Consider the following 66,443-nt stretch of genomic DNA (forward strand, 5'->3'; position numbering starts at 1 on the left):
GGTAGGCAGGTAGCCTAGTGGTTAGAGGAGGGAGGCAGGGTAGTCTAGTGGTAGTCCCCCCCCCCCTTACTCAGTGTTGGTCATTAAACCCACAGCTTGAGGGCCATTACTCAGTGTTTGTCATTAACCCATAGATTTAGAACCCTCCCATTGGCTCCTCAGTGTCTCATTAGAACCCCTCCCATTGGCTCCTCAGTGTCTCATTAGAACCCCTCCCATTGGCTCCATAGTGTCTCATTAGAACCCTCCCATTGCCTCCTCAGTGTCTCATTAGAACCCCCTCCCATTGGCTCCTCAGTGTCTCATTAGAACCCCTCCCATTGGCCTCAGTGTCTCATTAGAACCCCTCCCATTGCCTCCTCAGTGTCTCATTAGAACCCCTCCCATTGGCTCCTCAGTGTCTCATAGAACCCCTCCCATTGGTCCTCGGTGGAATGCATGATATTCACAGCCAGGACCTCAGAAACCTTGTTACATTCCGCTCATGCATACCGAGAGTGAAACAGACTATTGTTGACATAACCAGTCCTTATCAGTGAGACTGGAGACGTGTGAGAGAAGCTCTGGGGTTTCATGAACATATGTATAGATCCTGAACCCAGCCACACCTCCCACTGGGGTAAAGCAATAGTCATTTCAACACCGGAACCGAAACCCGTCTATCAGGAGAGACTGAAAACAATTGGTACCCCAATGCACCACAGGCAGGAGTCATACATGTGGTTAGCATACACACCTGGGTTTGTGGTCTGATATATTCAGGATGAGGATTTAGGGGGGGGTGGGGGGGGGGACAGGTATTCTAGACAGAGTTTTGTCCTAAATACACCAGGCTATGACTCATTTTGAGGTTCATCAAATCACAGTTTTCACCGCCACAGAAATACACTGAAGCAGGCCCAGGTTTGGGCTCAGACAGGTGTGGTTATTGTTTTCGATTATGTTCTCCTACTGACTGCTTCCCCTGCGTGGTTGTGAGAGGAAAGAGGAGGCTGAAGGTGTACAGGGGGGGGGGGGGGGGGGGAAGGGGGGAACTAAAACCACAGACCAATGAGCCATATATTTTGCCAGAAGTATAAATGTGAAGCATCTGGTTGGCGTTTCCACTCACTACCAAATATGGTTATGAGAGGAAGTTCAGTGGTCAGCAGTGGGAGAAGATGGACCAAAATGAATTTATGCCAACATTCTGCTAATTTTCTCATCTATGAAACATTTGAACTCCATACAGTTTTCTGTTTCCAAACTAGAATCAATATCAAACAGAGTGGACTGCGTTTTGTAGACTTTAACCTTTGCCAACGTTTTTGTTGAATGGTGTTGTTTAGGAATGCAAACGAGAAATTAGTTTTTACACATGCGCACTTCACCGAGTAGGCGTTCCCTAACGGAAACATGCAAATAAATGCTTGAACGCACCAATAGAATCTCAATAGCTCTTGCTTGGCTCTGCCCACCTCCTTGCTTGTTCTGCCCCACTATGATTAATTTTGCTCCCATTTGGAACGACAAGCTTTGGCCTATCTTGGGTTAGTTATAACAAATAAATATTAGCTAAAACAGCTACTGCACGCATAGTGCGAATGTCTTTATGACTCAAAAGCACAGCATCTGCACATTTTCCATACGGACACCCTCATCAGCGGGGAAGGAAATTAAACCAGACGAATGCTGGTAGAGTTTGGCATTGACTGATAGAATGTATATTATCACCAGCCACGTTGGCGGGTTGTCACTCAGTTCAATCCAAAACCCACATGCAAAACAACGTATCTGTGTGTTATAACATTACATGCGTTTTCTATGTATTATCGTCTTTACTTCCGGGAAGAAATGTGGGCATCCACCAGCCAGCTCATGAGTTACTGTCTGTGTCTTGAACCTGAAGACAGGAACCAGTGAGTGCTGCTTCCACCCGTTATTTCCCCGTTATAGATATACAACCATGCGTGAACTTGTTTTACCTCAAAGACCAATGGCTGTGTTGCATTTGCTAATACCAGAAATTTGAGAGCAGCAAATAGCGGTCAAATCAAGGAATATTATTTGGTAGAATTGAAGAAGAAAACAAAACAAAAAAAACAATACGTGTATTGATCAAAGAGGTCTTGATTAATAAGATCTCGCGTTGATAGGATCAGATGACGCAAACCAACGAGAGAATCTGCGAGATCTGTGTTTTAAGGGGGTTCAACAGCACATGACCACATGTTCATTCCCTTCTGCGTAGCTACGCTAGAGTGTGTTCCGGAGCCTCGGCACACATTTTATTATCAAAAAAAAAACACAAAAAAATATATAAAATAAATAAACACAAGGGAAGATTATTTTTTTGTAAGAAAAAGAAAAACTCGGTGAAGCAGGACTAACAAGTAACCCGTCGAAAATAGGACGAGATTTTGGAAGAGAAGGTCATTTTGTTCCATTTGATAACATTGTTGGAAAGGCGTGGGGTGATTTCATATTAATAGTTAACCGAGACATTTTATTATAATTTTTTATTAGCTAGAAGCTAACGTAGCAGGGGATTTTTTTTGGTCGATATCGCATCTGTTATTATTGTAACGTTAACTAGTCGTAGTTTAAGAAATATTGTAGCTACTAGTAACTTTTGTTGTAATTTATTTCCTCCAGAAGGTAACGTTAGCTCGCTAGACACCAAGTAGCAGAATTAGCCAGCCGGCCCGCATTGCTTTTTTTGAGGCCTAAGTGCGAAGTAGTTAACGTCCAAAACATTTTTTAAATTTTATTTTTTAGCAAGCAACAAATCTTCGGTGTCATAAGACACCATTTCACAGACGTTAACCTGACAACGTAACGTGTTTATTACCCTCCCGTATTATTTAAAAAACCAAAAACTCCGATCCGGTAGACATGAATCCAAGCGCCCCCAGTTACCCGATGGCCTCCCTCTACGTGGGCGACCTGCACCAGGATATCACCGAGGCCATGCTGTACGAGAAGTTCAGCCCCGCCGGGCCTATCCTCTCTATTCGAGTCTGCAGGGACATGATCACTCGTCGATCCCTCGGATATGCCTACGTTAACTTTCAACAACCAGCCGATGGTAACTATTGATGATTTATTTATTTTTAAAAATAATAATGCATCGTATTTCATCGTCATGGTAATGGAATCACCCGTAAAAAAAATATATAACATGACGTGGCTCACACGTTCACGTTGCACCAAAAAAATGTCAATCCGGTGTGATGAATAACATTAGGTCTAAGTACATAATCACGCGTCAACATTTGATTAACATGGTTTCAGTTCAGCAAGCTATGTAGGCCAACGAGTCTTTCACTGTCCTAATTTGCTGTAGTGTTAGGTTCAATGATTCAATTGGGAGTATCGGCCGCATATGGTCTACAATGGCGCGGTTTCCTTCAACCGCATTCTAATGGTACGGCTCCCGATATGTGTTTCTAGCTGAACGTGCCCTGGACACCATGAACTTCGACGTCATCAAAGGGAGACCTCTGCGTATCATGTGGTCTCAGCGTGACCCTTCCCTGAGGAAGAGTGGGGTGGGCAACATCTTCATCAAGAACCTGGACAAGTCCATTGACAACAAGGCCCTCTATGACACCTTCTCAGCGTTCGGAAACATCCTATCGTGCAAGGTAGGACGAGAGAGAGACGCTTTCTGGCTGTGTGTGGCTGCCATGTGCTGTGTTGTTCAACCCCCTCCCCCCAGTGTTGGTTGAAATGTGTGTTGAATTTTGAGTCTGTTGTTTTGTTGCGCATGATGTTTTTAAGAACCACTGCCTGTTCTCCGATGTCCCTTCTCCCAGGTGGTTTGTGATGAGAATGGCTCAAAGGGCTATGGCTTTGTGCATTTTGAGACCCAGGAGGCGGCTGAAAGAGCCATTGAGAAAATGAACGGCATGCTGCTCAATGACAGAAAAGTGTAAGTGTGATCAGTCCTCGTGAACTTAGAGGCATAATCAATAATAGATGGGGGTGGAAAAGGGGGGCTAGTCAGCTGTCCACAGAGTTAAAATGCAACTATAACTCAAACCGTACAGAAATGTAACTGAGTTGTAAACGCGAACTGGTTTTCAATTTCAACTGGATTCAAAAGAATGGTTTGATTTTAAAGCACGATTTTGTATTTTTGTGTGAGTTCTAACTTTAATCTTACTAACTCAAGTTTTTAAAAATGTATTTCAAGTGTCAACTAATATAGAACTGTTGCTCTGTAGCCTTGTGCTTTTCTACTCACAGCCTTATCAAACTCAATCCTCTTTCCCTGGGGGTTTAGTCAAACTGGTGGTAACAAACACTACCAAGCTCCCCCCCGCCCCCTCTACAGAACAGGTCGCCCTTTCAACACACTATTCAACTCACAATATTATTTTATTAACATAAAATAGGTTCGTCGGACGCTTCAAATCCCGCAAAGAGCGCGAGGCTGAGCTTGGAGCCAGAGCCAGAGAGTTCACCAACGTGTACATCAAGAACTTCGGAGAGGACATGGACGACGAGAAGCTGAGGGAGCTGTTCGGGAAATATGGTAAGTGTCTTCCACGTGCTGTTCCACACACGGGGGTGTGTTCATTTGGAAGCAAACGGCACCAAGCGAGGAGGGAGGGACCTAATTAATGTCCAATAACACAATGTTTTGTCGCGGCACTATAATGGAATCTAGCCCAGATTGTCGGTTTGTTCCTCGTGGTGTAAATGTTGGTTCCGTAGAGTTAGAATTTGATGTCGTTTTTGTGTTGGGTTCTACTGTTCCAGGACCGGCCCTGAGCATCAGGGTGATGACGGACGACAGCGGGAAGTCCCGGGGGTTCGGCTTCGTCAGCTTTGAGAGGCACGAGGATGCTCAGAGGGTGAGTTATACCGTACATTTCCTTATTATCGCTTATCTGGATGTTGAAGAGAGCTACGTGTCCTGTAAAAGATGGGGATTTTTGACCTCAGCGGGACCACCTGTATCCGTTACGTTCTCAGGCTGTAGACGAGATGAACGGGAAGGATTTTAACGGCCGCCAGGTCTACGTGGGCCGAGCCCAGAAGAAGGGAGAGCGCCAGACGGAGCTGAAACGCAAGTTTGAGCAGATGAAACAGGACCGTATGACCCGCTACCAGGGGGTCAACCTGTACGTCAAGAATCTGGACGACGGCCTCGACGACGAGCGTCTGAGGAAGGAGTTCTCTCCTTTCGGTACCATCACCAGCGCCAAGGTAACCTTCCTACACCCTTCTACACCTTCCTACACCATTCTACACCTTCCTACACCCTTCTACACCTTCCCACAACCTTCTACACCTTCCTACAACCTTCTACACCCTTCTACACCTTCCCACAACCTTCTACACCTTCCTACAACCTTCTACACCTTCCTACAACCTTCTACACCTTCCTACAACCTTCTACACCTTCCTACAACCTTCTACACCTTCCTACACCCTAACACAACCTAACACGAGCCATTACTGTAGTGTGGTGGTACGCTTGTTGCCTGTCTCTATATAGCGGTGTGGTCTATAGGCCCCTGTCTTTCTGGTTCAGAAACCCCTTTTATTTAATGTGCCTCTCTCTCTAGGTGATGATGGAAGGTGGTCGCAGCAAGGGCTTCGGCTTCGTGTGCTTCTCTTCCCCGGAGGAGGCCACCAAGGCCGTGACAGAGATGAACGGGCGCATCGTGGCCACCAAGCCTCTGTACGTGGCGCTGGCCCAGAGGAAAGAGGAGCGCCAGGCTCACCTCACCAACCAGTACATGCAGAGGATGGCCACCGTCCGGCCCGTACCCAACCCAGTCCTCAACCCCTACCAGCCTGCCCCTCCTTCTGGGTACTTCATGGCTGCCATCCCCCAGACTCAGAACCGCGCTGCCTACTACTCCACCAATCAGCTGGCTCAGCTGAGACCAGGCCCACGCTGGGCCACCCAGGGTGTCCGACCACAACGTAATGATCTATGTTTTTGTTTTATTTTTGTCAACAGTTTCACTCCGGACTAGAACCCAATAGCTCCATCCAGGAAGTCGTTTGATGTTTTAATTGTCCCTTCTGCTTCCAGACTTCCAGAACATGCCCAACGCCATGCGTCCGTCCGCCCCCAGGCCGCAGACCTTCGGTGCCATGAGGCCCTCGTCCTCCCAGGTGCCACGCATGATGGCCGGCCAGAGAATGGGTGAGTTTACCTGGTTATCCCAGAGAATGGGTGAGTTTACCTGGTTATCCCAGCCCTGTATATACCGTAATGCTTTTCACAACCACCTTTCAGCTACTATTTACTCGATTTATACCGCCGGTTGAAGGATTTAAGCCTTGAGACATGGGGTGTGTGTGTCATTCAGCTGGTGAATGGGCAAGACAAAATATTTAAGTGCCTTTGAACGGGGTGTGGTAGTAGGTGCCAGGCGCCCCAGTTTGCGTGTGTCAAGAACTGCAACGCTGCTGGGTTTTTCACACAACAGTTTCCTGTGTGTATCAAGAATGGTCCACCACCCAAAGGACATCCAGCCAACTTGACACAACTGTGAGGAAGCATTGGAGTCAACATGGACCAGCATCCCTGTGGAACGCTTTCAACACCTTGTAGAGTCCATGTCCCGACAAATTGAGTCTGTTCTGAGGGCAGAAGGGGGGGGGTACAACTCAATATTAGGAAGGTGTTCTTAATGTTTTGTACACTCGCCACGTCTCGAAGTATATGAATCTGTCTCTTGGATGTTGACAGACTCCTTCCTCTCTCTCCTTTCCTCTCCCCTCCTCTCTTTCCTCTCTTCCTCCACTCCTCTCTCCCCTCCTCCTCTCCCCCCCTCCCTCTCCAGCCACCCAGGCCCTGGGCCAGCGTCCTGCCGGTGCGGCGGCTGCTGCAGCCCCGGTGAGGATGCCTCAGTACAAGTATGCAGCAGGCGTGAGGAACCCCCAGCAGCACATGGCCAGCCAGCCCCAGGTGCCCATGCAGCAGCCGGCTGTCCACGTCCAGGGACAGGAGCCTCTGACGGCCTCCATGCTGGCGGCTGCTCCTCCTCAGGAACAGAAGCAGATGTTGGGTGAGTCTCGTTTTACTGACCTTCCAGTTAAAGGTGTTTTCTCTGCATTGGAAGGTCAGGAAGATGTCCGTAGTAATAGTGGAATGATAAGAGTTTCATAATGTTGCTTAACCGGCCCGCGTTGTGGATTGGCTGATTTTCGCCTGTTGATTTCTCCCGGCCATTTCCCGGTTGCTAAAATTCAAATATTTTGTTTAACTTCAGTTTTATGTGATAAAATAATCGGTCATTGTGTAGAGAATCATTGTTCCGTCTAAAACCGCGGTGAAATATATTTTCGATAATAAAATAGTATAGAAATAGCGACCATAGATCATATCTACCTCTTCTTAGACTTGCTTTCGATGAGAATGCCAGATCTATAACGCCCATTTCTATGTGAATCTGGTCTGGTCGTCCAAAAAGTTACACACCGTTTGCAGCTTCTTCTTTTTAAAACGACGATCAACCTTTTTTATGTGCTCTTTGTCAATGATGTATTCTGTAAAAATGTCTGAACTTATGAATTTCAGTGATTCTGATTAATTTTTTAACTGAGACAAAGAGCCCAACCTATCCGTCATGAACCACTGAAGAAGTAGCATCTGTTGTTCTGACTGCTGGCCCTCAATGGCTGCTGAGTCTGCTGGGTCCTTTACTGGTGCTGAATTCTTCTCTCTCTCTCCCCCTCCTCATTCTCCAGGCGAGCGTCTGTTCCCTCTCATCCAAAACATGCACCCCAGTCTGGCTGGAAAGATCACCGGCATGCTGTTGGAGATAGACAACTCCGAGTTGCTCCACATGCTGGAGTCTCCCGAGTCTCTCCGCTCCAAGGTGGACGAGGCTGTTGCTGTGCTGCAGGCTCACCAGGCCAAGGAGTCCGCCCAGAAGCCCACCAACCCCGCCGGAGTCCCCAGCTAAGAACCGGTAAGAACTATATTTACAATGTAAATGAATCTGTATTATTCCATCTGTTTGTTTTTAAAGTGTACCATCGATGTTGTCATGCTACTAATGTTCACGTTTGTTTGTTTCAGAGACGGTAATCCCTTTTAACTTGCTTCACCGAAGAAAATGGTAGAAAAAATTTAAACATGGAAAAAAACCCTGAAAACTCTGAAAACATTGCAAAAAATGAATAAAGTTTTTCTTTACAAAAAATGAATACAACATCTGCCGGGTCTAGAGAAGATTAAAGCTAGTCCTTGTTATTAAAAGTTACAAAAGTGGACAAACGAAAAAATAGCAAATAATTATTGAAAAATGTTTGATAAATGTGACCATTAAAAGAAAAACATTCCATTGGTTTATTTCCTCTTTCAGTATCAATACTCAGAATATCAGCTGTTGTGTTCAGAGAGAGCTGAGTGCTTTCTGTTCAGAGAGAGCTGAGTGCTTTCTGTTCAGAGAGAGCTGAGTGCTTTCTGTTCAGAGAGAGCTGAGTGCTTTCTGTTCAGAGAGAGCTGAGTGCTTTCTGTTCAGAGAGAGCTGAGTGCTTTCTGTTCAGAGAGAGCTGAGTGCTTTCTGTTCAGAGAGAGCTGAGTGCTTTCTGTTCAGAGAGAGCTGAGTGCTTTCTGTTCAGAGAGAGCTGAGTGCTTTCTGTTCAGAGAGAGCTGAGTGCTGAGTACCCTCTGTTCAGAGATGAGAGAGCTGAGTACCCTCTGTTCAGAGATGAGAGAGCTGAGTACCCTCTGTTCAGAGATGAGAGAGCTGAGTACCCTCTGTTCAGAGATGAGAGAGCTGAGTACCCTCTGTTCAGAGATGAGAGAGCTGAGTACCCTCTGTTCAGAGATGAGAGAGCTGAGTACCCTCTGTTCAGAGATGAGAGAGCTGAGTACCCTCTGTTCAGAGATGAGAGAGCTGAGTACTTTGTCATTTGGATTGAACTGCTAAATAAAGATATCAAACACTTAAAATGGCCGTCTTTTCCTTTTGAGCTGGTGCACGAAGGTTCATCCTAACCTCTTTGTAGATGGCATTCACATTATAGTCAGTCCAAAAGGCAGAATTATTACGATGATGAGCAATAGTCCCCCCCCCCACACACACACTTTTTTGTGCACTGTAGTTGCTAATGGAAACGCTGACCTGTACTTTTGAGATGATGGGTACTGCAGAGCACTAGCGTAGCAGTAGCTGTGGTCTGCCACTAGGTGGCGCTGTAGGTTAGTGATAATGGAGATGACTCGTGAATGTGTGATGTACAACTCCAGCTGATCACCAGTTGCCTTTACAACCTCCCAAATATGGTCTCTCTTTGTAAACTAATGAGTAACATTGCTGGTCACCTCAGAAGAAAAAAGGCAGGTGTGACTGGTCAACCAGTGATCTGACACCTGTGACCCTCCACTCCAGTACTCTGAATGACTGGTCAGCCAGTGATCTGACATCTGTGACCCTCCACTCCAGTACTCTGAATGACTGGTCAGCCAGTGATCTGACATCTGTGACCCTCCACTCCAGTACTCTGAATGACTGGTCAGCCAGTGATCTGACATCTGTGACCCTCCACTCCAGTACTCTGAATGACTGGTCAGCCAGTGATCTGACATCTGTGACCCTCCAGTACTCTGAATGACTGGTCAGCCAGTGATCTGACATCTGTGACCCTCCACTCCAGTACACTGAATGACTGGTCAACCAGTGATCTGACATCTGTGACCCTCCACTCCAGTACTCTGTGTGGGGGTACAGGTACCGAGTCACATACAGAAGTCTAAACTGCAAAGTAGAGTTCAGGAGGAAGTCATTGTGTCAAAGTCATCCATTCTGTTACCAACATAGGATTCTATTCAAGGTTGTTGTGAAGGGGGAGAAATCATGAGCAGAGAACCTCCAACCCTGAATACCAGTTCTATTCAAGGTTGTGAAGGGGGAGACATCATGAGCAGAGAGCCTCCAACCCTGAATACCAGTTCTATTCAAGGTTGTTGTGAAGGGGGAGAAATCATGAGCAGAGAGCCTCCAACCCTGAATACCAGTTCTATTCAAGGTTGTTGTGAAGGGGGAGAAATCATGAGCAGAGAGCCTCCAACCCTGAATACCAGTTCTATTCAAGGTTGTTGTGAAGGGGGAGAAATCACGAGCAGAGAGCCTCCAACCCTGAATACCAGCCTCCTCCACTGTTTAAAGGCCCAAACACACTGCCCATCAGGACACACCTCTCTGCTGCTGTAACGGCAGATCTCCTCCTCTTCGTCTGAAGAGGGGTAAGGATCGGACCAAGATGCGGCGTGGTAAGTGTTCATGACAAATTTTAATAAGAAAAACCTGAACACTATGAAATACAAAACGATAACATGAAATAAACCAAACCTGAAACAGTCCCGTGTGGTGACAAACACTGACACGGGAAACAAACACCCACAAACCAACAGCGAAACCCAGGTTACCTAAGTATGATTCTCAATCAGAGACAACTAACGACACCTGCCTCTGATTGAGAACCATACTGGGCCGAAACCTAAACATAGAAACACAAAACATAGACTGCCCCCCCCAACTCACACCCTGACCATACTAAATAAAGACGAAACATAGACTGCCCCCCCCAACTCACACCCTGACCAACACTAAATAAAGACAAAACAGACTGCCCCCCCCCAACTCACACCCTGACCATACTAAAACAAACAGACTGCCCCCCCCAACTCACGCCCTGACCATACTAAATAAAGACGAAACATAGACTGCCCCCCCCAACTCACACCCTGACCATACTAAATAAAGACGAAACATAGACTGCCCCCCCCAACTCACACCCTGACCAACACTAAATAAAGACAAAACAGACTGCCCCCCCCAACTCACACCCTGACCATACTAAAACAAACAGACTGCCCCCCCCAACTCACACCCTGACCATACTAAAACAAACAGACTGCCCCCCCCAACTCACACCCTGACCATACTAAAACAAACAGACTGCCCCCCCCAACTCACGCCCTGACCATACTAAAACAAACAGACTGCCCCCCCCAACTCACACCCTGACCATACTAAAACAAACAGACTGCCCCCCCCCCAACTCACGCCCTGACCATACTAAATAAGACAAAACATAGACTGCCCCCCCCAACTCACGCCCTGACCATACTAAAACAAACAGACTGCCCCCCCCAACTCACACCCTGACCATACTAAAACAAACAGACTGCCCCCCCCCCAACTCACGCCCTGACCATACTAAAACAAACAGACTGCCCCCCCAACTCACACCCTGACCATACTAAAACAAACAGACTGCCCCCCCCAACTCACACCCTGACCATACTAAAACAAACAGACTGCCCCCCCCCCGACTCACACCCTGACCATACTAAAACACACAGACTGCCCCCCCCAACTCACACCCTGACCATACTAAAACAAACAGACTGCCCCCCCCCAACTCACACCCTGACCATACTAAAACAAACAGACTGCCCCCCCCCCCGACTCACACCCTGACCATACTAAAACACACAGACTGCCCCCCCCAACTCACACCCTGACCATACTAAAACAAACAGACTGCCCCCCCCCAACTCACACCCTGACCATACTAAAACAAACAGACTGCCCCCCCCGACTCACACCCTGACCATACTAAAACAAACAGACTGCCCCCCCAACTCACGCCCTGACCAACACTAAATAAAGACAAAACACAGACTGCCCCCCCCAACTCACACCCTGACCATACTAAAACAAACAGACTGCCCCCCCCAACTCACGCCCTGACCATACTAAAACACACAGACTGCCCCCCCCAACTCACACCCTGACCATACTAAAACAAACAGACTGCCCCCCCCAACTCACACCCTGACCATACTAAATAAAGACAAAACATAGACTGCCCCCCCCAACTCACGCCCTGACCATACTAAAACAAACAGACTGCCCCCCCCAACTCACACCCTGACCATACTAAATAAAGACGAAACAAAGGAAAATAAAGGCCAGAACGTGACGACTGCCTGCTGAACCCTTTGAGTCCTTCAGGTAAACCCATCTCTATTGATCAGACTGAGTCCTTCAGGTAAACCCATCTCTATTGATCAGACTGAGTCCTTCAGGTAAACCCGTCTCTATTGATCAGACTGAGTCCTTCAGGTAAACCCGTCTCTATTGATCAGACTGAGTCCTTCAGGTAAACCCATCTCTATTGATCAGACTGAGTCCTTCAGGTAAACCCATCTCTATTGATCAGACTGAGTCCTTCAGGTAAACCCATCTCTATTGATCAGACTGAGTCCTTCAGGTAAACCCATCTCTTGATCAGACTGAGTCCTTCAGGTAAACCCATCTCTTGATCAGACTGAGTCCTTCAGGTAAACCCATCTCTATTGATCAGACTGAGTCCTTCAGGTAAACCCATCTCTTGATCAGACTGAGTCCTTCAGGTAAACCCATCTCTATTGATCAGACTGAGTCCTTCAGGTAAACCTGTCTCTATTGATCAGACTGAGTCCTTCAGGTAAACCCGTCTCTATTGATCAGACTGAGTCCTTCAGGTAAACCCGTCTCTATTGATCAGACTGAGTCCTTCAGGTAAACCCGTCTCTATTGATCAGACTGAGTCCTTCAGGTAAACCCGTCTCTATTGATCAGACTGAGTCCTTCAGGTAAACCCGTCTCTATTGATCAGACTGAGTCCTTCAGGTAAACCAATCTCTATTGATCAGACTGAGTCCTTCAGGTAAACCCATCTCTATTGATCAGACTGAGTCCTTCAGGTAAACCCATCTCTATTGATCAGACTGAGTCCTTCAGGTAAACCCATCTCTATTGATCAGACTGAGTCCTTCAGGTAAACCCATCTCTATTGATCAGACTGAGTCCTTCAGGTAAACCCATCTCTTGATCAGACTGAGTCCTTCAGGTAAACCCATCTCTTGATCAGACTGAGTCCTTCAGGTAAACCCATCTCTATTGATCAGACTGAGTCCTTCAGGTAAACCCATCTCTTGATCAGACTGAGTCCTTCAGGTAAACCCGTCTCTATTGATCAGACTGAGTCCTTCAGGTAAACCCGTCTCTATTGATCAGACTGAGTCCTTCAGGTAAACCCGTCTCTATTGATCAGACTGAGTCCTTCAGGTAAACCCATCTCTATTGATCAGACTGAGTCCTTCAGGTAAACCCGTCTCTATTGATCAGACTGAGTCCTTCAGGTAAACCCGTCTCTATTGATCAGACTGAGTCCTTCAGGTAAACCCGTCTCTATTGATCAGACTGAGTCCTTCAGGTAAACCAATCTCTATTGATCAGACTGAGTCCTTCAGGTAAACCCATCTCTATTGATCAGACTGAGTCCTTCAGGTAAACCCATCTCTATTGATCAGACTGAGTCCTTCAGGTAAACCCATCTCTATTGATCAGACTGAGTCCTTCAGGTAAACCCATCTCTATTGATCAGACTGAGTCCTTCAGGTAAACCCATCTCTATTGATCAGACTGAGTCCTTCAGGTAAACCCGTCTCTATTGATCAGACTGAGTCCTTCAGGTAAACCCATCTCTATTGATCAGACTGAGTCCTTCAGGTAAACCCATCTCTATTGATCAGACTGAGTCCTTCAGGTAAACCCATCTCTATTGATCAGACTGAGTCCTTCAGGTAAACCCGTCTCTATTGATCAGACTGAGTCCTTCAGGTAAACCCGTCTCTATTGATCAGACTTCTGTTATATATAGTTCATCTACAAGACCCTGCTAGGTAAAGTCCCCCCTTATCTCAGCTCGCTGGTCACCATAGCATCTCCCACCTGTAGCACACGCTCCAGCAGGTATATCTCTCTAGTCACCCCCAAAACCAATTCTTTCTTTGGCCGCCTCTCCTTCCAGTTCTCTGCTGCCAATGACTGGAACGAACTACAAAAATCTCTGAAACTGGAAACACTTATCTCCCTCACTAGCTTTAAGCACCAACTGTCAGAGCAGCTCACAGATTACTGCACCTGTACATAGCCCACCTATAATTTAGCCCAAACAACTACCTCTTTCCCAACTGTATTTAATTTTTATTTATTTATTTATTTTGCTCCTTTGCACCCCATTATTTTTTTATTTCTACTTTGCACATTCTTCCATTGCAAAACTACCATTCCAGTATTTTACTTGCTATATTGTATTTACTTTGCCATCTTGGCCTTTTTTGCCTTTACCTCCCTTCTCACCTCATTTGCTCACATTGTATATAGACTTGTTTATACTGCATTATTGACTGTATGTTTGTTTTTACTCCATGTGTAACTCTGTGTCGTTTTATCTGTCGAACTGCTTTGCTTTATCTTGGCCAGGTCGCAATTGTAAATGAGAACTTGTTCTCAACTAGCCTACCTGGTTAAATAAAGGTGTTCTCAACTAGCCTACCTGGTTAAATAAAGGTAAAATAAAAAAATAAAAATAAATAAATAGTTATTACAACTATTCGCACATAATAAGCAATTTACACTGTACCATTTCTAATGCCAGAGAAAATCATTTGTTTTCACTTAGGCTCTCTTTCAGGATGTTAGGTGTTCGTGTGTAGGCATCTTGATCTCCCTGTTCCTGTGCGTTCTCCTGATCTCCCTGTTCCTGTGCGTTCTCCTGATCTCCCTGTTCCTGTGCGTTCTCCTGATCTCCCTGTTCCTGTGCGTTCTCCTGATCTCCCTGTTCCTGTGCGTTCTCCTGATCTCCCTGTTCCTGTGCGTTCTCCTGATCTCCCTGTTCCTGTGCGTTCTCCTGATCTCCCTGTTCCTGTGCGTTCTCCTGATCTTCCTGTTCCTGTGCGTTCTCCTGATCTCCCTGTTCATGTGCGTTCTCCTGATCTCCCTGTTCCTGTGCTTTCTCCTGATGTCCCTGTTCCTGTGCGTTCTCCTGATCTCCCTGTTCCTGTGCGTTCTCCTGATCTCCCTGTTCCTGTGCGTTCTCCTGATCTCCCTGTTCCTGTGCGTTCTCCTGATCTCCCTGTTCCTGTGCGTTCTCCTGATCTCCCTGTTCCTGTGCGTTCTCCTGATCTCCCTGTTCCTGTGCGTTCTCCTGATCTCCCTGTTCCTGTGCGTTCTCCTGATCTCCCTGTTCCTGTGCGTTCTCCTGATCTCCCTGTTCCTGTGCGTTCTCCTGATCTCCCTGTTCCTGTGCGTTCTCCTGATCTCCCTGTTCCTGTGCGTTCTCCTGATCTTCCTGTTCCTGTGCGTTCTCCTGGAACCTGTTGAGGGGTCTCTCACGCAGCCCTGTCAGCCCATCAACCACACTGTGTCTCTGGAGAAGGAAGGCTGCCCCAACGTGCCTAGTCATTCAAACCCCTATCTGCCCTGGCCAATGCGTCACCAAGGTACAATGAACACAGTGGGTTAGTATCATCTGAATGTGCTACACAGTGGGTTAGTATCATCTGAATGTGCTCTACAGTGGGTTAGTATCATCTGAATGTGCTACACAGTGGTTTAGTATCATCTGAATGTGCTACACAGTGGGTTAGTATCATCTGAATGTGCTACACAGTGGGTTAGTATCATCTGAATGTGCTACACAGTGGGTTAGTATCATCTGAATGTGCTACACAGTGGGTTAGTATCATCTGAATGTGCTACACAGTGGGTTAGTATCATCTGAATGTGCTACACAGTGGTTTAGTATCATCTGAATGTGCTCTACAGTGGGTTAGTGGGTTAGTACCATCTGAATGTGCTACACAGTGGGTTAGTGGGTTAGTACCATCTGAATGTGCTACACAGTGGGTTAGTATCATCTGAATGTGCTACACAGTGGGTTAGTATCATCTGAATGTGCTACACAGTGGGTTAGTATCATCTGAATGTGCTCTACAGTGGTTTAGTATCATCTGAATGTGCTACACAGTGGTTTAGTATCATCTGAATGTGCTACACAGTGGTTTAGTATCATCTGAATGTGCTCTACAGTGGGTTAGTGGGTTAGTACCATCTGAATGTGCTACACAGTGGGTTAGTGGGTTAGTACCATCTGAATGTGCTACACAGTGGGTTAGTACCATCTGAATGTGCTACACAGTGGGTTAGTGGGTTAGTACCATCTGAATGTGCTACACAGTGGGTTAGTGGGTTAGTATCATCTGAATGTGCTATACAGTGGTTTAGTATCATCTGAATGTGCTACACAGTGGGTTAGTGGGTTAGTATTGTCTGAATGTGCTCTACAGTGGTTTATTACCATCTGAATGTGCTCTACAGTGGGTTAGTATCATCTGAATGTGCTCTACAGTGGGTTAGTGGGTTAGTATCATCTGAATGTGCTATACAGTGGGTTAGTATTGTCTTATTTAGAAGACCACAACTTCCTTAAATTGTCACCCGTGTTCTTCATAATTGCGTATCAAACACTAGAAACAACCCTAATGCATGAAAACATTGATCACCATTTCCCTCCTGTGGATTACCAGGAGCCGGTTTTCCACCGTGTACCTGCATGTGTGCACCTACCGGGACGTTCCCTATGAAACGATCCGCCTACCTGACTGTCCCCCCTGGGTGGACCCTTGTGTCACCTACCCTGTGGCTCTGAGCTGTGACTGCAGCCTCTGTAACATGACTGTACCATAGAGAGCCTGCAGCCAGACTTCTGACTGTACCATCGAGAGCCTGCAGCCAGACTTCTGACTTCTGACTGCCTGCCGATGTAATGACATGTTATATTACACCCTCCTATGTAATGACATGTTATATTACACCCTCCTATGTAATGACATGTAGGCCCAATGTACGGTGAACTCAAACTGAACTCAAATTTCATTAGGTACTACAGACATGGGCTTGTAGGTTGTATTGTGAATGTACTTGTAGTCATATTGGGATCTGAATAAACTGGCTCTAACTCTGACCACTTTCAGTGTCCTCTTTTTTTAAAGAGACTCCGGGGAGAGAATGGGAACAAAAGAGGAGAAAGAGCGATCTCAAATATCCACATGATCAGTTTATTGAAGGAAAGAAGTCCATATTTTTCTGAAAAGCTGCAATACAACCCAACACAGACAGTGCAATGCAGAATAGGGCTGTGTACAATACAGTATGTCATGTATTGTATATAAAAAAGCAAGGCATGTACTCTTCACATTTTAACGACAACAATAAAACAATACATTTTTTTAACCCCTTTTTTTCCTCCCCAATTTCGTCCAATTGCGATCTTGTCTCATTCCCTCCCCCGAGCCCGTTGGGGAGTTGCAGCAAAGGTTGAGTCATGCATCCTCCGAAACATGACCAGCCAAACCGCACTCCTTAACACCCGCATGCTTAACCTGGAAGCCAGCTGCACCAATGTGTCGGAGGAAACACCGTCCACTGGCAACCAAAGTCAGCCTGCAGGCGCCCGGGCCGCCACAAGGAGTCGCTAGAGCGCGATGAGCCAAGTAAATCCCCCCCCTGGCCAAACCCTCCCCTAATGCTGGGAAAATTGTGTGCCGCAACTTGGGACTCCCGGTCGCGGCCGGTTATGGCACAGCCTGGAATCAAACCCGGGTCTGTAGTGACGGCGAAAGCACTGCGATACAGTGCCTTAGACCACTGCGCCACTCGGGAGGCCCGTAAAGGTATAATTTTAACAAAGAAAAGAACACACTGTTAAAGCTTCGTTTCGATCCGATAATTTGAACAAGGAGTTGATAGGAGTTATACATAGTGAATCATACAGAGACAGTCCATTACCCTGCATCTGTCCTACCTGGAGCCTTCTACTACACTATCAGTCATGGTCATAGTGTTGGTGACCTGACTCTGCTCCTCGTCACCCATGAGCTTGCCGAAGCAGGGGAAGGCCAGAGTGTCCTTAGCTCCCTTTCTCATGAACACATAGAGTAGGGGATCCACAAGGGGGCTGAATCTCTCAAAGAGTGTCCCAATCTCTACATTTTCTCGGCCTGTTACCCCTGATATCAGATATTGTATGATGAGGGGTAGGAACAGGACTGTGTAATTGCCCAGCACAAGGGCCAGGGTACCAATAATCCGTCTCTGTTCGACAGCTGGCACAGAGATGGAGACGGACAGAGCTTTCAACGTGCCCACGAGGAAGAATACGAGCAATGGAAAGGGTATGAGGAGGTTAACTGCAAACAGAATAAATGTAATCCTGAGAGTCGGTGTGAGGTGCAACATGCAGATTTGGATGAAAGGGATAACCCAGATAATGGAGGAGATTATGAGCGAGTATTTGATGTTACGGCGAAAACGGTACCAGAGAGGAAATGCAATCACAAGATATCTCTCCAGAGCAACACATACCATGAAACTAATGCTTGCACTAATACCAAAGAAATCTATCAAAATTACAATAGTTTTCCAGGTACCAGACAGGTTGAACGGCCTCATGCAGATCTGAATGAGATCTGCAATAAGAAGGTTGATAACATAGACTGGAGCGATGTGATCAGCTCTGATCAGGAAGTACATGGCATAAATGGACAGACAGATCAGAGGAAAACCAATGGTGAATGTTGTCCACTGTACGACGGTTTCAATGATGATCCAAGTGGATGGGATGTCGTCCGTAACATTGTAGAGGTTTTCTCCAGCCATCCTTGATGGTGCTTGTTGTTGCAGGAACTAGTGAATGGCAGGGTTCTTCAGATTCCAAGTTCAAGGTCCTTAATATTTTCCTGTTGTGCGCCTTACACCCAGATAAAAAAAGTGAAATAGCTGGTGTTTTACTCTATAACATCTAAGATCCCAGTCATGATTCTTTAAAACAGGTCTCGTTTTGACCTCAATTATGCATCTTTACTCTAAATCTAAAAGCATTTCCTGTCTAAAGAAACAGGATGCTCAATATAGTTCTACGTTCTGTGTATTTTTAGTAAAACTGAACATGTAACACCAAATAGACCTGTCAAAGTGCAATGCCTATAGACAGTTACATTCTTACCTTAAAACATCTATTTTTATGCAATTAACTAATCAATTGAGCCATTACTACGTGTTTTAATGAATATCATAAAATAGAAAAAACTAAGAAAAACAAAGTCATCACTGTGTATTTCAGTGTCTAACGCGTGAAGCACAAGAACAGTTCCAATAGCCGTTTAGCAACCATGTGGAATCTACAGTCTTACCTGGTGGTTCAATTAGATTAACTGGCGTTCGTCTTGTGGCGCCTATCAAATCAACTAATTATCAGGAAGTGGAAATGCAAGTTAGAAACATGCCATTTTTTCTTACAGCACAGATACAGATACAGCACAGATACTCTCAGATACTCACAGATACTCATAGATACTCATAGATACTCATAGATACTCACAGATACTCACAGATACTCACAGATGCTCATAGATACTCACAGATACAGCACAGATACTCTCAGATACTCATAGATACTCATAGATACTCATAGATACTCATAGATACTCACAGATACTCATAGATACTCATAGATACTCACAGTTACTCACAGATACAGCACATATACTCACAGATACTCACAGATGCTCATAGATACTCACAGATACAGCACAGATACTCTCAGATACTCATAGATACTCATAGATACTCATAGATACTCACAGATACTCATAGATACTCATAGATACTCATAGATACTCACAGATACTCATAGATACTCATATATACTCATAGATACTCATAGATACTCACAGTTACTCACAGATACAGCACATATACTCACAGATACTCACAGATGCTCATAGATACTCACAGATACAGCACAGATACTCTCAGATACTCATAGATACTCATAGATACTCATAGATACTCACAGATACTCATAGATACTCAGTTACTCACAGATACAGCACATATACTCACAGATACTCATAGATACTCACAGATACAGCACAGATACTCACAGATACAGCACAGATACTCACAGATACAGCACTGATACTCACAGATACAGCACAGATACTCACAGATACAGCACAGATACTCACAGATACAGCACAGATACAGCACAGATACTCACAGATACTCACAGATACTCACAGATACAGCACATATACTCACAGATACTCACAGATACTCATAGATACTCACAGATACAGCACTGATACTCACAGATACAGCACAGATACTCACAGATACAGCACAGATACTCACAGATACAGCACAGATACAGCACAGATACTCACAGATACAGCACAGATACTCACAGATACAGCACAGATACAGCACAGATACAGCACAGATACTCACAGATACAGCACAGATACTCACAGATACAGCACAGATACTCACAGATACTCACAGATACAGCACAGATACAGCACAGATACTCACAGATACAGCACAGATACAGCACAGATACTCACAGATACAGCACAGATACTCACAGATACAGCACAGATACAGCACAGATACTCACAGATACTCACAGATACAGCACAGATACTCACAGATACAGCACAGATACTCACAGATACTCACAGATACTCACAGATACAGCACAGATACAGCACAGATACTCACAGATACAGCACAGATACAGCACAGATACTCACAGATACTCACAGATACAGCACAGATACAGCACAAGATACTCACAGATACTCACAGATACTCACAGATACAGCACAGATACTCACAGATACTCACAGATACTCACAGATACAGCACAGATACTCACAGATACTCACAGATACTCACAGATACTCACAGATACAGCACAGATACTCACAGATACTCACGGTGCACACAGATACTCACAGATACTCACAGATACTCACGGTGCACACAGATACTCACAGATACAGCACAGATACTCACGGTGCACACAGATACTCACAGATACTCACAGATACTCACGGTGCACACAGATACTCACAGATACTCACAGATACTCACGGTGCACACAGATACTCACAGATACAGCACAGATACAGCACAGATACTCACAGATACTCACAGATACTCACAGATACTAACAGATACTCACGGTGCACACAGATACTCACAGATACAGCACAGATACAGCACAGATACTCACAGATACTCACAGATACTCACGGTGCACACAGATACTCACAGATACTCACAGATACTCACAGATACAGCACAGATACTCACAGATACTCACAGATACAGCACAGATACAGCACAGATACAGCACAGATACTCACAGATACTCACGGTGCACACCCAGTGACAATGCAGCATGGACGTCTGAGCCTTAAATACTGTGAGAGAGGAAGTCCAGCACTCCAGGATGTCAAAAGTCATTGCACAATTTGTGTTACTGTAGCATTTGTCAGTCTTCGATAGCTGATTGGTCAGGGAGATCACATGACATTACTACCAGTGGTTAAAAGATCCCGGACCTAATCCATTCCACACTAAGTTTCTACTTCCATGTATTTCAGAGTGACAACAGGAATATGACATCTGATCCCGGACCTAATCCATTCCACACTAAGTTTCTTCTTCGATTCGACCTCTGACCTGTAACATAATACACTTCATGCACACATCTTATAATACGCATTAGAGGTCGCTTTCAGCTTCCTGTGTAAACCGGACGTGCCTTAAAATGATGTCATAGGTGCTGTTTCCAAGGGTTAAAAAGGTCAGATCGTTTCAAAACTTCATATGTGTGATTAGGCAACCCCCATGAACTGTAAGTCAGTCATTTCTCCCAACAGATGTCAAAGAAAAGCTCTCTCACACACACACACAGCAAGGATGGAGTGACAAAGTGTGGTGCTTAAAGACACACAGAGCCTGCAATGGCATTTCCATATTCTCGTTTTAAACAAGATATTTTGTCACGAAAAGATGCTCGACTATGCATATAATTGACAGCTTTGGATAGAAAACACTTTGACGCAAAGATATTGTCTGTGAGTGCAACAGAACTGATGTTACAGGCGAAACCCAGATAAAAATCCAATCAGGAAGTGAAACCGCCTCATGCCAATGACTCCTTATATGGCTGTGAATGAGCTACGAATGAGCTTACATTTTCTACGTATTCCCCAAGGTGTCTACATCATTGTGACGTCTTTTTACGCATTTATGTTGAAGAATAGCCGTAAGGGACCACATTTAGCAAGTGGTCACATGATTGCTCCCGCAGAAAATCTTGCGTAAAGTACACAAGTAGCCATTTTTCCAATCGCTTCTTATGAGAAACCAATTGTCCCGACGGGTATATTATCGAATTGTTATATGAAAAACAACTTGAGGATTGATTCTAAACAATGTTTGCCATGTTTCTGTCGATATTATGGAGCTAATTTGGAAAACAGTTCGGCGTTGTAGTGACCGCATTTTCCGGTCGATTTCTTAGCCAAACGTGACGAACAAACGGGAGCTATTTCGCCAACAAAAATTATATTTTGGGAAAAAAGGAACATTTGCTATCTAACTGGGAGTCTCCTGAGTGAAAACATCCGAAGTTCTTCAAAGGTAAATTATTTAATTTGATTGCTTTTCTTATTTTCGTGAAAATGTTGCCTGCTGCCAGCAGAGCCTAGCATAGCATTATGCCATGATAAACTTACACAAATGCTTGTCTAGCGTTGGCTGTAAAGCATATTTTGAAAATCTGAGATGAGAGTGTGATTAACAAAAGGCTAAGCTGTGTCTCAATATATTTCATTTGTGATTTTCATGAAATGGAAGATTTTGTAGGAAGATTTATGTCCGCTGCGTTATGCTAATTAGTTTGAGGCTATGATTACGCTCCCGGATCCGGGTTTGATAGTCACAAGAAGTTAAAGAACCGTCAGACCTAGAGTTCTGAAACTTTAGAAACCTGTTCTAGACCTCAGTTCGATAGTGCGTGGTGAGTTACGTGGCTCTAGAAGGTTCTCGGACCGAGAAACAGCCTCGTACATTTGCAATAACTTCAATTCATTTTTGCATCACGAAAATGACGACATTTAGAAATGTCCCAGAGTCACAAGACTAGGTGCATTGCGACCGCCTCTGCCCATATAGATGGACCCCAACGTTTCTGTCCGATAGCTCATTCAAGGAAAAAAGTGGATTTTCAGCACCAATTAGGGTCTTGCTCGGGCACCAAATGACCTATCGAGCCGAAACTTGGGATTCGAGGTCGCCTCACATAGGCCTAGACACAATGTCAGAACTGGACCCGCAGCTAGAACGTAACTACGTGTTTTCCGTTTTTATTATGGTTTGAACAGAAGACGTTGTGAATTTTGGGCCAGCTCTGAAGTATGTGATAGTTGGCTTCTAAACGAGTTGGAAAAAGTGGGTTTGGTGTCAGTTTGTATCGGTTTGGTGTCAGAATGATATTGACTGATGGACGGTGACTTGCTGGTGACTTTTGTCCATTTGCAATATGTTTAAACAGTGAGGTACCATCACCAAAGTGACATTCTGAAATCAACCCTAACGAGTGATGAAGAGGAACCAGAATCACTGCCCAGCCATCTCGAGTTCATCGGGGCAGTCAATTTCGCATTCCTGCAGGATTTGTGAGCATGCCAAATTCGTGATGGTAAATGCCCATTGAAACATATTGCAAATGCACGACATCAAAAAAAAAATGATAATAAAAGTTGACAAAAGTATATTCTACAGTTCTTACACATGGGTAATTGACAAAAATTTTAAGAATTTCAAAAAACGGTCCAGAAAGCACTTTTATAAGGGGGTGATATGTTTTTGGAAAAAAGTTCACATTTTCGACCTTTGACTTCTTATAAAATCATATTGCAAATGGACAAAACACATGCCTTATGCACAAGTTAAAATACATTTTAAAAAATGATGATAATAAAATATGACTAAAGTATGTTGATACAGTTCTTATACATGTGTAATTAACACAAAATTCGGAAGAATTTTCGAAAAACGGTCCAGAGAGCACTTTTTTAAGGGTGTGAAGTTTTTTCAAAATGTTTGCTATTTTTGACTTTTGACTTCCTATGAAATCATATTGCAAGTGGAGAAAACATATTCCTTATGCACAAGTTAAAAAAATAATTAAAAAATAATGATAATAAAATTGGACAAAAGTATGTTGATACAGTTCTTACACAAAAAAAATCTAAAGAATTTCCAAAAACGGCCCAGAAAACACTTTTTTAAGGAGGTGATAAGTTTTAGATTTTTTTTCTCACTTTTTCAAAATTGTACTTTTGGATGTTGACTTGTGTTACATTTGCAATATGAAAAACCACGGTGGAGCGCACTCGCCACCTGTTGGATTTTTAAAGTGTTACACCTGGCATTTGCCATATGGCATTTTGCAATCAACTTTGAACGAAACGACGCCGAATTGAGTGGTATTGGACACCGTGTATATGGTTTGTCCAGTGCCAATGACTTCCCATTCATTTTTGTCCATTTCAGGGCGGTATTCCCTTACTTAATATATTACATCAATAAAATCAATTTAGCCTCAAATAAATAATGAAACATATTCAATTTGGTTTAAGTAATGTAAAAACAGAGTGTTGGAGAAGAAAGTAAAAGTGCAATATGTGCTATGTAAGAAAGCTAACGTTTCAGTTCCTTGCTCAGAACATGAGAAGATATGAAAGCTGGTGGTTCCTTTTAACATGAGTCTTCAATATTCCCAGGTAAGAAGTTGTAGGTTGTAGTTATTATAGGAATTATAGGACTATTTCCCTCTAAACCATTTGTATCTCATTAACCTTTGACTATTGGATGTTCTTATAGGCACTTTAGTATTGCCAGTGTAACAGTATAGCTTCCATCCCGCTCCTCGCTCCTCCCTGGGCTCGAACCAGCAACACAACGACAATTAGCGTGCGCTATCTAGCTAGCCATTTCACTTCGGTTTAAGCCTATCAACTCATCTCGGGAGTTGATAGGCTTAAAGTCATAAACAGCGCAATGCTTGACACACAAGGAAGAGCTGCTGGCAAAACGCACAAAAGTTCTGTTTGAATGAGTGTTTACGGGCCTGCCTCTGCCTACCACTGCTCAGTCAGATACTTAGATACTTGTACGCTTGTATGCTCAGTCAGATTATATGCAACGTAGAACACGCTAGATAATATCTAGTAATATCATCAACCATGTGTAGTTAACTAGTGATTATTGATTGATTGTTTTTTATAAGATAAGTTTAATGCTAGCTAGCAACTTACCTTGGCTTACTGCATTCTCGTAACAGGCAGTCTCCTTGTGGAGTGCAACGAGAGAGAGGCAGGTTGTTATTGCGTTGGACAGGTTAACTGTACGATTGCAAGATTGGATCCCCCGAGCTGACAAGGTGAACATGAAGAAGCTGTTAGTGTTATATTCACAGACTTGATGTGCTGGAGTACAGGCAGCTACTGGAGAATAAAACACACTTACTAGTGATATTCCACCATACTTTTATAGGTCAGTCACAATGTCTAGGTCCATCAGACTTAAAACCAATATGTTGAGACAATTTTTTATTTATTTTTTATTTCACCTTTATTTAACCAGGTAGGCTAGTTGAGAACACCTTTATTTAACCAGGTAGGCTAGTTGAGAACACCTTTATTTAACCAGGTAGGCTAGTTGAGAACACCTTTATTTAACCAGGTAGGCTAGTTGAGAACACCTTTATTTAACCAGGTAGGCTAGTTGAGAACACCTTTATTTAACCAGGTAGGCTAGTTGAGAACACCTTTATTTAACCAGGTAGGCTAGTTGAGAACAAGTTCTCATTTGCAACTGCGACCTGGCCAAGATAAAGCATAGCAGTGTGAGCATACAACAAAGAGTTACACATGGAGTAAACAATTAACAAGTCAATAACACAGTAGAAAACGAAGGGGGGGTCTATATACAATGTGTGCAAAAGGCATGAGGAGGTAGGCAAATAATTACAATTTTGCAGATTAACACTGGAGTGATAAAAGATCAGATGGTCATGTACAGGTAGAGATATTGGTGTGCAGAAGAGCAGAAAAGTAAATAAATAAAAACAGTACGGGGATGAGGTAGGTGAAAAGGGTGGGCTATTTACCAATAGACTATGTACAGCTGCAGCGATCGGTTAGCTGCTCAGATAGCTGATGTTTGAAGTTGGTGAGGGAATGAATGATGAAACGTGATAACAGTCCTCCACCACACACAAATGCAACAAACCAAATATTGTGCAAATACTTCAGAAAAATGTCTTCCTTGTCACTAATGTTGAAATTGTGGGGTTACATACAGAACCAGTCAAAAGTTTGGACACACCTACTCATTCAGGGGTTTTTCTTCATTTTTACTATTTTCTACATTGTAGAATAATATGGAAGACATCAAAACTATGAAAGAACACATATAGAATCATGTAATGACCAACAACAAAAAAGTTGTAAATAAATATTTTATATTTGAGATTCTTCAAAGTAGCCACCTTTTGCCTTGACGACAGCTTTGCACCCTCTTGGCATTCTCTCAACCAGCTTCATGAGGTAGTCACCTGGAATGCATTTCAATTGACAGGTGTGCCTTGTTAAAAGTTAATTTGTGGAATTTCTGTCCTTCTTAATGCGTTTGAACCAATCAGTTGTGTTGTGACAAGGTAGAGGTGGTATACAGACCTTACAGTGAAATGCTTCCTCACAAGCCCTTAACCAACACTGCAAATATTTACTGAATAAACTAAAGTAACACAATAATGAGGCAACATACAGGGGGTACAGGTACCGAGTTAATGTGTGGGGGTACAGGTACAGAGTCGATGCGCGGGGGTACAGGTACTGAGTCAATGTGTGGGGGTACAGGTACCGAGTTAATGTGTGGGGGTACAGGTACCGAGTCAATGTGTGGGGGTACAGGTACCGAGTTAATGTGTGGGGGTACAGGTACTGAGTCAATGTGTGGGGGTACAGGTACCGAGTCGATGTGCGGGGGTACAGGTACCGAGTCAATGCGAGGGGGTACAGGTACCGAGTCGATGTGCGGGGGTACAGGTTAATGGAAGCAATTTGAACATGTAGGTAGGGCTAAAGTGACTATTCATAGATGATAAACAGCGAGTGGCAGCAGGGTAAAAACAATTGTTAATTGTTCTGCAGTCTTATGGTGGTAGTAGAGAGAACAGTCTTTGACTTGGGTGACTGGAGTCTTTGACAATATTTTGGGCCTTCCTCTGACAACGCCTGGGTTGAGGTCCTGGATGGCAGGAAGGTTGGCCCCAGTGATGTACTGGGCCGTACGCACCACCCTCTGTAGCGCCTTACGTTCGTATGCCGAGCAGTTACCATACCAGGCGGTGATGCAACCGGTGAGGATGCTCTCGATGGTGCAGCTGTAGAACTTTGCCAAATCTTTTCAGTTTCCTGATGGGGAAAAGGCGTGGTCGTGCCCTCTTCACAACCTTCTTGGTGTGTTTGAACCATGATGGTCTGTTGGTGATGTGTCCTCTTCACGACTGTCTTGGTGTGTTTAGACCATGATGGTTTGTTGGTGATGTGGACACCAAGGAACTTGAAGCTCTCGACCCGCTCCTCTACAACCCCGTCGATGTTAAAAAAAAAAGGTGGGCCCTTTTCTTCACAAGATTTGACTTCACGCTGATCTATCGCCCAGGTTCTAAGACCACCAAGGCCGATGTCCTGTCACATCGCTACAATTTGGGAGAGGGTCCTGTCCCAGAATGCACCTATTTTCCCATCCTCCCGAGTCGTAGCTCCTGTAGTCTGGGACGTAGATGTGGACATCCGCCAGGCTCTGGAGAGGGAGCCCGCACCTGCTAACTGTCCTCCCGAGCGCATCTACGTTCCCACGGGGATAAGGGACCCGCTGCTTACCTGGGCACACACAGCTGTCGTGGCTGGACATCAGGTATTTCTCACACTACCCACAATCCATCTCTGAGAAATACTGGTGGCCCACAGTGCAGGATGTCACTACCCACAATCCATCTCTGAGAAATACTGGTGGCCCACAGTGCAGGATGTCACTACCCACAATCCATCTCTGAGAAATACTGGTGGCCCACAGTGCAGGATGTCACTACCCACAATCCATCTCTGAGAAATACTGGTGGCCCACAGTGCAGGATGTCACTACCCACAATCCATCTCTGAGAAATACTGGTGGCCCACAGTGCAGGATGTCACTACCCACAATCCATCTCTGAGAAATACTGGTGGCCCACAGTGCAGGATGTCACTACCCACAATCCATCTCTGAGAAATACTGGTGGCCCACAGTGCAGGATGTCACTACCCACAATCCATCTCTGAGAAATACTGGTGGCCCACAGTGCAGGATGTCACTACCCACAATCCATCTCTGAGAAATACTGGATGTCACTCGCTACTTCAACTCCTGTTCCCTATGTGCCCAAACCAAATCCTCACGGAACGCTCCAACAGGGAAACTCCTTCCCCTTCCCGAGCCTCTGTGTCCCTGGTCTCATCTATCCATTGACTTTGTTACTGATCTCCCCTCCTCTGACGGTTTCACCACCATTTTGACGGTTGTGGATAGATGTTCTAAATCCTGTTGTTTAATCCCTCTCTCTGGTCTCCCTACTTTTCTCCAGGTCACTGAGGCACTGTTCCAGCAGGTCTTCTGGCATTATGGCATTCCGGAGGACATTGTCTCTGTCCATGACCCCCAATTCACATTACGGGTGTGGAAAGCCTTTATAGAGAAGCTCAGGGTCACAGTCAGCCTCACTTCCAGGTACCGGCCTCAGTCCAATGGGCAGGTGGAGAGGATGAACCAGGAGCTAGGGAGGTTCCCGAGGAGTCACTGTCAGGACCGCAGGGAGAGTGGGCTCGATTCAGCACTATCGGGGCGTGGACTCTACAAGGTGTCGAAAGCGTTCCACAGGGATGCTGGCCCATGTTGACTCCAATGTTTCCCACAGTTGTGTCCAGTTGGCTGGATGTCCTTTGGGTGGTGGACTATTCTTGAAACAAACAGGAAACTCTTGAGCGTGAAAAAACCCAGCAGCATTGCAGTTCTTGACACAAACCAGTGCCACAAAGGCACTTGCCCATTCGCCCTCTGAATGGCACACATATATAATCCATGCCACAATTGTCTCAAGACTTAAACATCTTTTAACCTGTCTCCTCCCATTCATCTACACTGATTGAAGTGGATTTTAGTTGCAGTAGTTTATGTGCCGGGGGGCTAGAGTTAGTCTGTTATATCTGGAGTAATTCTCCTGTCTTATCAGGTGTCCTGTGTGAATATAAGTATGCTCTCTCTAATTCTCTCTTTCTCTCTTTCTTTGTTTCTCTCTCTCGGAGGACCTGAGCCCTGGGACCTTGCCTCAGGACTACCTGACTGGGGACAGTCCACCTGGCCGTGCTGCTGCTCCAGTTTCAACTGACCTGAGCCCTAGGACCATGCCCCAGGACTACCTGACATGATGACTCCTTGCTGTCCCCAGTCCACCTGGCCATGCTGCTGCTCCAGTTTCAACTGTTCTGCCTTATTATTATTCGACCATGCTGGTCATTTATGCACATTTGAACATCTTGGCCATGTTCTGTTATAATCTCCACCCGGCACAGCCAGAAGAGGACTGGCCCACCCCTCATAGCCTGGTTCCTCTCTAGGTTTCTTCCTAGGTTTTGGTCTTTCTAGGGAGTTTTTCCTAGCCACCGTGCTTCTACACCTGCATTGCTTCCTGTTTTGGGGTTTTAGGCTGGGTTTCTGTACAGCACTTTGAGATATCAGCTGATGTAAGAAGGGCTTTATAAATTCATTGGATTCGATTTGATTTAACAAGTGACATCAATAAGGGATCATAGCTTTCACCTGGAGTCACCTGGTCAGTCTATGTCATGGAAAGAGCAGGTGTTCCTAATGTTTTGTACACCCGTATATTTAAGCCACGAGGCCGATGGGATATGGATGCCTGATGAAGACCTAAGGGTATGTCATGGAAAGAGCAGGTGTTCCTAATGTTTTGTACACCCGTATATTTAAGCCACGAGGCCGATGGGATATGGATGCCTGATGAAGACCTAAGGGTATGTCATGGAAAGAGCAGGTGTTCCTAATGTTTTGTACACCCGTATATTTAAGCAACGAGGCCAATGGGATGTGGATGCCTGATGAAGACCTAAGGGTATGTCATGGAAAGAGCAGGTGTTCCTAATGTTTTGTACACCCGTATATTTAAGCCACGAGGCCGATGGGATATGGATGCCTGATGAAGACCTAAGGGTATGTCATGGAAAGAGCAGGTGTTCCTAATGTTTTGTACACCCGTATATTTAAGCAACGAGGCCAATGGGATGTGGATGCCTGATGAAGACCTAAGGGTATGTCATGGAAAGAGCAGGTGTTCCTAATGTTTTGTACACCCGTATATTTAAGCAACGAGGCCAATGAGATGTGGATGCCTGATGAAGACCTAAGGGTATGTCATGGAAAGAGCAGGTGTTCCTAATGTTTTGTACACCCGTATATTTAAGCAACGAGGCCAATGGGATGTGGATGCCTGATGAAGACCTAAGGGTATGTCATGGAAAGAGCAGGTGTTCCTAATGTTTTGTACACCCGTATATTTAAGCCACGAGGCCAATGGGATGTGGATGCCTGATGAAGACCTAAGGGTATGTCATGGAAAGAGCAGGTGTTCCTAATGTTTTGTACACCCGTATATTTAAGCAACGAGGCCAATGAGATGTGGATGCCTGATGAAGACCTAAGGGTATGTCATGGAAAGAGCAGGTGTTCCTAATGTTTTGTACACCCGTATATTTAAGCAACGAGGCCAATGGGATGTGGATGCCTGATGAAGACCTAAGGGTATGTCATGGAAAGAGCAGGTGTTCCTAATGTTTTGTACACCCGTATATTTAAGCCACGAGGCCAATGGGATGTGGATGCCTGATGAAGACCTAAGGGTATGTCATGGAAAGAGCAGGTGTTCCTAATGTTTTGTACACCCGTATATTTAAGCAACGAGGCCGATGGGATGTGGATGCCTGATGAAGACCTAAAGGTCAAAACGTTGTTATAAATAAACATCACCTGGGAGCGCGAGCAGCAGTGTGCAGTGTTTTCCTTTCTGTTTTCCATATTGACAATATACCACGGGTGAGGGCTGTTCTTAGGCACCACGCAACGCTGAGTGCTTGGATACAGGCCTTTAGCCGTGGTATATTGGCCTTGTACCACAAACCCCTGAGGTGCCTTATTGCTGTTATAAACTGGTTCCCAACAGAAATAGAACAGTACACAGGTAGTTTTGAGTCATACCCGTGCTATATTGTCTGATATACTATGGGTTTCAGCCAATCAGCATCCAGGACCCAAACTAGACGGTTTATAATTAAGCAATAATGCACGAGGGGGTGTGGTATATTGCCAATATACCACGGCTAAGGGCTGTTCTTAGGCACGACACATCGCAGAGTGCCTGGACACAGCCCTTAGTTATAAACTGGGTGGTTCGAGCCCTGAATATTGATTGGCTGACAGCAATGGTATATCAGACCGTATAACACGGGTATGACAAAACGTTTATATTTACTGCTCTAATTACATTGGTAACCAGTTTACAATAGCAATAAGGGAATAAGGGATACCTAGTCAATTGTTCAACTGAATGCATTCAACTGAAATGTGTCTTCTGCATTTAACCCAACCCCTCTGAATCGGGGAGGTGCGGGGGGCTGCCATAATCGACATCTATGTCATCGGTGCCCACCTCGCGGGTTTGTGATATATGGCCAATATACCACGGCTAAAGGCCTGTATCCAGGCACTCGGTGTTGCGTCGTACCTAAGCACCCCGCGTTACCACACCTCCTTGGGCCTTATTGCTTAAATATATACGGCTCTGCTTTGTGAGTATTCAAGTTTTTATGGATCAAACGTGAGATTGATATTCTTCCTGGTGTTTACAGAACAACTGGTGCTGTGAGTTCAGGATATCAGGACCTGTTTAGACAAAGCAATGGTAACAGTAGAGCAAAGGGTCGTAATATATGGGGAAAACGAATGGCTGCAGTGTTGCTGTTATAATGAGTTACTTGATACATGGAACACATGAAGGCATAAATGTATAAAAAAGTGTGTATTGATATTTTAGCGAATGGAGATCCTAATAAAATACTAAATTTGTACTTTGAGCTAGAAAACTCATCAACAGTAAACTCTGTTTATTCCAGGTCAGTTATTATAAAGACGGACTGTGCTGCAAGTTAACACCAGGGGGGGGTGTCTTCTCTCTACTCTCTAGTTTTAACTCCTGGATATTCCTTCTGATAGGCCTGTCAGATTTATGTCTGTAACATGGACAACCAAATTCCTTGAAGCCTGAAAGTTTTCCCGAAAGCATCTCTCAACTCTTGACAGTTATGAGAAGCATGTGAATAATGTAAATCATGATGGTAGGTGCAATGAAAGGACTCTTTTGTAACAGTAACTTACAGTAGTTCTTGATGATCGTTCTGTGTAAATTAAAGTATCACTGTATGTATTTAAAAATGACCATGACTATTTCAAAGTTTGCTCTCTATGGGACTTTTCATGATTGATGGAAGGGTATTACTTATGTTTCATATGAAAGTAAACATAATGTCGAGCCAAACTCCAGACTTACGATGACTTGGCCGAGATCTCGCGAGAAGGTGTGAACTTTCTGTTTGGACGAGAACTCGACCCGTCTTTTGATCAGCTCAGAACGGAAGAAGGTGGGACGCGACGGAAAAGTAGATTAAAGAAGGATTTCTCGAGGGGGTGGGCATGTTGAAGAGAAATAATGTTTTGTTGACATTTGACCAGGACAGACGGAATTACAGTTGTTAAACGGTACGTTAACAGCACTTGAAGGTGATTTTTCCTGTCTTTCTGAACAGTCCATGCAGTTGCTAGCTAGCTAGCTAAACATCCCTCTGGCCGATTCTGCTCTGTCTGCCTCTTGTAGAGACACTGTTTCCATTTTATAGATATGTAACACAATCAATACCCTATTTGTATCTTAATTGGGGTTAGTTATATCCATGTTTGTTTGGTCAGACGGTGGATTTAAATTGTTATCCAACAAGCTATTGACATGACTCTACTGTGCTACCATTTTGAGGAGGCCATATGCTCCTAAATATCTTACTGTGTTATCTGGAATTGTTGTAATTGTATCGACTTTATGTGCCGGTATGTTTTTTTTGTGTTACTGTTGATGACGCGCTGGGCTCAGGACCAGAAGGTTGAGGGTTCGAGCCTCACAAACCTGCCTGTTTCATTACTTCGGTGTCGGGACGTGAACGGACGGTTGCATCAACTAACTACGGTGTGTTTATTTTGGCCGGTGAGCGCGTCCCTGTAACAGTATGTTTTAACTAGTACTTGTATTCCGCTATGCTCGCTTTAGCCTTCATGTGGGTGGGATCTAACCCATTCATAGAGGCTAACTAAACTACATAGCCAAGAGTATGTGGACACCTGCTCGTCGAACATCATATTCCAAAATCATGGGCATTCATTTGGAGTTGCTTTCCACTAGATGTTGGAACATTGCTGTGTGCTGCAGGGACTTGTTTCCATTAAGCCACAAGAGCATTAGTGAGGTTGGGCACTGATGTTGGGCAATTAGGCCTGGCTCGCAGTCTGTGTTACAATTCATCCCAAAGGTGTTGGATGGGGTTGAGGTCAGGGCTCTGTGCAGGCCAATCAAGTTCTTCCACACTGTTCTCGACAAACCATTTCTGTATGGACCTCGCTTTGAGCACAGGGACATTGTCATGCTGAAACAGGAAAGGGCCTTCCCCAAACGTTTGCCACAAAGTTGGAAGCACAGAATCGTCTAGAATGTCATTGTATGCTGTAGCGTTAAGATTTCCCTTCACTGGAACTAAGGGGCCGGAACCATGAAAAACAGACCATTATTCCTCCTCCACCAAACTTTACAGTTGGCACTATGCATTGGGGCAGGTAGCATTCTACTGACATCTGTCAAACCCTGATTTGTTCGTTGGACTGCCAGATGGTTAAGCGTGATTCATCGCTCCAGAGAACGCTTTTTCACTTCTCCAGAGTCCAATGACGGTGAGTTTACACCAATCCAGCCGACGCTTGGCGTTGCGCATGGTGATCTTAAGTTGCTCTGCCATGGAAACCATTTCACTGAAGCTCCCGACAAATAGTTATTGTCCCGACTTTGCTTCCAGAGACAGTTTGGAACTCTGTAGGGAATATTGCAACTGAGGACACACTTTACAGGCTTCCGCACTCGGTGGTCCCGTTCTGTGAGCTTGTGTGGCCTACCACTCTGCGGTCCCGTTCTGTGAGCTTGTGTGGCCTACCACTCTGCGGTCCCGTTCTGTGAGCTTGTGTGGCCTACCACTCTGCGGTCCCGTTCTGTGAGCTTGTGTGGCCTACCACTCTGCGGTCCCGTTCTGTGAGCTTGTGTGGCCTACCACTCTGCGGTTGAGTCGTTGTTGCTCGTAGACTTTTTCCACGTTCAGAATAACAGCACTTGCAGTTGACCGGTGCAGAAATGTGATGAACTGTCTTATTTGGAAGGTGGCATCCTGTGTCTTATTGGGAAGGTGGCATCCTGTGTCTTATTGGGAAGGTGGCATCCTGTGTCCTTATTGGGAAGGTGGCATCCTGTGTCCTTATTGGGAAGGTGGCATCCTGTGTCCTTATTGGGAAGGTGGCACCCTGTGTCCTTATTGGGAAGGTGGCACCCTGTGTCCTTATTGGGAAGGTGGCACCCTGTGTCCTTATTGGGAAGGTGGCACCCTGTGTCCTTATTGGGAAGGTGGCACCCTGTGTCCTTATTGGGAAGGTGGCACCCTGTGTCCTTATTGGGAAGGTGGCACCCTGTGTCCTTATTGGGAAGGTGGCACCCTGTGTCCTTATTGGGAAGGTGGCACCCTGTGTCCTTATTGGGAAGGTCACTGAGCTCTTCAGTAAGGCCAAATAGCCGACTCTACTAATTTGAAGGGGTGTCCACACACTTTTGAATGTATAGCGTATAACCACAGTTTTGTGGTTATGAAGCTATCGGTACGGGCGCTGCCCACCTGCCAATGTACTTTTGTGACAATTTTTGGAACGCGAAGCGAATGGCGCTCCGTAGTGCCGATTTGAGCAGATTGGGAAATCACTGTGGAGAGCCCTTAAGAGGCGCTGTAAAACTGTCCTTGTGGAAGGAGGGAGTTGTGTAACAACCCAGGTTTATAAATGTGGATATCCACTCTCTCTTATAAATGTTTTTTTTTGTGGCACAGTTGATGGCTCGCTGGGCTTGGGACCAGAAGGCTGAGGGTTCGAACCTGTTCCACTACATGATGATTTCTTGGCTGTCCCACAGCCTCGGTAGTGTGGTGACAGAAGGAAAGGGAGAGGTTCTTCAGGAGATGAGCTTCAAAAGTAAACTCGGCTAAACAAAAACAAAAGAAACGTCCCTTTTTCAGGACCCTGTCTTTCAAAGATAAGTCGTAAAAATCATTGTAAAGGGTTTAAACACTGTTTCCCAGGCTTGTTCAATGAACCATAAACAATTAATGAACATGCACCTGTGGAATGGACATTAAGACACTAACAGCTTACAGACTGTAGGCAATTAAAGGTCACAGAGGGCAGGGCGGGGAGGGGGCGGGGCGTCAGGGGGCAGGGCGGGGCGTCAGAGGGCAGGGCATCAGAGGGCAGGGCGGGACGTCAGGGGGCGGGACGTCAGGGGGCGGGGCGGGGGCGTCAAGGGGCAGGGCGGGGGCATCAGAGGGCAGGGCGGGGGCATCAGAGGGCAGGGCGGCAGGGGGCAGGGCGTCAGAGGGCAGGGCAGGGCGTCAGAGGGCAGGGCAGGGCGTCAGAGGGCAGGGCAGGGCGTCAGAGGGCAGGGCAGGGCGTCAGAGGGCAGGGCAGGGCGTCAGAGGGCAGGGCAGGGCGTCAGAGGGCAGGGCAGGGCGTCAGAGGGCAGGGCAGGGCGTCAGAGGGCAGGGCAGGGCGTCAGAGGGCAGGGCAGGGCGTCAGAGGGCAGGGCAGGGCGTCAGAGGGCAGGGCAGGGCGTCAGAGGGCAGGGCAGGGGGGCAGGGCGTCAGGGGGCAGGGCGTCAGGGGGCAGGGCAGGACATCAGAGGCCCAGTGTGTAAAATCCTCCATCTCCTAACCGGGATGTGTTGAGATTTAACAGGTTCTTTATATAGGCCTGCTAGGGGCCAAGCTGCTGATAGTTTATCTGTCTGTCGTTAAACCGCTCTAAATGTGTCCAGGCACAGCACTGCCTGGTAACAGGGCTGCTATTTCTAATCAACTCCCATTGTATTTTTCACATGCTTCACCTGTAAACAACAGGTGTAAACAACAGGTGTAAACAACAGGTGTAAACAACAGGTGTAAACAACAGGTGAAGACTCAGTGAAATGCTTACAGGGTCCATTTCCATCAAGAGAAAATGGAAATAGTGACACCGTGAATAACGAATAAAAATAAAGAGTAAAAATAACGTGGCTATATACAGGAAGTACCAGGTAATAACGTGGTTATATACAGGAAGTACCAGGTAATAACGTGGCTATATACAGGAAGTACCAGGTAATAACGTGGCTATATATAGGGAGTGCCAGGTGATAACGTGGTTATATACAGGAAGTACCAGGTATTAACGTGGCTATATACAGGATGTACCAGGTAATAACGTGGCTATATACAGGAACTACCAGGTGATAACGTGGCTATATACAGGAAGTACCAGGTAATAATGTGGCTATATACAGGAAGTACCAGGTGATAACGTGGCTATATACAGGAACTACCAGGTAATAACGTGGCTATATACAGGAACTACCAGGTAATAACGTGGCTATATACAGGAACTACCAGGTAATAACGTGGCTATATACAGGAACTACCAGGTGATAACGTGGCTATATACAGGAAGTACCAGGTGATAACGTGGCTATATACAGGAAGTACCAGGTAATAACGTGGCTATATACAGGGAGGTGATAACGTGGCTATATACAGGGAGGTGATAACGTGGCTATATACAGGGAGGTGATAACGTGGCTATATACAGGGAGGTGATAACGTGGCTATATACAGGGAGGTGATAACGTGGCTATATACAGGGAGGTGATAACGTGGCTATATACAGGGAGGTGATAACGTGGCTATATACAGGGAGGTGATAACGTGGCTATATACAGGGAGGTGATAACGTGGCTACATACAGGGAGGTGATAACGCGGCCTGCCCCGACCCTCGTCCCTGTCTGTCAGTGTGGTTCAGAGTCGGCTGGCTGAATGACTGGCTGGCTGAATGGCTGGCTGACTTAGGCTGGTGGCACTGGAGCTAAATTAGAATGAAACATTTGTTGTTTTGAGGCCAGCTGGTCCAGCTTTTCAAGGGGGCAGAGATGGCATCCTGTCAGAACAGATGAAGGAAAGAGAATGAATTGAATTGAAGCCACTACATTCACCCAAATATTACTACCCTTCTCATATTGCATAGTCCACTCTCTCAGCACGAGGTCCTTGTCTGTAGTAGAGGTTCCTCCCCTCCCCTCCCCAGCACGAGGTCTTGGTCTCTCAGCACGAGGTCCTGGTCTCTCAGCACGAGGTCCTGGTCTGTAGTAGAGAGGTCCCTCCCCTCCACTCTCTCAGCACGAGGTCCTGGTCTGTAGTAGAGAGGTCCCTCCCCTCCACTCTCTCAGCACGAGGTCCTGGTCTGTAGTAGAGAGGTCCCTCCCCTCCCCTCTCTCAGCACGAGGTCCTTGTCTGTAGTAGAGGTTCCTCCCCTCCCCAGCACGAGGTCCTGGTCTCTCAGCACGAGGTCCTGGTCTGTAGTAGAGGTTCCTCCCCGGCACGAGGTCCTGGTCTGTAGTAGAGGTTCCTCCCCTCCCCGGCACGAGGTCCTGGTCTGTAGTAGAGGTTCCTCCCCTCCCCGGCACGAGGTCCTGGTCTGTAGTAGAGGTCCCTCCCCTCCACTCTCTCAGCACGAGGTCCTGGTCTCTCAGCACGAGGTCCTGGTCTGTAGTAGAGTTTCCTCCCCTCCCCAGCACGAGGTCCTGGTCTGTAGTAGAGGTTCCTCCCCTTCCCGGCACGAGGTCCTGGTCTGTAGTAGAGGTTCCTCCCCTCCCCGGCACGAGGTCCTGGTCTGTAGTAGAGGTCCCTCCCCGGCACGAGGTCCTGGTCTGTAGTAGAGGTCCCTCCCCTCCACTCTCTCAGCACGAGGTCCTGGTCTCTCAGCACGAGGTCCTGGTCTGTAGTAGAGGTTCCTCCCCTCCCCGGCACTGTGACGTGGTCTGTAGTAGAGAGGTTCCTCCCCTCCCCGGCACGGTAACGTGGTCTGTAGTAGAGAGGTTCCTCCCCTCCCCGGCACGGTAACGTGGTCTGTAGTAGAGAGGTTCCTCCCCTCCCCGTCACGGTAACGTGGTCTGTAGTAGAGGTTCCTCCCCTCCCCGGCACGGTGACGTGGTCTGTAGTAGAGGTCCCTCCCCGGCACGGTGACGTGGTCTGTAGTAGAGGTCCCTCCCCGGCATGGTGACGTGGTCTGTAGTAGAGAGGTCCCTCCCCTCCCCGGCACGGTGACGTGGTCTGTAGTAGAGGTCCCTCCCCGGCACGGTGACGTGGTCTGTAGTAGAGGTCCCTCCCCGGCACGGTGACGTGGTCTATAGTAGAGGTCCTTCCCCTCCCCGGCACGGTGACGTGGTCTATAGCAGAGGTCCCTCCCCTCCCCGGCACGGTGACGTGGTCTGTAGTAGAGGTCCCTCCCCGGCACGGTGACGTGGTCTGTAGTAGAGGTCCCTCCCCTCCCCGGCACGGGGACATGGTCTGTAGTAGAGGTCCCGGCACGGTGACGTGGTCTGTAGTAGAGAGGTCCCTCCCCTCCCCGGCACGGTGACGTGGTCTGTAGTAGAGAGGTCCCTCCCCTCCCCGGCACGGTGACGTGGTCTGTAGTAGAGGTCCCTCCCCGGCACGGTGACGTGGTCTGTAGTAGAGGTCCCTCCCCGGCACGGTGACGTGGTCTATAGTAGAGGTCCTTCCCCTCCCCGGCACGGTGACGTGGTCTATAGCAGAGGTCCCTCCCCTCCCCGGCACGGTGACGTGGTCTGTAGTAGAGGTCCCTCCCCGGCACGGTGACGTGGTCTGTAGTAGAGGTCCCTCCCCGGCACGGTGACGTGGTCTATAGTAGAGGTCCTTCCCCTCCCCGGCACGGTGACGTGGTCTATAGCAGAGGTCCCTCCCCTCCCCGGCACGGTGACGTGGTCTGTAGTAGAGGTCCCTCCCCGGCACGGTGACGTGGTCTGTAGTAGAGGTCCCTCCCCTCCCCGGCACGGGGACATGGTCTGTAGTAGAGGTCCCGGCACGGTGACGTGGTCTGTAGTAGAGGTCCCTCCCCTCCCCGGCACGGTGACGTGGTCTGTAGTAGAGAGGTCCCTCCCCGGCACGGTGAAGTGGTCTGTAGTAGAGATGTCCCTCCCCGGCACGGTGACGTGGTCTGTAGTAGAGAGGTCCCTCCCCGGCACGGTGAAGTGGTCTGTAGTAGAGATGTCCCTCCCCGGCACGGTGACGTGGTCTGTAGTAGAGATCCCTCCCCGGCACGGTGAAGCGGTCTGTAGTAGAGGTCCCTCCCCGGCACGGTGAAGCGGTCTGTAGTAGAGATCCCTCCCCTCCCCGGCACGGTGACGCGGTCTGTAGTAGAGAGGTCCCTTCCCACCCCGGCACGGAGATGTAGCCTGTAATTGTGACTCTACTTTCTCCATACCGGACGTTTTGCTTGTTCGATTGCCTTCCGGAGGGAATAACTACGCTGTTTGTATTCGGCCATGTTTCCAGTCGCCTTGCCATGATTAAATGCGGTGGTTCGTGCTTTCAGTTGTGCGCAAATGCTGCCATCAATCCACAGTTTCTGGTTAGGGAAGGTTTTAAGTCACAGTGGGTACAACATCTCCTATACACTTCCTTATAAACTCACTCACCGTGTCAGCGTAGACGTCGATGTTATTGTCTGAGGCTACCCGGAACATATCCCAGTCCACGTGATCAAAACAATCCGATTTGGAATCCGATTTGGTCAGACCATTGTTGGATAGACCTAAGCACAGGCGCATCCTGTTTTAGTTTCTGCCTATAGGAGGAGAGCAACAAGATGGAGTCATGGTCAGATTTGCCAAAAGGAGGGTGGGAGAAGGGTGTTGAATGCATCGCGGAGGTTAGAGTAGCAGTGGTCGAGCGTGTTACTCGCTCATGTACTGCAATCGATATGCTGATAGAATTTAGGAAGCCTTGTTCTCAAATTAGCTTTGTTAAAATCCCCAGCTACAATAAATACAGCCTCAGGATAAATGGTTTCCTGTTTGCATAGAGTCCAGTGTATATACACAGCTGTAACTATAACCGAGGAGAGTTCTCTTGGGAGATGATACGGTCTGCATTTTATTTTGAGGAATTCTAGGTCAGGTGAACAAAAAGGACTTGAGTTCTTGTATGTTGTTACAATTACACCATGAGTCGTTAATCATAAAACATACACCCCCGCCCCCTTTTTCTTACCGGAGAGATGTTTGTTCCTGTCGGCGCGATGCACTGAAAATCCCGTTGGCTGTACACGGACTTCGACAGCATGTCCCCAGCTAGCCACGTCTCCGTGAAAGAGAGTACGTTACGATCCAGGATATGTCTTTGGAAAGCAACTCTTGTCCTGATTTCGTTGACTTTTTAAAAAACTAGCGACTGGACATTAGCGAGTAATATACTGGGAAGCGGTGGGTGGTGTGCGTGCCTCCAAAGCCTCACTAGAAGACCGCTCCGGCACCCTCTCTTTCGACGGCGTTGTTTTGGGTCAACCTCTGGAATCAGTTATAGTGTGATTGTGAAAGAGGCCTCTAGCCTACTGGATTTATATTTTAATGCGAATAATCATCTCAGTTTTCATTTCAACCATCCTTTTTATACGTTGCTTGGCAAAGACACACTGGCCACTTTGTATTTTGTAGTCAACTATGTTTGGTTCGGCTCTACCAGAGAGGCCGATAACCTTGTGATTCTATGTTGAGCAGAGATCTGTGTATTACCTAGTGGTTTCCACGTTCTGATTCCACTATATTACTGCCCCGCAGAACACGATGGTACTCTGAGACACAAGCCAGGCTTCATCCACTCTGTTTCTCAACCCTGGTCCCATTACATTTGAATACAATTCAGGAAATCATTTGAAATTCAATTTCCTGTTAACTTTTATTTCCCGAATTGATTTACTCCAGCCCTTGTCCTAACCTAAACCGTGGACCTCAGTGTAGTGCTCTGTTTCCCAGGCTAATATATCGTTGTCTTGTCCTAACCTAAACCGTGGACCTCAGTGTAGTGCTCTGTTTCCCAGGCTAATATATCGTTGTCTTGTCCTAACCTAAACCGTGGACCTCACAGTGCAGTGCTCTGTTTTCCAAGCTAATCTATCGTTGTTGACAGATTGTTTGTAGTGGATTTCAAGGTGGGTGTTCCACTGAACTGTAAAGTGAGCCATCCAAGCAGCCATCTGGGTACAGCTGTGGGCCTGCTGAGAGCAGGATGAGAGTGGTGGTGTCTGGGAAATATTACCAAATCTTATTATAGAGTCCAAGTTGGCCCGAGAAGTGCTCTCCTTTTTAAATCTAACTTTGGGCCACCTTGAAAATGTAGTGACCTGTCAGGCAGAGATATTCCTGAACAGGCATGGTAATGATGGGCATTCAGACTGCTGTTTACAGAGGACCATATTACCTACATATTGTGGCTCTCTCACTACAGAAGCAACAACATTGAGCCTATTTTGAGCTATTTAACAACTGGCAGAGAGACGAGGGTTGCAGATGGTTCTGGCAGGGTTTAGGGTCTCTTTTTCCAGGACTGGACCAAACAGGGGAACAGAACTTCATCTAGGGCTGGCTGATATAGCCTGGGCCAAACAGAACCTCATCTAGGGCTGGCTGATATAGCCTGGGCCAAACAGAACCTCATCTAGGGCTGGGTGATATAGCCTGGGCCAAACAGAACCTCATCTAGGGCTGGGTGATATAGCCTGGGCCAAACAGAACCTCATCTAGGGCTGGGTGATATAGCCTGGGCCAAACAGAACCTCATCTAGGGCTGGCTGATATAGCCTGGGCCAAACAGAACCTCATCTACGGCTGGGTGATTTAGGCCAAAAATCTGATCTTTATTTTTTACTATTTTCTACATTGTAGAATAATAATGAAGACATCAAAACTATAAATAACATGTGGAATCATGTAGTAACCTGAAAAGTGTTACACAAATCAAAATATATTTTATATTCTTCAAAGGAGCCACCCTTTGCCTTGATGACAGCTTTGCACACTCTTGGCATTCTCTCAACCAGCTTCACCTGGAATTCTTTTACAACAGTCTTGAAGGAGTTCCCACATATGCTGAGCACTTGTTGGCTGCTTTTCCTTCACTCTGCTGTCCAACTCGTGGTACTTCTGAAGGCTCTCTTCCTCTGGCCTTACAGATCCTCTGGAACTGGTGTCAGCTTCAAGGGATAACCGAAAGGCCTTGTCATGTCAACGCACGCCTGCTCAAATGTGCATCAGTGTAAAGATGAGGCCTACTGTCTGTGGGTTCTCAATGTGTGAGCATTTGAGCTGCTGGTCTGGGTTTCTTTTGGGGGGGGGGTTTACTTTTCCAACATTGACTTATCTGCCTCTTACTGAGGGATATTTTTAACAGCTTGGGGGTGAGTAGGGGGGGTTCCCCCTGATCTGCACAACACAATTTATAGTAGCTGTTAGCTGTGTGTTTATCCTGCTTCTCTGGCTGTCCCTGACTTTGCGGGAGGAGCGTTTCTTTGCGGAAGGAGCGTTTCTTTGCGGGAGGAGCGTTTCTTTGCGGGAGGAGCGTTTCTTTGCGGGAGGAGCGTTTCTTTACGGAAGGAGCGTTTCTTTGCGGGAGGAGCGTTTCTTTACGGAAGGAGCGTTTCTTTGCGGGAGGAGCGTTTCTTTGCGGGATCAGTCAAGTTTACCTCACTCCTTCGTTCCTCTCCTCAGTCCTCTGTTTCTCCCCCTCTTCCATTCTTCCCCAGTGGACCAGGGCCAGGGATGCCTGGGTGCTTACCTCATTTCCTCTCCTTTACAGCCGGAGAGGAGAGGAGAGGAGAGGAGAGGAGAGGAGAGGAGAGGAGAGGAGAGGAGAGGAGAGGAGAGGAGAGGAGAGGAGAGGAGAGGAGAGGAGAGAGACTGACTTTGTTGGGGTTGGAAACATTCCTGTTCTGTTGTCTGTCATAGTGGCTTTAACGACAGAACAATGGATGTGGATGTTTTCATTTGTCTTTGCTGCACACATGTTTGTATTGTACATGAAGTGGGCAGTAGTGTGTGTGTGTGTGTGTCACACGACACTCCAAATAAGACTATGCTATTAGCCCATTATACTGACGCTATAACCCTTTACATGGCTGACAGTCAGATAGTATATCTGAGTTATACGGTACATATAGAGAACACTAACCCTGCACGGTACATATAGAGAACACTAACCCTGTACGGTACATATAGAGAACACTGACCCTGTACGGTACATATATAGAGAACACTAACCCTGTACGGTACATATAGAGAACACTAACCCTGTACGGTACATATAGAGAACACTAACCCTGTACGGTACATATAGAGAACACTAACCCTGTACGGTACATATAGAGAACACTAACCCTGTACGGTACATATAGAGAACACTAACCCTGTACGGTACATATAGAGAACACTAACCCTTTACGGTACATATAGAGAACACTAACCCTGTACGGTACATATAGAGAACACTAACCCTGTACGGTACATATATAGAGAACACTAACCCTGTACGGTACATATATAGAGAACACTAACCCTGTACGGTACATACATATAGAGAACACTAACCCTGTACGGTACATATATAGAGAACACTAACCCTGTACGGTACATATAGAGAACACTAACCCTGTACGGTAGATATAGAGAACACTAACCCTGTACGGTACATATAGAGAACACTAACCCTGTACGGTACATATAGAGAACACTAACCCTGTACGGTACATATAGAGAACACTAACCCTGTACGGTACATATATAGAGAACACTAACCCTGTACGGTACATATATAGAGAACACTAACCCTGTACGGTACATATAGAGAACACTAACCCTGTACGGTACATATAGAGAACACTAACCCTGTACGGTACATAGAGAGAACACTAACCCTGTACGGTACATAGAGAGAACACTAACCCTGTACGGTACATATAGAGAACACTAACCCTGTACGGTACATATAGAGAACACTAACCCTGTACGGTACATATAGAGAACACTAACCCTTTACGGTACATATAGAGAACACTAACCCTGTACGGTACAGAGATGGGAGAACCTTCCAGAAGGACAACCATCTCTGCAGCACTCCACCAATCAGGTCTTTATGGTAGAGAGGCCAGAAGGAAGCCACTTTTCAGTAAAAGGCACATGACAGCCTGTTTGGAGTTTGCCAAAAGGCAACAAAAGGACTCTCAGACCATGAGAAACAAGATTCTCTGGTTTGATGAAACCAAGATTGAACTCTTTGGCCTGAATGCCTTGCGTCACATCTGGAGGAAACCTGGTACCATCCCTACTGTGAAGCATGGTGGTAGCATCATATATACAGGGTATTACGGTACAGAGTCAATGTGGAGGCTATATACAGGGTAGTACAGTACAGAGTCAATATGGAGGCTATATACAGGGTATTACAGTACAGAGTCAATGTGGAGGCTATATACAGGGGGTACCGGTACAGAGTCAATGTGGAGGCTATATACAGGGTAGTACAGTACAGAGTCAATGTGGAGGCTATATACAGGGGGGTACCATGGCCTGTCTGTCCCCACTAAAGCCCTAATGCCCAGGCCTGGCTGTCCTGTCTGTCCCCACTAAAGCCCTAATGCCCAGGCCTGGCTGTCCTGTCTGTCCCCACTTTCCACTAATGCCCAGGCCTGGCTGTCCTGTCTGTCCCCACTAAAGCCCTAATGCCCAGGACTGGCTGTCCTGTCTGTCCCCACTAAAGCCCTAATGCCCAGGCCTGGCTGTCCTGTCTGTCCCCACTTTCCACTAATACCCTGGCCTGCCTGTCCTGTCCCCACTTTCCACTAATACCCTGGCCTGCCTATCCTGTCTGACCCCACTTTCCACTAATACCCTGGCCTGCCTGTCCTATCTGACCCCACTTTCCACTAATACCCTGGCCTGCCTGTCCTATCTGACCCCACTTTCCACTAATACCCTGGCCTGCCTGTCCTGTCTGTCCCCCACTTTCCACTAATACCCTGGCCTGCCTGTCCTGTCTGTCCCCACTTCCCACTAATACCCTGGCCTGCCTGTCCTGTCTGTCCCCACTTTCCACTAATACCCTGGCCTGCCTGTCCTGTCTGTCCCCACTTCCCACTAATACCCTGGCCACGTGCCACTCCTTTCCCCACAGCAGCACAGGAATGTGCAGAAGGGCTGAATTGACCAGAGCATGATAAGAATGTGGCCAGTTTGCTCTCTCCAGTTAGGTTACGACTGTGGTCTGCTGTTTGTTCTGAGGGTTTAGTGTTGCTGGGGCTGCTGGTCCATAACCCTGGACTATTGTGACAGACACGCCATCTATTTACACTGGAATCTCTCCTGTTTGATACGGAAATGTTGGTGCTTTCATTAGGACACCGCCGGTGTCGTTGTGGTTCTGGACTGGGCCTGTCAGTCTGGTTTCATTATGTCACCGTCGTTGTGGTTCTGGACTGGGCCTGTCAGTCTGGTTTCATTATGTCTCCCTGGTCGTATCGTTGTGGTTCTGGACTGGGCCTGTCAGTTTGGTTTCATTAGGACACCGCCGGTGTCGTTCTGGACTGGGCCTGTCAGTCTGGTTTCATTATGACACCGTCGTTGTGGTTCTGGACTGGGCCTGTCAGTCTGGTTTCATTATGTCTCCCTGACCGTATCGTTGTGGTTCTGGACTGGGCCTGTCAGTCTGGGTTCATAATGTCACCGTCGTTGTGGTTCTGTATTGGGCCTGTCAGTCTGGTTTCAGTGTCTAAGCTTGGTGGCTCGTTTGGAGCTAGTGGGCCCAACTATGTTGTCCATCGATGTATCTGGCTGCTGGAGTGTCCCTGCTCCTCATTTAGAAGGGATTTATCTGAAGGTGGAGGAGGTTTGTGTTCGTCGAGGCCTGGACCTCGTCTCACACTGCCAGAAACTATAGAAGATGACATTATTACTGAGAGGTCATTGAGAGAGACTGGCCTCTGAGCTATAGGCATGACATTCTGGTTGTGGGTGGTGTTTTCTCCCTGTTGTATCTGAGGCTCAGTCAGGAGACAACCCTCCCTGTTGTATCTGAGGCTCAGTCAGGAGACAACCCTCCCTGTTGTATCTGAGGCTCAGTCAGGAGACAACCCTCCCTGTTGTATCTGAGGCTCAGTCAGGAGACAACCCTCCCTGTTGTATCTGAGGCTCAGTCAGGAGACAACCCTCCCTGTTGTATCTGAGGGTCGGCCGGTCAGGAGACAACCCTCCCTGTTGTATCTGAGGGTCGGCCGGTCAGGAGACAACCCTCCCTGTTGTATCTGAGGGTCGGCCGGTCAGGAGACAACCCTCCCTGTTGTATCTGAGGGTCGGCCGGTCAGGAGACAACCCTCCCTGTTGTATCTGAGGCTCAGTCAGGAGACAACCCTCCCTGTTGTATCTGAGGGTCGGTCGGTCAGGAGACAACCCTCCCTGTTGTATCTGAGGGTCGGCCGGTCAGGAGACAACCCTCCCTGTTGTATCTGAGGGTCGGCCGGTCAGGAGACAACCCTCCCTGTTGTATCTGAGGGTCGGCCGGTCAGGAGACAACCCTCCCTGTTGTATCTGAGGGTCGGCCGGTCAGGAGACAACCCTCCCTGTTGTATCTGAGGGTCGGCCGGTCAGGAGACAACCCTCCCTGTTGTATCTTGAGGGTCGGCCGGTCAGGAGACAACCCTCCCTGTTGTATCTGAGGGTCGGCCGGTCAGGAGACAACCCTCCCTGTTGTATCTGAGGGTCGGCCGGTCAGGAGACAACCCTCCCTGTTGTATCTGAGGGTCGGCCGGTCAGGAGACAACCCTCCCTGTTGTATCTGAGGGTCGGCCGGTCAGGAGACAACCCTCCCTGTTGTATCTGAGGGTCGGCCGGTCAGGAGACAACCCTCCCTGTTGTATCTGAGGGTCGGCCGGTCAGGAGACAACCCTCCCTGTTGTATCTGAGGCTCGGTCAGGAGACAACCCTCCCTGTTGTATCTGAGGCTCGGTCAGGAGACAACCCTCCCTGTTGTATCTGAGGCTCGGTCAGGAGACAACCCTCCCTGTTGTATCTGAGGCTCGGTCAGGAGACAACCCTCCCTGTTGTATCTGAGGCTCGGTCAGGAGACAACCCTCCCTGTTGTATCTGAGGCTCGGTCGGTCGGGAGACAACCCTCCCTGTTGTATCTTGAGGGTCGGCCGGTCGGGAGACAACCCTCCCTGTTGTATCTGAGGGTCGGCCGGTCGGGAGACAACCCTCCCTGTTGTATCTGAGGGTCGGCCGGTCGGGAGACAACCCTCCCTGTTGTATCTGAGGCTCGGTCAGGAGACAACCCTCCCTGTTGTATCTGAGGCTCGGTCAGGAGACAACCCTCCCTGTTGTATCTGAGGCTCGGTCAGGAGACAACCCTCCCTGTTGTGTCTGAGGCTCGGTCAGGAGACAACCCTCCCTGTTGTGTCTGAGGCTCGGTCAGGAGACAACCCTCCCTGTTGTATCTGAGGCTCGGTCAGGAGACAACCCTCCCTGTTGTATCTGAGGCTCGGTCAGGAGACAACCCTCCCTGTTGTATCTGAGGCTCGGTCAGGAGACAACCCTCCCTGTTGTATCTGAGGCTCGGTCAGGAGACAACCCTCCCTGTTGTATCTGAGGCTCGGTCAGGAGACAACCCTCCCTGTTGTATCTGAGGGTCGGCCGGTCGGGAGACAACCCTCCCTGTTGTATCTGAGGGTCGGCCGGTCGGGAGACAACCCTCCCTGTTGTATCTTGAGGGTCGGCCGGTCGGGAGACAACCCTCCCTGTTGTATCTGAGGGTCGGCCGGTCGGGAGACAACCCTCCCTGTTGTATCTGAGGGTCGGCCGGTCGGGAGACAACCCTCCCTGTTGTATCTGAGGGTCGGCCGGTCGGGAGACAACCCTCCCTGTTGTATCTGAGGGTCGGCCGGTCAGGAGACAACCCTCCCTGTTGTATCTGAGGCTCGGTCGGTCAGGAGACAACCCTCCCTGTTGTATCTGAGGCTCGGTCAGGAGACAACCCTCCCTGTTGTATCTGAGGCTCGGTCAGGAGACAACCCTCCCTGTTGTATCTGAGGCTCGGTCAGGAGACAACCCTCCCTGTTGTATCTGAGGCTCGGTCAGGAGACAACCCTCCCTGTTGTATCTGAGGCTCGGTCAGGAGACAACCCTCCCTGTTGTATCTGAGGCTCGGTCAGGAGACAACCCTCCCTGTTGTATCTGAGGCTCGGTCAGGAGACAACCCTCCCTGTTGTATCTGAGGGTCGGTCAGGAGACAACCCTCCCTGTTGTATCTGAGGGTCGGTCGGTCGGGAGACAACCCTCCCTGTTGTATCTGAGGCTCGGTCGGTCGGGAGACAACCCTCCCTGTTGTATCTGAGGCTCGGTCGGTCGGGAGACAACCCTCCCTGTTGTATCTGAGGCTCGGTCGGTCGGGAGACAACCCTCCCTGTTGTATCTGAGGGTCGGTCGGTCGGGAGACAACCCTCCCTGTTGTATCTGAGGGTCGGTCGGTCGGGAGACAACCCTCCCTGTTGTATCTGAGGGTCGGTCGGTCGGGAGACAACCCTCCCTGTTGTATCTGAGGGTCGGTCGGTCGGGAGACAACCCTCCCTGTTGTCTCTGAGGGTCGGTCGGTCAGTAAATATTTAACCAGCGGTAAAAGGTTTGGGAAATGTCTCTCTGGGCCTTCTAAATGTCCAGTAATCCACTGTGTAGTTTTGAATGTGAGTCAATGTCTTTGGGCCACTGTCAACAAATTAACTTCCTACTCAGAACTACATGTTCTCTCTGTCAGGACTCCAGTCCCTCACATCATTCTTTCACAGGGAAGGCTCTTTTGACTTCTCAAGTGTTTATGGAGCTCTATGGAGAGAAATCAACAGCTCTTCTAGAGAATTTAACAGCTATGGAGAGGAATCAACAGTTCTTCTAGAGAATTTAACAGCTATGGAGAGGAATCAACAGTTCTTCTAGAGAATTTAACAGCTATGGAGAGGAATCAACAGCTCTTCTAGAGAATTTAACAGCTATGGAGAGGAATCAACAGCTCTTCTAGAGAATTTAACAGCTATGGAGAGGAATCAACAGCTCTTCTAGAGAATTTAACAGCTATGGAGAGGAATCAACAGCTCTTCTAGAGAATTTAACAGCTATGGAGAGAACTTAAAGGTCTTGAGTCTCAGGGCATTTGAGATCACATGATGGGACGGGAGGTCTGGGGGGGAGATGGACGGGAGGTCTGGGGGGGAGATGGACAGGAGGTCTGGGGGGGAGGATGGACAGGAGGTCTGGGGGGGAAGATGGACAGGAGGTCTGGGGGGGAAGATGGACGGGAGGTCTGGGGGGAAGATGGACGGGAGGTCTGGGGGGAAGATGGACGGGAGGTCTGGGGGGGAGATGGACGGGAGGTCTGGGGGGGGATGGACGGGAGGTCTGGGGGGGGATGGACGGGAGGTCTGGGGGGGGATGGACGGGAGGTCTGGGGGGGGATGGACGGGAGGTCTGGGGGGGAGATGGACGGGAGGTCTGGGGGGGAAGATGGACGGGAGGTCTGGGGGGGAAGATGGACGGGAGGTCTGGGGGGAAGATGGACGGGAGGTCTGGGGGGGAGATGGACGGGAGGTCTGGGGGGGGATGGACGGGAGGTCTGGGGGGGGATGGACGGGAGGTCTGGGGGGGAGATGGACGGGAGGTCTGGGGGGGGAGACGGACGGGAGGTCTGGGAGGGAGACGGACGGGAGGTCTGGGAGGGAGACGGACGGGAGGTCTGGGGGGGGCGAGACGGACGGGAGGTCTAGGGGGGGAGGGAGACGGACGGGAGGTCTAGGGGGGGAGGTGGACGGGAGGTCTAGGGGGGAGGTGGACGGGATGAGCTCTCCGCTTGTTGAAGGGTGTTGATGCTAGACCTTACCGTCCTGCAGTAGTATGGTAATCATTCTCCTGAGGCACGCTGGGCTTCATTATTAGTTGCTGTTCCTGCGTCCATGTTTTGGAAAACATATTTTCCTGTGTTTATTTAAGCGGCAGATTAAGACTGGATTCCAGGAACGCAGCAGAGCCGTCTGGAGAGTAACGGCAGGAAGCAGGAGTTGTTTCTCACCGGTGAGACTTAATAACTTAGTTGTAGTCACCATCTGGTTACCTAGAAGTACAAGCGTAGTTGTGTTTTCGGGTTATTACATGAACTTATATCCGGAAGTTTTCTAAACTACCCACAATGCACTTTTGATCTCAGCGTCATATGGAGGATCTAGTCTGTGCTACAGAGTTTAGTATGCTAGCTCGGTAGCTAGCTCACGCTGGCTAACCATTTGCATTCCAGACCAAGTGTTGGCGGTGGTGGGCGACAGTCCTACCATTCACAGGAAGTGTGATGTAAACCAGGAACAGGTAGGTCAGCAGGCTCGTCACCTACCTTGTGGCTGTGTTATCTAGTGGGAGCCCTTTAACACAGCAGGCTCTGGTTCCTCCTTGTGGCTGTGTTATCTAGTGGGAACCCCTTTAACACAGCAGGCTTGTCACCTACCTTGTGGCTGTGTTATCTAGTGGGAGCCCTTTAACACAGCAGGCTCGTCACCTACCTTGTGGCTGTGTTATCTAGTGGGAACCCCTTTAACACAGCAGGCTCGTCATCTACCTTGTGGCTGTGTTATCTAGTGGGAGCCCTTTAACACAGCAGGCTCGTCATCTACCTTGTGGCTGTGTTATCTAGTGGGAGCCCTTTAACACAGCAGGCTCGTCACCTACATTGTGTTTGTGTTATCTAGAGCTGAGAGCAGAATGGGTTGGACCACAGGACTAGAGCTGAGAGCAGAATGGGTTGGACCACAGGACTAGAGCTCAGAGCAGAATGGGTTGGAGCACAGGACTAGAGCTGAGAGCAGAATGGGTTGGAGCACAGGACTAGAGCTGAGAGCAGACTGGGTTGGACCACAGGACTAGAGCTGAGAGCAGACTGGGTTGGACCACAGGACTAGAGTTGGACCACAGGACTAGAGCTGAGAGCAGAATGGGTTGGACCACAGAACTAGAGCTGAGAGAGCAGAATGGGTTGGACCACAGGACTAGAGCTGAGAACAGAATGGGTTGGAGCACAGGACTAGAGCTGAGAGCAGACTGGGTTGGACCACAGGACTAGAGCTGAGAGCAGACTGGGTTGGACCACAGGACTAGAGTTGGACCACAGGACTAGAGCTGAGAGCAGAATGGGTTGGACCACAGGACTAGAGTTGGACCACAGGACTAGAGCTGAGAACAGAATGGGTTGGACCTCCGGACTAGAGCTGAGGGAGAAGACTGTAGCAGTATGGGTTGGACCTCTCTCTCCCTCCTTAACTCTCTCAGGCACCTTTTCTCAGGCCAGGGCCCAGCTGGTTCTAGTTTATCGTCTTAATAAAGCTGTGTGAGGAGTTTGAATAACTCCTCTCTGCTGACTTCCGTTCTTGTCCAAATGAGCTGAGTGTTTCATTCTGCGAGGCTTCTGAAACCCTGTCTGGAGACGGGCTAGCTAGTTGACCTGTCCCAAACCCCCATCAGAATAACACAGTACAACTCTACATCTGCTCCTGGTGAAGAACACATACCAGTACAGCTGTCAGGATATTCTGACTGAAATGCAATATCCTCTATTCTCCCTCCTTTTGGAAAGCGCTGTCCTTCTCACTCCTCGTTTTTAAGAGAATCCTCTTGTGCTATTTCACCGTAGTAGTTAGGGTTCAGAGCAGCCCCAAAGGAGGAAGTGCACCATTGGTCTTTTGAAGTGGGTTAGGAAGTAATATCCTGGAGAAAGAGCTGAGGGCTCTTGTCAGAAGGCTGTTATGTAGAGGACTGTAGGGTAATTCCACAGTAAAGGACTGTCGGGTAATTCCACAGTAAAGGACTGTAGGGTAATTCCACAGTAAAGGACTGTAGGGTAATTCCACAGTAAAGGACTGTAGGGTAATTCCACAGTAAAGGACTGTAGGGTAATTCCACAGTAAAGGAATTGCTCTGAGGATCAGATGTGTCACTTAAAGATGCAATGTGTCACTTTGGGCGACCCAACCAAATTCACATAGACATTTTGTGTTTATAGAGCTGTCATTCTCATTAAAAGCCAGTCTAAGAAGCCGTAGATCTCTTCTATGTGCGCTATTTCAATACTTCCTGTTAAGTAAATTTTTTGCGTCTTTTACTTTCGGCTTTGCACACCAGCTGAGAATACAATATGGTTATGGAAAATATATTTCACAGCGAATTTAGGCGGTACAATGATTATCTATACGTTGCTTGTTTTGTCACAAACTGAAAATTAGGTGAACTATTAGAATTATAGGAACCAGGAAATGACGGAGATATTTCTGCATTGTAAACCTTTTTTTTAAACAAAAAACATTACATTTTAAAGTTGAACAAACCATCCAACTCTATATGCACAATCATTACTTTAAACCATTCATATTGAACATTTTTACTAAAACAAATTTTACTGGAAGAATTTGTAAAAAAATAAAATAAAATTCAGGTAAAATCTCCCTCAGTTTGTGTCCACGTCTGCTCTGAAATGAAGATTAAACTCTCAGCAGAATGAGTGGGGTGTCACCTATGACATCACACATTCACTTCCAACTCATCTCTTGTTGTTTTTGGAACTACGTTAAGTGGATTTACACCCGGGAACTGAATTGCTGTAACAGAATGGCACCCTGAGGCAGGTAGCCTAGTGGTTAGAGGAGGAGGGGGGGGGGGTGCAGGTAGCCTAGTGGTTCAGAGGGGGGGAGGCGGGTAGCCTAGTGGTTCAGAGGGGGGAGGCGGGTAGCCTAGTGGTTCAGAGGGGGGAGGCGGGTAGCCTAGTGGTTCAGAGGGGGGAGGCGGGTAGCCTAGTGGTTCAGAGGGGGGAGGCGGGTAGCCTAGTGGTTCAGAGGGGGGAGGCGGGTAGCCTAGTGGTTCAGAGGGGGGAGGCGGGTAGCCTAGTGGTTCAGAGGGGGGAGGCGGGTAGCCTAGTGGTTCAGAGGGGGGAGGCGGGTAGCCTAGTGGTTCAGAGGGGGGAGGCGGGTAGCCTAGTGGTTCAGAGGGGGGAGGCGGGTAGCCTAGTGGTTCAGAGGGGGGAGGCGGGTAGCCTAGTGGTTCAGAGGGGGGAGGCGGGTAGCCTAGTGGTTCAGAGGGGGGTAGCCTAGTGGTTCGGAGGGGGGAGGCGGGTAGCCTAGTGGTTCAGAGGCGGGTAGCCTAGTGGTTCAGAGGCGGGAGGGGGGTAGCCTAGTGGTTCAGAGGGTTAAAATGTCATGACTTTAGAAGCTTCTGATTTACATTAATTTCTGTCAATTGGAGGTGTATTTCATGGCCTACCTTCAAACTCAGTGCCTCTGCTTGACATCATGGGAAAATCAAAATAAATCAGCCAAGACTTCAGAAAAACAATTGTAGACCTCCACAAGTCTGGTTCCTTGGGAGCAATTTCCAAACGCCTGAAGGTACCACGATCATCTGTACAAACAATAGTACACAAGTACACAACACCATGGGACCACACAGCCGTCATACCACTCAGGAAGGAGACCCGTTCTGTCTCCTAGAGATGAACGTACGTTGGTGCGAAAAGTGCAAATCAATCCCAGAACAATATCAAAGGACCTTGTGAAGATGCTGGAGGAAACGGGTACAAAAGTATCTTTATCCACAGTAAAACCAGTCCTATATCGACATAACCTGAAAGGCTGCTCAGCAAGGAAGAAGCCACTGCTCCAAAACCGCCATTAAAAAAGCCAGACTACGGTTTGCAACTGCACATGGGGACAAAGATCGTACTTTTTGAAGAAATGTCCTCTGGTCTGATGAAACAAATTACCATCGTTATGTTTGGAGGAAAAAGGGGGAGGCTTGCAAGAACAAGAACACCATCCCAACAGTGAAACATGAGGGTGGCAGCATCATGTTGTGGGGGTGCTTTGCTGCAGGGGGGACTTGTGCACTTCACAAATTAGATGGCTTCATGAGGAAGGAAAATTATGTGGATATATTGAAGCAACATCTCAAGACATCAGTCAGGGAAGTTAAAGCTTGGTCGTAAATGGGTCTTCCAAATGGACAATGACCCCAAGCATACTTCCAAAGTTGTGGCAAAATGGCTTAAGGACAACAAAGTCAAGGTATTGGAGTGGTCATCACAAAGCCCTGACCTCAATCCTATAGGAATGTTTTGGGCAGAACTGAAAAAGCGTGTGAGAGCAAGGAGGCCTACAAACCTGACTCAGTTACAGCTCTGTCAGGAGGAATGAGCCAAAATTCACTCAACTTATTGTGGGACGCTTGTGGAAGGCTACCCGAAACGTTTGACACTAGTTAAACAATTTAAAGGCAATGCTACCAAATACTAATTGAGTGTATGTAAACTTCTGATCCACTGGGAATGTGATGAACGAAATCCTTCTCTCTACTATTATTCTGACATTTCACATTCTTAAAATAAAGTGGTGATCCTAACTGACCTAAGATGGAATTTTTACTAGGATTAAATGTCAGGAATTGTGAAACTTAGTTTAAATGTATTTGGCTAAAGGGTCTGTAGTGTGTGTGGACATTACACTGGAGTTTAGAGAGACGGTAGTCTGGGGTGGCCCACTAGACGGTAGTCTGGGGTGGCCCACTTGACGGTAGTCGGGGGTGGCCCACTAGACGGTAGTCTGGGGGTGGCCCACTAGACGGTAGTCTGGGGGTGGCCCACTAGACGGTAGTCTGGGGGTGGCCCACTAGACGGTAGTCTGGGGGTGGCCCACTAGACGGTAGTCTGGGGGTGGCCCACTAGACGGTAGTCTGGGGGTGGCCCACTAGACGGTAGTCTGGGGGTGGCCCACTAGACGGTAGTCTGGGGGTGGCCCACTAGACGGTAGTCTGGGGGTGGCCCACTAGACGGTAGTCTGGGGGTGGCCCACTAGACGGTTTTTGAATACTTGTTAACAGCTTGTTCCTTCTCTCCTCAGACGGACAGAACAAGGAGCCCCGAAGACCCAGGAAAGGACTGACGAGAACCACCATGGCTTAAACCCTGTTCCCCACTAGACCCCTGACCCCCTCCCCAGTCCCCGACCCCCTCCCCTGTCCCCAACCCCACCCCCAGTCTCTCCCCGGCCTCCCCTCCAGTCTCTCCCCGGCCTCCCTAACCCTGTCCATGTGAGGGGTTGGGCAGCCCCCCCCGAATCCCACTGGAGCCATGATGAACCTCCAGAAGCACCAAACCATGGGCTCTGACCGGGACCTTCAGTCCTCCTCCTCAGTCAGCCTGCCCTCCGTGAAGAAGGTCCCCAAGAAGAGACGCCTGTCCATGGGGAACCTGTTCAGACGGCGCCGGGACCCCAAGAGGAAGTCCATGGAGCTCCATGGGGAAGGAGGGGTGGTTGGTATCGCCAGCATAGACAGCATCCACTCAGACCTCACGCTGAACGATAAGAACTCTGCCTTCTCAGTGGCCGGAGCTGCCTGCACCTCCTCCCTCGGGGCGTCATCCTCCTCCTCCTCTTCCTCTTCCTCCCGGGGTCGAGAGCTGCTGGAGTGCCCTCTGTGCCTTCTACGTCACTCTAGGGACAGTTTCCCGGACATCATGACCTGCCACCACCGCTCCTGTGCGGATTGCCTGCGCCAGTACTTACGAATAGAGATCAGTGAGTCGCGCGTCAACATCAGCTGTCCAGAGTGCTCTGAGCGGTTCAACCCCCACGACATACGCATCATCCTGGGAGACCAGCCCCTCATGGAGAAGTACGAGGAGTTCATGTTGAGGCGATGGCTGGTGACCGACCCTGACTGTCGCTGGTGCCCCGCCCCAGACTGTGGGTAAGAACCTCAGCTCAGACACACACAGGGCAGACTGCGGGTCAGAACCTCAGCTCAGACACACAGGGCAGACTGTACACCTCAGCTCAGACACACAGGGCAGACTGCGGGTCAGAACCTCAGCTCAGACACACAGGGCAGACTGTACACCTCAGCTCAGACACACAGGGCAGACTGCGGGTCAGAACCTCAGCTCAGACACACAGGGCAGACTGCGGGTCAGAACCTCAGCTCAGACACACACAGGGCAGACTGCGGGTCAGAACCTCAGCTCAGACACACAGGGCAGACTGCGGGTCAGAACCTCAGCTCAGACACACAGGGCAGACTGCGGGTCAGAACCTCAGCTCAGACACACAAGGCAGACTGCGGGTCAGAACCTCAGCTCAGAAACACAGGGCAGACTGCGGGTCAGAACCTCAGCTCAGACACACAGGGCAGACTGCGGGTCAGAACCTCAGCTCAGACACACAGGGCAGACTGCGGGTCAGAACCTCAGCTCAGACACACACAGGGCAGACTGTGAACCTCAACTCAGACACACACAGGGCAGACTGCGGGTCAGAACCTCAGCTCAGACACACACAGGGCAGACTGCGGGTCAGAACCTCAGCTCAGACACACAGGGCAGACTGCGGGTCAGAACCTCAGCTCAGACACACACAGGGCAGACTGTACACCTCAGCTCAGACACACAGGGCAGACTGCGGGTAAGGACCTCAGCTCAGACACACAGGGCAGACTGTACACCTCAGCTCAGACACACAGGGCAGACTGTGAACCTCAACTCAGACACACACAGGGCAGACTGAACCTCAGCTCAGACACACACAGGGCAGACTGTGACCCTCAGCTCAGACACACAGGGCAGACTGTACACCTCAGCTCAGACCCACACAGGGCAGACTGAACCTCAGACCCACACAGGGCAGACTGAACCTCAGACCCACACAGGGCAGACTGAACCTCAGACCCACACAGGGCAGACTGAACCTCAGACCCACACAGGGCAGACTGAACCTCAGACACACACAGGGCAGACTGAACCTCAGACACACAGGGCGTGTCTGAGCTCAAAGTGCTGTACAGAAACCCAGACTAAAACCCCAAACAGCAAGCAATGCAGGTGTAGAAGCACGGTGGCTAGGAAAAACTCCCTAGAAAGGCCAAAACCTAGGAAGAAACCTAGAGAGGAACCAGGCTATGTGGGGTGGCCAGTCCTCTTCTGGCTGTGCCGGGTGGAGATTATAACAGAACATGGCCAAGATGTTCAAATGTTCATAAATGACCAGCATGGTCGAATAATAATAAGGCAGAACAGTTGAAACTGGAACAGCAGCATGGCCAGGTGGACTGGGGACAGCAAGGAGTCATCATGTCAGGTAGTCCTGGGGCATGGTCCTAGGGCTCAGGTCCTCCGAGAGAGAGAAAGAAAGAGAGAAGGAGAGAACGCACACTTAGATTCACACAGGACACCGAATAGGACAGGAGAGGTACTCCAGATATAACAAACTGACCCTAGCCCCCCGACACATAAACTACTGCAGCATAAATACTGGAGGCTGAGACAGGAGGGGTCAGGAGACACTGTGGCCCCATCCGAGGACACCCCCGGACAGGGCCAAACAGGAAGGATATAACCCCACCCACCCAATACCCATAATGTATTGGGCCTGCTGAGCAGGGATAATCAAGACAAAGATGAACAGACTGAAGCACAGAGAGATCCTTGATGAAAACCTGCTCCAGAGCGCTCAGTTACCTCAGACATGGACGAAGGGTCACCTTCCAACAAGGAAAACGACCCTGAGCAGATGGCGGTCGGTGCAGATACATTTTCTTGGTAGCTGAAGAAATTATTGGATTTCCTGACCCAGATATGACCATTTGATCAGTTATAAAACACCGTATGAATATGGTTTAGTTTGTTTTACTGAAGTAACAGATTACTTTCTGCAAGTTATTCACCTTTAAAAACAATTAAGTTCCAGCGACAACACTAGATCCGCTAGCTAGCTTAAAAACTAGCTTGTCTAGTGTTACATGGAAGCTTCCAGAACCAAAAGAAATTGAGAAATCATCAGATGGACAATTAACAGCAAAAGATTGTTTTAGGTTCTCTTCTTCAGAATATAACTGGGGGGGGGATACTGCTATGGGGGATGGAGATTTAATGAGTATGGACAACAATGGTCACAACTTGCACCCCTCCAGTCCCCAGCTCAGGCCGTTACCTTACGGTCCCAGTACTCTGGTCAAGCCCCAGGGGGAAAAGATGAGGCCAAGAGGGTATGTCACTTCTTGAGATGCAAAACAATATCGGGATGCTTTTTGACAGCAACGGTAGATGAAAGGGAACATGACTTGGAGGGATATGGTTAGGGAGAATACGATGAAAAAAATCAATATCTGACTATCTTTGGAGAAGTGAAACCCCTCAAAAGTGGAAGTTATCTGGCAGGAAAATGAGAAGGGGATGAAACTCGAGCAAAAGGTGAACGGGGAGGAGAGATCCCAGCGCAGGTGGAACCTGAGGCTCCATGGAATTCCAGAGCAGGCTGGTGAGGACATCAAATGCAGAGTTGTTGACATCTGTGGAGCTGTCATTCCAGAGTTGTTGTCATCTGTGGAGCTGTCATTCCAGAGTTGTTGTCATTCCAGAGTTGTTGTCATCTGTGGAGCTGACATTCCAGAGTTGTTGACATCTGTGGAGCTGTCATTCCAGAGTTGTTGACATCTGTGGAGCTGTCATTCCAGAGTTGTTGACATTCCAGAGTTGTTGACATTCCAGAGTTGTTGACATTCCAGAGTTGTTGACATTCCAGAGTTGTTGACATTCCAGAGTTGTTGACATCTGTGGAGCTGTCATTCCAGAGTTGTTGACATTCCAGAGTTGTTGACATTCCAGAGTTGTTGACATTCCAGAGTTGTTGACATTCCAGAGTTGTTGACATTCCAGAGTTGTTGACATTCCAGAGTTGTTGACATTCCAGAGTTGTTGTCATCTGTGGAGCTGACATTCCAGAGTTGTTGACATCTGTGGAGCTGTCATTCCAGAGTTGTTGACATCTGTGGAGCTGTCATTCCAGAGTTGTTGACATTCCAGAGTTGTTGACATCTGTGGAGCTGACATTCCAGAGTTGACATCTGTGGAGCTGTCATTCCAGAGTTGTTGACATTCCAGAGTTGTTGACATCTGTGGAGCTGACATTCCAGAGTTGTTGACATCTGTGGAGCTGTCATTCCAGAATCAAAAGCCAAACTTCAGGAAAATGTGGACATCGTTCATCGTTTGGGAAGACTCGAGGATCAAGACGAGACCGAGGGAAAACCATCATCCGGTTCACCAAAAGATCTACACGCGATCTTCTCTGGAGGCGAGCGAAGAATTGTGAGTTTCTCATCAAGCAAACATTGAGGTTCACGGAGGATCTCAGCGGATAAAGAGAGAAACTGTGGCTGTCGCCTGACCGGCAGGAAAAAGCCTTTTTTTTTATCGGTGCAAGAACTGTCATCGATGGGAAATGCGGCCAAATCAGAACATTGGAGAGACGAACTCGGACAGAACTGGAAAGCCAAAACACTGCTGTAATTACCAGTTGAAAAACAGCCTTTTATTATAAAAAAATGTAGACCAACAATAGAATGAGAAAGACCTGGGAACTGGCTAAACTAAACACTAACTATGGGTGAATAACTAACTCCTTATTGTAAGGTCTACACAATGCCTCCCCCTTGTGGGAGTAAGAATTATTTTTTTGTGAACCTTTTTAATTAACTTGGCTAGTCGGTTTAAGAACAAATTCTTATTTACAAAGACGGCTTCCCCCGGACGACGCTGGACCAATTGTACACCGCCCTGTGGGACGCCCTGTGGGACGCCCTGGGGTAACGATATCTGGTTATATGGCAACAACCACTCTGCAGGTGTAGCAGTTTTAAGAGGTGCATTTAAAGGGAAGGTCATCACTAGTAAGACTCACCACTCTGGTTTTTATTAGGGAATATTTATGCATCCAACAACAAACAAAACAACAGGATTTTATTTCAAGAAGAGATGAATAGAGTTCAAGGTGTATTTCAGGAGATCAAAAATGATCTCAGGTGGAGATTTTAATTCTGTATCTAATGTGCCGATTGACAGATATCCGCCTCCTAACAGATCCAGCATTGTTAATCCTGAGTGTTTATCATCTATTTCTTGGGATTGGATTAGTCAATATTTGGAGATCTACATATCCTGATAAAAAGGACTTGGTGTAACAAGGACATGTCCAGACTGCCAAGAGTTGACTTCTAATTCGTTAGATAACACTGTAGTCAAGGTATCCATTGAACCATCCAAATCTTACCGATCATAAAGTTATATTCTTATCTTTTTTAACCTTTTATTTAACTAGGCAAGTCAGTTAAGAACAAATTCTTATTTTCAATGACGGCCTAGGAACAGTGGGTTAACTGCCTTGTTCAGGGGCAGAACGACAGATTTGTACCTTGTCAGCTTGGGGGCTTGAACTTGCAACCTTCCGGTTACTAGTCCAACGCTCTAACCACTAGGCTACCCTACCGCCTCTACACTCTAACCACTAGGCTACCCTGCCTCCTCTACACTCTAACCACTAGGCTACCCTGCCGCCTCTACACTCTAACCACTAGGCTACCCTGCCGCCTCTACACTCTAACCACTAGGCTACCCTGCCGCCTCTACTCTCTAACCACTAGGCTACCCTGCCGCCTCTACGCTCTAACCACTAGGCTACCCTGCCTCCTCTACACTCTAACCACTAGGCTACCCTGCCGCCTCTACACTCTAACCACTAGGCTACCCTGCCGCCTCTACACTCTAACCACTAGGCTACCCTGCCCCCTCTACACTCTAACCACTAGGCTACCCTGCCCCCTCTAACCACTAGGCTACCCTGCCCCCTCTAACCACTAGGCTACCCTGCCGCCTCTACACTCTAACCACTAGGCTACCCTGCCGCCTCTACACTCTAACCACTAGGCTACCCTGCCGCCTCTACACTCTAACCACTAGGCTACCCTGCCCCCTCTACACTCTAACCACTAGGCTACCCTGCCCCCTCTACACTCTAACCACTAGGCTACCCTGCCCCCTCTAACCACTAGGCTACCCTGCCCCCTCTAACCACTAGGCTACCCTGCCGCCTCTACACTCTAACCACTAGGCTACCCTGCCGCCTCTACACTCTAACCACCAGGCTACCCTGCCCCCTCTACACTCTAACCACTAGGCTACCCTGCCGCCTCTACACTCTAACCACTAGGCTACCCTGCCTCCTCTACGCTCTAACCACTAGGCTACCCTACCGCCTCTACACTCTAACCACTAGTCTACCCTGCCGCCTCTACACTCTAACCACTAGTCTACCCTGCCGCCTCTACACTCTAACCACTAGGCTACCCTGCCGCCTCTACACTCTAACCACTAGGCTACCCTGCCGCCTCTACACTCTAACCACTAGGCTACCCTGCCGCCTCTACACTCTAACCACTAGGCTACCCTGCCCCCTCTAACCACTAGGCTACCCTGCCCCCTCTAACCACTAGGCTACCCTGACGCCTCTACACTCTAACCACTAGGCTACCCTGACGCCTCTACACTCTAACCACTAGGCTACCCTGCCTCCTCTACGCTCTAACCACTAGGCTACCCTGCCCCCTCTACGCTCTAACCACTAGGCTACCCTGCCTCCTCTACGCTCTAACCACTAGGCTACCCTGCCTCCTCTACGCTCTAACCACTAGGCTACCCTGCCTCCTCTACGCTCTAACCACTAGGCTACCCTGCCCCCTCTACGCTCTAACCACTAGGCTACCCTGCCTCCTCTACGCTCTAACCACTAGGCTACCCTGCCGCCCCCATTCATGGATCCTATGAATGGATCTGAAGTTAATAAACAGAGTTATTGGAAACTCAATAGTAGACTGTTGGAAGATGATCATTTCAAGATGGATGCCAAACATATTATACAAGACAATTGGAGGGAAGCCCAACTATTTAAGTCTTATGGAAAATATTGTGAATGAATGAAGTATGAGATGAGACAAACAGCCATGAAGAGAGGTAAAGAAATTGCTGAACTTAAAAGATTGAGGGAAGATAAACATGTTAAGGAAAAACGCTCTCTAATCTCTATGGAGGTCCTTGATGAAGAAGGAAAGGCTCAGTTATTCTCTTTACAACAAGAAATGGACCCAATGTATGAAGAGAGAGGGGAAAAAAATGGCATTTGTAAGATCAAGAAGGAGATGGTTGGAGGAAGGTGGGGAAAAAACACAACCGTTACAATTTTAGAGAAGTTCAGAATGTCCATCTATTCATAAGCTTCATATAGATGACAAAGACCCCAAAGATGTCTCAAAACTTGTTTCAGAATTCTATGGTAATGCCTGTCCTACTAGTGACATATCTGCCTGTCCTACTAGTGACATATCTGCCTGTCCTACTAGTGACATATCTGCCTGTCCTACTAGTGACATATCTGCCTGTCCTACTAGTGACATATCTGCCTGTCCTACTAGTGACATATCTGCCTGTCCTACTAGTGACGTATCTGCCTGTCCTACTAGTGACGTATCTGCCTGTCCTACTAGTGACGTATCTGCCTGTCCTACTAGTGACGTATCTGCCTGTCCTACTAGTGACGTATCTGCCTGTCCTACTAGTGACGTATCTGCCTGTCCTACTAGTGACGTATCTGCCTGTCCTACTAGTGACGTATCTGCCTGTCCTACTAGTGACGTATCTGCCTGTCCTACTAGTGACGTATCTGCCTGTCCTACTAGTGACGTATCTGCCTGTCCTACTAGTGACATATCTGCCTGTCCTGACTCTGTCAAAGACTACGCAAAATTCATAGACTTCCAAAAGTCTGGTGATTTAAGTGAAAAAAGAACAAATCTCCAGGGAATGATGGCATTATCAGTGAATACTATAAATATTTTCAGAAGGAAAATATTGTTGATTTTTTAATGTTTTTTTAAAGAGGCAGTTGATTTATGGGTCCTGCCTGTTTCAATGACAACAAGGCCTCATTTCTGTACTACCCAAACCAAACAAAGATCCTGTGATGTCAGACAATTGGAGACCAAATCACGTTACTGAACAATGATGGAAAAGCTGCTTGTATCCGACTTTGCAGAAAGACTTTTAAAAACAAAAATGTCTTGACCAAATCATTGATGAAACCCAAGTCTGGTTTTATGAAGGGCAGACACATATGTCATAATATTAAACCAGTATTGGACTTGACAGACTACAACGAGAACATTGTGGAAGATTTTATTTGTGGACTTTTAAAAGGCTTTTGATACAGTTAAACATTATTTTTTATTTTTTTTGAGACTCTTTCGATTTTTGTTTTGTTTTGGTCAATATAATTAAGACACTTTACAATTATAGTAACAGCTCTGTTAAATTATCCCACGGAACTTCAGAGATTCAACATTGGATGCGGAATTAAACAAAGTTGTCCAATTTCTCATTTTTATTGGTCACAAGTTACGGCACTTCCTATCAATAAGGATAGTTTTAGGAGTGTTATGACACTTCCTATCAATAAGGATAGTTTTAGGGTGTTATGACACTTCCTATCAATAAGGATAGTTTTAGGAGTGTTATGACACTTCATATCAATAAGGATCAATAAGGATAGTTTTAGGTGTGTTATGACACTTCATATCGATAAGGATAGTTTTAGGGGTGTTATGACACTTCATATCGATAAGGATAGTTTTAGGGGTGTTATGACACTTCATATCAATAAGGATAGTTTTAGGGGTGTTATGACACTTCATATCAATAAGGATAGTTTTAGGGGTGTTATGACACTTCATATCAATAAGCATAGTTTTAGGGTGTTTATGACACCTCATATCAATAAGGATAGTTTTAGGGGTGTTATGACACTTCATATCGATAAGGATAGTTTTAGGGGTGTTATGACACTTCATATCAATAAGGATCAATAAGGATAGTTTTAGGGGTGTTATGACACTTCATATCAATAAGGATCAATAAGGATAGTTTTAGGGGTGTTATGACACTTCATATCAATAAGGATAGTTTTAGGGTGTTATGACACTTCATATCTATAAGGATCATTAAGGATAGTTTTAGGATGTTATGACACTTCATATCAATAAGGATAGTTTTAGGGGTGTTATGACACTTCATTCATATCAATAAGGATAGTTTTAGGGGTGTTATGACACTTCATTCATATCAATAAGGATAGTTTTAGGGGTGTTATGACACTTCATATCAATAAGGATAGTTTTAGGGTGTTATGACACTTCATATCAATAAGGATAGTTTTAGGGTGTTATGACACTTCATATCAATAAGGATCACTAAGGATAGTTTTAGGGGTGTTATGACACTTCATATCGATAAGGATAGTTTTAGGGTGTTATGACACTTCATATCAATAAGGATCAATAAGGATAGTTTTAGGGGTGTTATGACACTTCATATCAATAAGGATAGTTTTAGGGTGTTATGACACTTCATATCAATAAGGATAGTTTTAGGGTGTTATGACACTTCATATCAATAAGGATAGTTTTAGGATGTTATGACACTTCATATCAATAAGGATAGTTTTAGGATGTTATGACACTTCATATCAATAAGGATAGTTTTAGGGGTGTTATAACACTTCATTCATATCAATAAGGATAGTTTTAGGGGTGTTATGACACTTCATTCATATCAATAAGGATAGTTTTAGGGGTGTTATGACACTTCATATCGATAAGGATAGTTTTAGGGTGTTATGACACTTCATATCAATAAGGATAGTTTTAGGGTGTTATGACACTTCATATCGATAAGGATAGTTTTAGGGTGTTATGACACTTCATATCAATAAGGATCAATAAGGATAGTTTTAGGGGTGTTATGACACTTCCTATCAATAAGGATAGTTCTAGGGGTGTTATGACACTTCATATCAATAAGGATCAATAAGGATAGTTTTAGGGGTGTTATGACACTTCCTATCAATAAGGATAGTTTTAGGGGTGTTATGACACTTCATATCAATAAGGATAGTTTTAGAGGTGTTATGACACTTCATATCGATAAGGATCAATAAGGATAGTTTTAGGGGTGTTATGACACTTCATATCAATAAGCATAGTTTTAGGGGTGTTTATGACACTTCCTATCAATAAGGATAGTTTTAGGGGTGTTATGACACTTCATATCGATAAGGATAGTTTTAGGGTGTTATGACACTTCATATCAATAAGGATAGTTTAGGGTGTTATGACACTTCATATCGATAAGGATCGTTTTAGGGTGTTATGACACTTCATATCAATAAGGATCAATAAGGATAGTTTTAGGTGTGTTATGACACTTCATATCGATAAGGATAGTTTTAGGGGTGTTATGACACTTCATATCGATAAGGATAGTTTTAGGGGGTGTTATGACACTTCATATCAATAAGGATAGTTTTAGGGGTGTTATGACACTTCATATCAATAAGGATAGTTTTAGGGGTGTTATGACACTTCATATCAATAAGCATAGTTTAGGGGTGTTTATGACACCTCATATCAATAAGATAGTTTTAGGGGTGTTATGACACTTCATATCGATAAGGATAGTTTTAGGGGTGTTATGACACTTCATATCAATAAGGATCAATAAGGATAGTTTTAGGGGTGTTATGACACTTCATATCAATAAGGATCAATAAGGATAGTTTTAGGGGTGTTATGACACTTCATATCAATAAGGATAGTTTTAGGGTGTTATGACACTTCATATCTATAAGGATCATTAAGGATAGTTTTAGGATGTTATGACACTTCATATCAATAAGGATAGTTTTAGGGGTGTTATGACACTTCATTCATATCAATAAGGATAGTTTTAGGGGTGTTATGACACTTCATTCATATCAATAAGGATAGTTTTAGGGGTGTTATGACACTTCATATCAATAAGGATAGTTTTTAGGGTGTTATGACACTTCATATCAATAAGGATAGTTTTAGGGTGTTCTGACACTTCATATCAATAAGGATCACTAAGGATAGTTTTAGGGGTGTTATGACACTTCATATCGATAAGGATAGTTTTAGGGTGTATGACACTTCATATCAATAAGGATCAATAAGGATAGTTTTAGGGTGTTATGACATTTCACCTATCAATAAGGATAGTTTTAGGGTGTTATGACACTTCATATCAAGGAGGGTGTTTTAGGGGTTATGACACTTCATATCAATAAGGATAGTTTTAGGATGTTATGACACTTCATATCAAAAGGATAGTTTTAGGATGTTATGACACTTCATATCAATAAGGATAGTTTTAGGGGTGTTATAACACTTCATTCTATCAATAAGGATAGTTTTTAGGGGTGTTATGACACTTCATTCATATCAATAAGGATAGTTTTAGGGGTGTTATGACACTTCATATCGATAAGGATAGTTTTAGGGTGTTAGACACTTCATATCAATAAGGATAGTTTT

The 66,443-nt window shown here is 47.0% G+C and overlaps 2 protein-coding genes, 1 non-coding gene and 1 pseudogene across 4 annotated transcripts; 3 read left to right on the forward strand and 1 right to left on the reverse strand.

Moving 5' to 3' along the window:
- The first annotated feature begins 2,215 nt into the window (after nucleotides 1-2,215).
- On the forward strand, nucleotides 2,216-8,295 carry LOC116366029 (polyadenylate-binding protein 1A). 2 transcript variants are annotated; one of them, XM_031818334.1, is made up of 11 exons: nucleotides 2,216-3,067; nucleotides 3,433-3,626; nucleotides 3,798-3,913; nucleotides 4,380-4,519; nucleotides 4,741-4,841; nucleotides 4,963-5,196; nucleotides 5,559-5,922; nucleotides 6,035-6,148; nucleotides 6,792-7,016; nucleotides 7,699-7,922; nucleotides 8,033-8,295. In XM_031818334.1, exons 1-10 carry the CDS (start codon nucleotides 2,875-2,877, stop codon nucleotides 7,914-7,916), a joined length of 1,899 nt encoding a protein of 632 aa, XP_031674194.1. In that variant the 5' UTR covers nucleotides 2,216-2,874; the 3' UTR covers nucleotides 7,917-7,922; nucleotides 8,033-8,295. The 2 variants fall into 2 exon arrangements, with proteins under 2 accessions (XP_031674194.1, XP_031674195.1); XM_031818335.1 differs by having other exon boundaries at nucleotides 4,747-4,841.
- On the forward strand, nucleotides 7,479-7,561 carry LOC116366031 (small nucleolar RNA SNORD72). Its single transcript, XR_004208235.1, has one exon. It is a non-coding gene; the product is annotated as a small nucleolar RNA SNORD72 (small nucleolar RNA).
- Nucleotides 8,296-16,894: 8,599 nt separating the features above from the next.
- Nucleotides 16,895-21,105, reverse strand: LOC109887701 (ovarian cancer G-protein coupled receptor 1-like). Its single transcript, XM_031818336.1, has 3 exons — nucleotides 21,071-21,105; nucleotides 19,049-19,102; nucleotides 16,895-18,606 (listed from the first exon to the last, which is right to left on the reverse strand). The coding sequence occupies exon 3, from the start codon at nucleotides 18,513-18,515 to the stop codon at nucleotides 17,658-17,660; it is 858 nt and encodes a 285-aa protein (XP_031674196.1). The 5' UTR covers nucleotides 18,516-18,606; nucleotides 19,049-19,102; nucleotides 21,071-21,105; the 3' UTR covers nucleotides 16,895-17,657.
- Nucleotides 21,106-32,454: 11,349 nt separating this feature from the next.
- Nucleotides 32,455-57,360, forward strand: LOC116366030 (E3 ubiquitin-protein ligase RNF19A pseudogene; annotated as a pseudogene).
- The last annotated feature ends 9,083 nt before the right edge of the window (nucleotides 57,361-66,443 follow it).

This window comes from Oncorhynchus kisutch, unplaced genomic scaffold, assembly GCF_002021735.2.
Source record: "Oncorhynchus kisutch isolate 150728-3 unplaced genomic scaffold, Okis_V2 scaffold1341, whole genome shotgun sequence".
NCBI lineage: Eukaryota > Metazoa > Chordata > Actinopteri > Salmoniformes > Salmonidae > Oncorhynchus > Oncorhynchus kisutch.

Excerpts from the sequence above, each read along its gene's own strand:
- LOC116366029 (XM_031818334.1), top strand. The coding sequence starts at position 2,875 with ATGAATCCAAGCGCCCCCAGTTACCCGATGGCCTCCCTCTACGTGGGC. Across the intron at positions 3,627-3,797 it reads GAAACATCCTATCGTGCAAG|GTGGTTTGTGATGAGAATGG; the intron begins GTAGGACGAGAG and ends CCCTTCTCCCAG. Across the intron at positions 5,923-6,034 it reads CCAGGGTGTCCGACCACAAC|ACTTCCAGAACATGCCCAAC; the intron begins GTAATGATCTAT and ends TTCTGCTTCCAG.
- LOC109887701 (XM_031818336.1), bottom strand. The coding sequence starts at position 18,515 with ATGGCTGGAGAAAACCTCTACAATGTTACGGACGACATCCCATCCACT.